The following is a 71,663-nucleotide window of genomic DNA, read 5'->3' as shown; positions in this document are numbered from 1 at the left end:
GCAAGTCATTCCAAATGCTAGTCGTGTAAATACCAGAGAGAGAGTTGTCCTGGAGTCCTGAGCATTTCTCTCCCAATCAAGCCTAGTCAGGGGACCCAAGAGATGGACCCAGAGTGCTTGATGTAGGTTTCCTGCAGTTGAGAAAACTGGGAAAGGCTAAAGAAGAGGTGTCGGCTGTCCTGCTCTTGATCTAGTGGGCCCTGATGTTACTGCTGAAGGGGATCAGAATGCGCCACCCCAAAATATGCCACTTTAGCATAAGGATTATTTTGAGCTGAAGGCAATTGAGAAGAAGCAGGTAGAAGAAAAGCCCTCTGCCTTCCCCCTATTTGCCTAAAAGCAGGATATAATTTGTGAAGGTGTCTCCTCCTCTGCTGTCTACCAGAAAGACAGAAGTTATCAACAGAGACCATTTTAGATGCTCATCAGCCCAGAGAAGGTGGTGGAGGAATCTGTGCAGCAAACTTGCTCACTAGCCCTTATCTTCCACTGGATCCTCCATATATTTGCCTTCCCACAATTTGCTGCCTTAGAAATTCAAAGTTATTTTCCTTTGTCTTGTCACTTCTCTAAAAATGTATTGTTCTTTTGTTAAAAGGCTATATAAACCCAGGTTCTCCCACCGCTTTGAGTTACTCATCTCTGAGCATTCCATTGTGCAAGCAGGATGCACATGCTAATAAACTTCTGCTTATTTTTCCCTTTTTAATATGTCTTTTGTTAGTCAACTTTACAGGGTCTCAGAAAACCTAAGCTGGGTAAAGGAAAAAGACTTTTTTCCTCCTTTATACCACACCCTCCCAAAAATGACTACTCTAATATATGAACATAGTTATATACACACATATTTTTATATGTAGATATATATTAATATATGCACGCATATATGTATTGCATGTACATATGTGTGTGTATATATGTGTATATATATATATATATATATACACACACACACACATATATACACACACACGCACACACACATACTTCAGAAAGGCAGAAAGGAGCCCTTAGAGGGGCTGGAAGTGATCCATGTCTTGATCTAGGTTAATTACCTAGATAGATACATATGCAAAAACTTATCAGGCTGTATACTTAAGATTTGTGCATTCTGCTGCATCTAAATTATACCTTAATTTAAAAGTACCAATACCCAGGCTTACCCTCAGAGACTCTGGATTTAAAAGGTCTGGGATGGGGCTCAGGTATCATGATTTCTAAAGATCCCCAGTTAGTTTTATGAATAGCACGTAGCCAGGGTCTAGAAACAGTGCGAGCCTCACAACAATATCTTGTAAGAGGTTGGCTAGTGACTGGTCTATGCCTGGCCTCTGACTGGCTTCCTTCTGTGGACTGAGTGAACTCCAGGAATTATAGGGCAATTTATGGGGTAGAAGAAAGAACCCTATGTCCTTCCAAGACCTCCCTTCCTACTCCCCCTACACAATTCAACTGAGCAAATCTACCCTGCAGGCCACACCAAAAGTTGGAGGATTCAGCCTCCAATACCTCTCCTGGCCAGGGAATCACTGTGTGGTAAGCTGGGGAGCCAAAGGTTTACCACTCCAGGAAGTTGACTGCAGGAAATCAGGCCCACAGCTTCAACGTCGTTTCTGGACGTGTGGCCTATTTACCCAGGGGTGCAAGAAAGGTGGTACACAGCAAGGCAGGTAGGTGGCGGGAGGACACAAACATTTCCAACGACACTGGAGGAGTATCAGTGAGATGATCTTGGCTGGGAAGCTCTGGGTAAATGCAGTGTAAAAGCTTTGTGACTATGATCTGGGGAGCTGTTAGAGTGAGTATTTATGGCGGTGTTTTTCATGGAGTTGGCTAGAAAGCTTCAGAAATGAAACATTTTTTGGCACCGTAAGCCTTGTGCCAACCAGCATATCTCTAAATTAAGTGGAGAAGCAGACAGGCTCTGAGTTACTGGACACTAATTCATGCCTCGGCATGAAAATTTAAGCTGCTCAGAACGAGTTCTTGCAATTAGACATTTTAAAATAGCTAATGAATACCAATGAAGAAAGAAGAAAAAAACAAAGTGATATCTACTCAAGTCACTGTTTACTGGCAAACACTAGAAATCGTCGCAGAGTCACCCATGGTAGAGCCCCCTTTTCCTTTCTGAGAGGTCGGAGCCATCCTAAACCACTTCTAGTTTCTCCGAACCACTCCCCAAAGTCTCCTAAACAGCCGATATACAGTTGACACAGCACCAGTACCAGCCTCAAATCATCCACCCTCTGCTTCAGACCCAAATGCAAAAGACAGACCCTCTTTCATCCCTCTCAGACGTCTTCCTTCTCACTTTGTGGTCAGCCCTGACTTTTAGTGTCCCCCACCCCTGCCATGGTTCTAGCAGCTTCTCTTCTCTCATTCTTATTGCTGTCTTTCTCCTTTCTTTTCTTTTCAACTTCAGTCCTCAATTCTAGTCATTGCTGTGCCACCACCACACTGTTTGCATATCCTAATATTTACTTAATTTTTTTACATCCAATAATTTTTTCCTTCTTGGTTCTTTAAAAATCTAAGTGAAATTATTTTAAGAAGAAACTTTTTATCAATAGGAAACCAATATCTCTTGCTATAACAGGAGGAAATTATAAAACAGTAAACAACACAGTGAAAACGGAGCAGTGGTATTAAATTCTAACTGGATACTGTTGCTGACTGGCTCTGAAAGCGAGGCCTACTCATTCCTTGGTTAAGAGGGAAGAAAGGAAAAGTGAAGAGAGGTGTTGAAGACAGAGCAGCACCAAACTGAGGCTTTCTCTGTTACATAATCAGAAGTGCCAAGGGCATGGCCTCATCCATCTCTACTTAAGGCTGTGTCCTTAGATCATTTTCTGTAACTCAGGAAATAATGGTGCAAAGACTACTGTAGTTTATTCTTGTTACATTTTGGATGTTTGTCCCCCAAACCTCATGTTGAAATGTGATCCCCATTGTCAGAGGGGAGGCCTAATGGGAGGTGTCTGGATCACTGGGGTAGATCACTTATGAATGGATCCCTTAGGAATGTCTTGGTGTCTTCCTCACAGTCACGAGTGAGTTCTTGCTCTATTAGTTCCCATGAGAGCTGGTTGTTAAAGAGGGCCTCACATTTCCCCCTCTCTTATTTTCTTTCTTGCCATGTGATCTGCACATGCCAGCTCCTCTTTGCCTCTGGCCATAAGTGGAAGCAGCCTGAGGCCATCAACAGAACCCAAGCAAATGCTAGCACCATGCTTCTTGTACAGCCTGCAGAACTGTGAGCCAAATAAACCTCTTTTCTTTATAAATGACCTGGCCTCAAGTATTCCTTTACAGCAACACGAATGGACTAAGACAATTCTCTTTACCTTACCCATTGTTTTTTCTCCCTCCTTGCTTCCCTGTTCCCGTTTGTCCCTCATTTCTTCCTATTTCCTTCTCTCTTTTTCCCCTTTCTTTTTAGTGCAGTAAGCAAATACTTCTGTTCCCTTCAATGGACTAATTACCATGAGGAAAAAAAAAAGGCAGAGAAGAAAATTCAAACCTGGGAAAAATGACCCAAAGAGACATCTAGCTAGGCTATACTATGCCCAGGTAAGCCTGGCTTCCAAGGGCTGGCCATCTATCTGCTTCTAAGCCAGCTTCCTGCTCTCAGAGAGGGTAGGACTTATTCTCTGACATTGTTTTTGGATACAATGTCCAAGAGGAACACCAATCCATGGCATGGGGTTGGGGGACCCAGGTCACTCTGGGCCAATACTATCTGCCAAATTTACGCACACTGTCTCCCCAGAAAAACTCAGTCAAGAGCAGCTCATGCGGATATGGAAACAAAGTCACTGCACCACACAGAAGGATGGCTGGGCTTAGTAGACAGGTGTGACATTGTTAAAAGGTAAAATTATGACTTCCGTAAATACATTTTAAAAAAGAACACGTTAAGGAATTTATGTTGCTCAAATAATATGAAGAAACCAGATAGGTGTTATAATTGGTTCAAAGGAAAAAAACAACACAAATTTATATGGAGTAAAGAAATGTTGAGATGAATTGCAAATGAGGACAAAGTGGGGTTTTTTCCTGCCAAATGAGTGGGAGTGAGAAAATGTCAAATCTCTACCAGACAGAACAGAATTTATGTATCTATGGATTACCTACAATTTATGGATGTGCAAAATGGTTTAAAGACAATGAACAAGGGGCCAGGCATGTGGCTCACACTTATAATCCCAGTACTTTGGGAGGCTGAGCTGGGAAGATCACTTGAGGCCAGGAGTTCAAGACCAGCCTGGGCACCATAGCAAGACCCTGTCTTTTAAATAAAAATGAAACAATAAAATAATAAAAGACAATGGGCTGGGTGTGGTGGCTCATGCCTGTAATCCCAGCACTTTGGGAGGCTCCTGCAGGAGGATCAGTTGAGTGCAGGAGTTCAAAACCAGCCTGGGCAACATAGGGATGCCCTATCTCTACAAAAAATACAAAAATTAGCTAGGCATGGTGTTGTGCACCTGCAGTCCTAACCACTCAGGAGGCTGAGGTGGGAGGATAACTGAGCCTGAGAGGTAGAGACTGTAGTGAACCGGGCTAGAATAGCATAACCCTGAGGGGTGTGCTATAAATGATGTGTAGTTTCCCACTGAAACGATGTATTGTTTCTACATAAAATTCTTAACCCAAGGGAGACAGTGTTCATTTGATTAATGTTTCCCTAACATCAGCTCCTTTGATCATAAACCGCACTGCCTCTCCACCAGGCCTCTACCTGGCCTAAGGTTAGGAGAGGATATCATTTGACAATCAGTGTGAAGCACTGGGGATTTGGGTTCCAGGTGTGACTCACCATTAACCAACAGTAGGAACAGTGTGCCCAGGTCAAATCACCCAGCCCTCCAGGTCTCTTCATTTGAGTGAGGGACTGGGGTGCTCTGGATGTTTCTCTAGCTCTAAAGCTCTAGAATTCAAGGGAATAAGACACATGTTTGTAAATGTTAAACTAGGCCAAGGACTTGTAGCACGCAGGTATAAACCCACAGGTCTGATTGGGTCAGGCCTCACCAGGTCAGCCACTGTCCTGGGGTAAATAGCAAATGAGAGAATATCTTTAGGATTTTCCTTTGTTTTTTTGAGATAGAGTCTCACTCTGTCACCCAGGCTGGAGTGCAGTGGCACGATCTCAGCTCACTGCAACCTCTGCCTCCAGAGTTCAAGCAACTCTCCCTGCCTCAGCCTCCTGAGTAGCTGGGATTACAGGTGCGTGCGACCACGCCCGGCTTTTTGTATTTTTAGTAGAGGTGGGTTTTCACCATGTTGGCCAGGCTGGTCTGGAACTCCTGATCTCGTGATCCGCACGCCTCAGCCTCCCAAAGTGCTGGGATTACAGGCATGAACCACCGTGCCCAGTCTTGTTTAGCATTCTTACGCGCCCCCCTCCACAGCCCCACCAGCCCCCTAACAGTTCAGGGCACCCGAGCAACCCTGCTGCTGTGCTGAACTGACTGAGAAAATCCCTTCCCATTGTTGTGCCGTTTTCCAGGAAGCACGCGGCTGCAGAAGCGATGAGCTCTTGGTGCCGTCTCTTCCTGCTCCAGGGTTTCATGTGTCTGTGGCTCTAAGCCTGGTGTGTGGACCAGCAAACATTCAAACAAGGCAGAGAGGTTGCCTGTCCAGCTGAGGCCACACACTGGGTGAGCCATGCACCACCCAGGAATTTCCAGGGCACGTGCCACTTAAGGGGCACACCCGACTGAGCCCAATGGGGTTCCCCACTGGGCCTCCCACCGAGGTGCTCAGCCTGGGCCGGAAAAGGGTGAGTCACCCTGGGGGCGGGGTTCTCCAGGGTAGAGGCCAAAGGAGTGATTACCATGACAAATCTCCGAGGGCCTGTGGCGGCGGTGGACAGACTGGGGGCCCTCCCAGCAGAACTTTGGTTCCAATCCCTCTCCACCCAGCCCAGGAGTCTCCTGGCTCCAGAAGCAGGAGCAGGAGGTGCCAAAAAAAGAGAGGGGGGGAAAAGAATTCCTTTTCCAGTCATTTCAGTCCTAACTTCTTCCTGAAGCTGCCAGAAAAGATGCTAATGAAAGACCAGTTGTGTAGTCAGAGTGTTTTCTTCCGACACAGCCCAGAGAACTGGAGGATACCCAGTCCAGAAGCGGGGTCACTAGCCCCATCAGACAGCAACACCTTTTGCTCACTACTGACCCCTACTGGAGAAGCAGCTGAAAGAAACTAGACCCGAACAAGTCTACTGTGTTCTTAAATCCAACATTTGCCGTTGGAGGATGAGTCCTGCCTTAACCTTAGGCCACAGGTGCAGAGGCTCGAACCTCGGGAATTCCCTTTCCTCCAAGGGGACCCAAAACCTTTCACACTGGAGTTCTCGTTTGCTTAACTCTCGGAAATCAGGAGCCTTTAAAGCCAGCTTGTCCAACCTACCTCCCGTGGGTCACCTGTGGTCCAGGCCGCTTTGAATGTGGCCCAACACAAATTCATAAACTTTCTTAAAACATTAGGAGATTTTTTTTGCAATTTTTTTTTTCTTATCAACTGTCATTAGTGTTGGCGTATTTTATGTGTGGCCCAAGACAAGTTTTCTTCCAATGTGGCCCAGGGAAGCCAAAAACTGGACACCCCTGCTTTGAGGAGAATGAAATGAACATATAGCTACATGTTAGCAGAAGAACAAAGGGGGATTAGGAGCAAGGCTCAGGTCAGCAGAGGTCCTTGATTATTTTTTGATGTCCTACTGGGTGCTGACTCCAACAGAAAGACCAGTTAGGAGGCTGTGGCAATAACCCAACAGAAATATCTGGAGGACTGAAAGAGGGCAAGTGGATGGAGAGAAGAGGATGTATGTGGGGAATGGAATATTTGGGAGGAAACTCAGCTGGCCTGGGTGATGGTTGGATGGGGTCAGGCAGGAGAGAAAGCAGAGTCTAGCCCACCTACCTGTCTATACCTTTCTTTCCCCTGCAGGGTTGGTTTTTGCTGACAGCCTTCCAACAAAATGAGATTTTAAGCAGAAGAACAGGTGTGGAACATGGAAAAGAGAATACATTTTGGTTTGAATACAGTTTGAGATGGGGTCATTGCTGTGACTGAGAAGGACTTTGGCATCAGTCTGTCCAAAGCCAGGCTTGGCCGACACCAAGGATGTGAGACCTTACTCAGTGCTTTGTCAGCCTCAGTTTCATCACTTGTAAAGAGAAAATAGAGCACCTACTTCCTGGCTTTTAATTTTTTTTTGATTTTTAGACTCAAATGATATAAATTGTTTAGTGTCTGGCTATTTAGGAAATACAAGCTTAAAACAAAAAGATGCGTAATAGGCAGCTGAATGCCATAAACATACCTGCATTAATTGTTACTATGAGCTAGGCACTGCCTAAGCACTGTACATAATCTCACGTCATCTCAGCAGCGCCATAAGGTAGAGACAGGAAGGATGAGCTCCAGTTTATAAGTGAGGAAACTGAAGCACAGAGAACTTAAGACACCTGACCAAGGTCACATAGCTAATAAGTGGTAAAGCCAGGACTCAAACCTAGATATGTCTGACTCTAAAACTGTGGATCTTAACAATCACACTGATGTCTTCACAGCAAATACAGGTCAAAGCGTAGAAGAAGAGTCTTGGCTAGAGCTACAAATTCAGGAGTTGTCAAGATTGGATAATATGCTACAACAAAAGTAACTTAGGGGGAAAAAAAGATTTGATCATAGTTGAAACCATAGTTATAGAGTAAAAACTTCTAAGACATGTGTACACTTGAGAAGGAAAGAGGGAAGAAATGCCAACATTTCCAGTGCAGAGGGAGAGAAGCCCTAAGAGAAAACTGAGCAGGAGCAGACCAAGATGGGAAGGGAAGTAGGGGAGTGATATCCAGGGAAGAGAGCAGGCTCCAAGGAGGTGGGTTGGTCAGCCATGAAACTAGAGCTTCCAAAGTGTTCACTACACTGAGAAGTCAGCCCATGGCCTGCATCCATTAATGAGTCCTTGGTGAACCCAGCAAGAATACTAGTAGGGGCAGAGTTGAAGGGAGAGTTAGGAACAGATGGCAAATGAGGCTTGTATTGCAGGTAGCTTGTTGGTGAAGGGATGGGGAGAGGGTGATAGCTAGAGATGGATGCAGAGGAAGAGATGGGGCTCTGGATTTCTCATGATTGCTTTGGAATGGAGAAAGGCTTCCCTCTAGGAAATAGGAGGGAAGATATGTTCTGAGTGAGAAGGCAGGAAGGTAAAGGGGTTGATGGCCAATAAATTCTATTTTTTCCATGAGATTGATAGCTGCGACAGGAGTGGGGTGGGAGCTGGGTAGGCAGCTTGAGAGCCCTGGTGAAGATGTTTTTGCAGGCTAGTCAAGTGAAGCAGTGAGAGTGGAGCAGGAACAAAGGAATTGGTAACTGATTGTGATCAATTAGTTGTAAACACCACTGCACTCCAGCCAGCCCCTGGTGAAGATTTAAAACCACCACTGAGGTGAAGGGGGCTAATGTTGCCAGGCTGACCAGGACTGGGCAATAGGACTACCAAATAGGGGTATGCTCCAGTGGAGATCCAAGACTGCACACTGGTAATGGCCACTGATCACATCGTTGGGTGCTTTTCCCAGCAGCCTCACCAACACTAGGTAGGGTCACCCACAATCCCAGTTTACCCAGCACAATCCCCATTTTAGCAGTGAAAGCCTAGAAGCCAAGGAAGTCCCTCAGTCCCAGACAAACCTGGACAACACTTTATTACCCTAAGCTCAGGGTGGGAGCAGCAAAGGCAGAGTTGGATTGGTCCATGGCTGGGGATTTCATGGGAGAATGTGCTGGGAGTTGGGGATGGGAGGACTGAGGCTTTGGAGGGAGCTGGCAAGAGAGGAGTGAAGGTAAACTACTATGCTATAGGGTTCTTCAATGCCATGAAAGACAGTAAGGACAGGAAATAGTTAATACAACTGGAGAAACAGGAAGGGCCATGGAACTAGAGCTTCTGATGAGTTCACTAGAGAATGGGCTTAATGGGGAAAAAAGATTTCAAGAGCCAGGAGGAAAGCAGTGAGGATGACTTGGGCTGCAAGTAACAGAAAATCCTGACTCCAACTAGCTTAATGATACAGAAACGTATTATATCACATAACAGAATGGGTAGGTTTCAGGGTGGTTGATTCAGTGGCTCAACAATATAATCAGAGAATCACGTTCTTCTCATCTCTCTGCTCTGCTACCTTAATTGGTGATTTTATCTTCAGACTAGAGGCAAAACAGCCACCTCCAGATGTGACAATGTCCAGAGTAAAAATAAAAATCATCTAGTAATGTCAAAGATGTGGAGAAAGAAAAGACCATCTCTTTTTTGAATTTCTCTTTGGAACAAGGACATTTTTCTCAGAAGTCCCCTAGTGGACTTCTCATTAGCTCTCAGGGGCTAGAACTGGGTCATATACTCATTCTAGCACCAGTCATTGGCAAGATAGACCACGGAGACCCAGTCTGGAGCATGAGGTGGGACCAGCTTTTCTTTTCCTTTTTTTTTTTTTTTTTTTTTTTGAGACAGAGCCTTGCTCTGTCACCCAGGCTGGAGTACAGTGGAGAGATCTCAGCTCACTGCAGCCTCTGTCTCTTAGGTTCCAGCAATTGCCCTGCCTCAGCCTCCTGGGTAGCTGAGATTATAGATGTGTGATACCACACCTGGCTAATTTTTGTATTTTTAGTAGAGATGGAGTTTCACTATGTTGGCCAGGCTGGTCTCAAACTCCTGACCTCAGGTGATCGACCCTCCTTGACCTCCCAAAGTGCTGGGATTACAGGCATGAGTCACTGCGGGGTGGGGCCGGCTTTTCTTGGGGCACATTGGCAGCGTGGGGAAGGAGTAGCTCTTGAACAACATTGGGGTCTATTAGAAAGGAGTTGGGAATTGTTGCTGAGCATAAACAGTGTTTATCACAGAGGCCGCACTGAGCAAGTGGGATATGAACATTATTATAAAAACTATTCAATTTTAGTTTTTACCTGTTCAAATTGTTCACTTGGTCTCTGCTGCCTATGGGAGACATTACATAATCATTAGTTCTAACCAATATTGCAGTAAACCTCTGTCTCTCTTCATAAAACTCCTCTGCTCTGGCCACACAGGTCAAATCTAGAACACACCTTGTATTTTCTTTCTTTCTTTGTTTTTTTTTTTCTTTTTTGAGACAGAGTCTTGTTCTTGTCACCCAGGCTGGAATGCAGTGGTGCCATCTCAGCTTACTGTAATCTCCGCCTCCTGGGTTCAAACAATTCTCCTGCCTCAGCCTCCCAAATAGCTGGCATTACAGATGCTGGCCACTGTGCCCAGCTAGTTTTTATATTTTTAGTAGAGACAGGGTTTCACCATGTTGGCCAGGCTGGTCTTGAACTCCTGACCTCATGATCCACCTACCTCAGCCTCCCAAAGTGCTGGGATTACAGGCATGAGCCACTGCCTGGCCCAAACCTTGTATTTTCAAACCTCCTTGACTTTCCCTGTTCTTGGAATGTCTCCCTGTCTCCCTGCTGTCCCACCTCCTAATAGACAGTCAGATCCTACCCATCCATCAGGCCCTGACCCACACCCAATCACTTAGTCTATAATCACATTATATTAATGCCCAGAGAACCTTCAAGACCTTCCAGCCCAGGATCATCTCTCTTAAGGGATCTCCCTGCATGGTGGCAGCTCTTGAGAGCAGATCCTGTTTTACACTCCTTGGGGATCCTCTCTGCTCCCAACACAATGACTGATACATACAACAGATGCTCACTAAGTACTTACTGATGGGCAGGTTAATCAATAAATGCTCACAGGCTGAGGAGTGAGTATAACCACCCTGCTTTTGAAGCTGCAGACTGGCTCTCAGGAGAAAAAGTCCAGAGGAAGGTGGGCAGGGGAGGCTGGCTCAAAACACAGAGGCACTGCTGGGCAACCCTGGAGGGAAACAAAAGAGATGACAAAGCTGAAAGGCACATAAATGACCACCCTCAAATGGACAGGTTAAATGACACACTATACCCATTGACTGTCTTCTAAGGCGCACATTTAGTATTATCTCTGCTGAGCGAGTGGGGCTGCTCCATCCGTATCATAGGCAATTTTTATCCCAGCCTTTAAGGTTGGGATCCTTGGTGGGAGGGAAATGAGCAAAGATCCTTGGAAGGTGCCCTCCCTGCAAAAGTTGCCCTTCTCTGTCCTGGGGAGAGTGGGAGGGGAGGGAGAGGAGAGGTCGTTTTTACCCTTTTATGGTTCCTTTTTTCTGAGACGGAGTCTCAGTCTGTCACCCAGGCTGGAGTGCAGTGGGGTGCTCTTGGCTCACGGCAACCTCCGCCTCCTGGGTTCGAGCAGTTCTCTGTCTCAGCCTGCCGAGTAGCTGGGATTACAGGCTTGCACCACAACGCCTGGCTACTTGTATTTTTTTTTTTTTTTTTTTTTTTTAGTAGAGACGGTTTCACCATCTTGACCAGACTAGTCTTGAACTCCTGACCTCATGATCTGCCCACCTTTGCCTCCCAAAGTGCTGGGATTACAGGCATGAGCCACTGTGCCCGGCCGAGGTAGTTTTTATTCTTAAAGGCAGCTCAGCCTCCAGAACTCTGCATTTCCCTGGATAATATTAGATTTCTAAAGAGCTTGAAAGATCCCCCAAGATTCAGGATCAACTCTGAGCTTCACAAATAAGTTTATTTTGAGGAATCAGTGGTCCTGGCCAGGCCCGTTTGTCTAATGGTTAATCAACCAGTCAGCAAACATTTCTTGAGGGCCTGCTTACTGGGCTCCAAAATAAGCATAGGAGAGAGTCCCCTCTTTTGAGGCATTCAGAAGTGTAATTGAGGCCTGAAGCAAACAAACACCTGCAACAACTAGCGAATGATAGATGTCGTGACCTGGGTGCTGCAGACTGCCCTGCTCTTCCAGCAGCAGTCCTCCGAATTCCACTCAGACATCGCCACCCTGGCCCCTGGGGTACAAGCGGGGTTCAGGCTGAGCCAGAGTCCCTCACTGAGATTTGACCTCTAAAGCCATCAGCCAGGAGAGGAAAAGTGGCTTCTCCTGGTTACAAGGTTGTAAGGGGAGAACTAGGAGTGCTCAGCGCCGTATTCTGGCTTTAGCAGGCAGCCAGCTTGAGAAAAAGAAAAACATACTGAAGAAAGTCAGGTAGGGACAGACGGAGCCGCTGCCCTGCCAGGGCTCCCCAGGGCCAGCTCTAGTGTGGCACTTTTCTCAGAGCAGTTACATGAGACAAGGTAGTCCCTCCTTTTTCCTTTTAGCTAGGGCAGGTCCCGTCCCCACCTGCGGAAGCAGAGGATCCTGAGCAATGAACACACAGCACTTGCTCAGTGGTGGCTGAACTGATCCGGGAGGGTGGCCTTTAAGGATGCGGAGGAGAGAGGGCGTTGGGCTGAAGAAGAAGAGCTGAAAGAAGGCTCTAGGGGCAGGCGCGGTGGCTCACGCCTGTAATCCCAGCACTTGGAGAGGCTGAGGTGGGTGAGTCACCTGAAGTCAGGAGTTTGTGACCAGCCTGGCCAACATGGTGAAACCTCATCTCTACTAAAAATACAAAAATTGGTCGGGCGTGGTGGCAGGTGCCTGTAATCCCAGCTTCTCGGGAGGCTGAGGCAGGAGAATTGCTTGAACCTGGGAGGCGGAGGTTGCAGCACTGCACTCTAACCTGGCTGTTAAGAGTGAAGCTCCGCCTCAAAAAAAAAAGAAGGCTCTAAAGGACAAGAGCAGGGACAGTGGCCAGACAGCCCTGAAGGGTGGGTCTGAGGGTTGGGGGGAGCATGTGGAGGCTGGGTGCCAGCTGGGCAGAGTACCCTAGGCGAATCTGCTCTCTGGGGGTCCCTGGGAGCTTGAGCTTCTGTCAGACCTCTGGGTTCAGCAGGAGCCCACACTGACAGACTCAAGACATGCACAGGCCCCCAGCACACCTCCTCTCCAGTTATTACATAACACAGAGCTGCCACTGCACACTCAGACTACGCCGTGGGTACCCAGGGACGCCATCCTGGAGCTGGCTTTAGTTAATGTTTACGTTTTGCCCACATTCTCCTCCAACTCATTCTACTCTCTTCTTCCCTTTAACCCTCAGCTTCTCTTATTATTCCTCTTTTTTTTTTTTTTTTTTTTTTTTTGGATCAAGGCCTCCCTCTGTCACCCAGGCTGGGAGTGCAATGGTGTGATCATAGCTCACTGCCGCTTGAACTCCTGGCCTCAAGCCATCCTCCCACCTCAGTTCCCAAGTAGCCTGGGATTACAGGTGTGAGCCACCTCACTGTGCTGCCATTGTTAATAAGCGAGACCCCCACTCTGGGAGGAGGAGTGGCAACTAGAGGACCCCAAATCTCTACCTCTCAGGATCCGTGTTTGACACTCCAGCCAGCAGCTTCTGAATTTCACACCTGACAAAAGCGGGGGTTCTGGATATTCTCCTGGCAACCCCGATTTACACCCAACAAATGACCGTCTGGGTGGCCACCTGGATCCTGGGTGGTTTTCCCTGGGCAGTATTTATACCAAAGGCCTGGTCACACACAGCCTGGATCTGCTGTGTCCCGAGCCTGCCCTCCCCCCCCTCCCTGCCACGCCCCACCTGCCTCTGCTCTTCCTGCCCTTCCCCTTCCTGCTGGGCCAAGGTGGAGCCCAGCTGCCTCTGCACCCAGCCCTCTGTGACTCAGTGGAAGCCAGTGGCCACTTCCCCCCCAACCCTCCTACGCTCACATTCCAAAGGCCAGCTCACTTGCTTCTTGGCACTCGACTTGCACACACCAGGGCTCTGCCTAGAGTAAATAGTCATCTCTTTATGGGACAATTTATGACCAGGGCCAGCCCAGTATGGGAAGAGGTCACGTGTATCTTACCCTCTGAGCACACTCCTTTCCCTCCACAGCCAATGACTGACCTCTGTGGATCTTTCCTTCTGGCCCCTGGCTGACCCGGTGCATTTTATTTAGGAGAACTAGAGTCCTAGCCTTCGGTGTTGTACCAAACACAGTGCTGACTCAATGCATGTTTGAATAAAAGAGGTTTTAAAAAAATTACTGGCTGGGCGCGGTCTCTCACATCTGTAATCCAGCACTTTGGGATGCTGAGGTGGGCGGATCACCTGAGGTCAGGAGTTCAAGACCAGCCTGGCAAACATAGTGAAAACCTATCTCTACTAAAAGTATAAAAAAATTAGCCAGGCATGGTGGCAGGCACCTTTAATCCCAGCTACTTGGGTGGCTGAGTCAGGAGCTTGAACCCGGGGAGCGGAGGTTGCAGTGAGCCGAGATCACGCCACTGTACTCCAGCCTGGGCAACAGAGCAGGACTCCATCTCAAAAAAAAAAAAAAAAAATTACTAAGAGAGGGCAATTCCCCAGGACCTGACAGATCCTAAAATAGTAGGATCAGTCAGGTCCTGGGGAATTACCCTCTATTAGACTTGTTTAGGCCACACCTGGGAAGTGACGTGGTTTAGAGTTAGTGACACCTGGGTGGATGCCCCAGCTCCGCCGCTCTAAGATCTCAAGCACATTTTATGACCCACCTAAGCCTCCATTCCTCACCTGTATACTGGGGATGATGTTCCGTATTTCATCAATTCTAGGATGTGCAGTTTTTTGCATCTTAATTTCTCTGAAACTGGGCTTGTCTTACAGTTGATATGGGGGCAGGAGGTCGTCTACTCCCACTCCTGTATTGACTGTCGTGCCACTGCAGTGCCCTACCAGAGCAGGCCACATCCCGTCTGCTGAGCTGCAGTGGCCATAGAACTTGTCCTGGGCAATGGAGTGTGAAGCAAGCGACATCTGTCACATCTGGGCTGCAGCTTTCAAAGGCAACTGTCGTTCATTTCATGCTCTTTTTCATCCACGCCAGCAGCCAGCAAGTTCCAGATAGAGGCTGTTTCGTGGGCCCAGTCCCACAGTAAAGAGGATGTGGAGCTGAGCTGCAGCCGGTGGGCATTTAAGGAAGAGAAGCATAAACCTTTCTTCTTTAGCCGTTGAGATTGGGGTCCTATGTTTTGACAGCACAGACTAGCATATCCTGACTGGTATTGCATGCTCCAGTTAATTGATAGGTTTGTTTTTCTTTCCTAGTACATGGTGCTGTAACTCACAATTGTTGGTATGGTTGATTCAATAAAACATGGTAGTACTTCTCACAGACTAAACCAGGTAAATCACTTAGCACAATGCCTTGCCCTAAGTGTTCCATTCATGTTAGCCATTGTTATATTTTTCTTTTCTTTCTTTTTTTTTTTTTTGACATGAAGTTTTGTTCTTGTTGCCCAGGCAGGTGTGCAATGGCATGATCTTGGCTTACCACAACCTCCGCTTCCTGGATTCAAGTGATTCTCCTGCCTCAGCCTCCCAAGTCGCTGGGATTACAGGTATGTGCCACCACGCCCAGCTAATTTTGTATTTTTAGTAGAGGTAGGGTTTCTCCATGTTGGTCAGGCTGGTCTCCAACTTCTGACCTCAGGTGATCTTCCTGCCTCAGCCTCCCAAAGTGCTGGGATTATAGGCGTGAGCCACCGCGCCTGGCCCCATTGCTGTATTTCTAGCCCTCTGCATATAGCCAACGTTGAATACATGCTTGGAGGAGGATACTGACGACACGTGAGGTTGGGAGCCCCCTTAGATCCCTCGTGGCATGAGAAAGGGTATTATAAAAAGACAAAATTACAACAAATGTCGTTTAAAGATCTCAACTGGCTTTGTTGCAGTTCTAGAATTGGGCAATACTTCATTCCATAAAATAGAATAAGTTTTCCAATGAACTAAGGAGAATGGGCTGGCTTTACAGACAGAAAAGGCTGAAGAAAGCAAAAACAAAGAACAAAAATCATACTGGTCATTTCGAAGTTACTTTCCTTGTAAGGTGGGAACAGGGAGATGGAACAATAGGAAAACCACTGATGCATGAACATCGCGTTACATCAGGCTACCTTTTCCCTGTAAGGATTAAGGCAGAGGAAACTTTATTATTGTGCCAATCGAAGACTGAAACTGGCCTGTTTGGGAAATCGGCTGTTGCCTTATTTCTTGGAAGTCAGATAGCTTACTTTTAGTTTGGTGAAGTGGAACTTTGGCATGCGTGACCCTATTTTGATTTTTTAGTCTTGTCTGTTGGGGCCTCGTGCAGGAGCTTAATCCAAAACAGTGGCCTCCTGCAATTTTTATTTAACAGCATAGATAAGTTCAAGTAAATAAAGTGGCTTTGGCACTTGCTTTTGGAGGCTCTTTGAGGGGATAGGTGTTTTTTGTTTGTTTGTTTGTTTTCTGAGACAGTTTCGCTCTTATCACCCAGGCTGGAGTGCAATGGTGTGATCTCTGCTCACTGCAACCTCTGCCTCCTGGCTTCAAGTGATTCTCCGGCCTCAGCCTCCTTAGTAGCTGGGCTTACAGGTGCCTGCCACCAAGCCCGGCTATTATTTATTTATTTATTTATTTTTTAGTAGAGATGGGGTTTCGTCATATTGGCCAGGCTGGTCTTGAACTCCAGGCCGAAAGTGATCCACCCACCTCAGCCTCCCAAAGTGCTGGGATTACAAGTGTGAGAGACCACCCCCAGCCATGGGCATAAGTGTTTCTGATGCCCTTTCTGAAAGCTTTTGTAGGGGCCACTCGTTTAGATAGGTAACTAACAATGCTGTTTTTATTATCAGTTAACAGTTTATTGTCTGAGATCTGAGAAATAGGAAGAAACTACTCACATGTGATGTGGCAAGTTTTTGGTGAAACAGAATAAAGAAACCAAGCAGTCTCTTAGAGCAAAATATAAGCATCTTGAATTTCTGCAGAATCAAATATGGGTCACGGATCCTGCTCTGAAGGTACCATACTTCCAGCTAATTCTTGACCTTCTATGTTAAACTCCATGCTCTGAAACAATCTCTCCAGGAATTTTATAGCCAGTCCCTGCAGACTGTAGGGAGAGTGCTCTACACGCGGGGCTGGGCTCAGGTACCGTGAGGGCAGCCAGGTCTGCCCCTGACTTGCCAGAGCCACCTCCCATCCCCTGGCATCCTCTCCACAGAACCTCATATTACCCGTCTGTCTCCTCTTTTACTTCCTGTACTTGGGAAGATGACAAAAATAATTGATCCTAAAGTATTATTTGTATGTGTGTTACTTACAGGGGGAACCTCGAAAGTGAAAAAGGGAATTACAGGACTGTATGTTAGGTTATGTCAGGGATCTTTTCATTGCAAGAGACAGAAACTTACTCAAGTTGGCTTAAGTTTTTAAAAAGGGAGGAGAGGACGTCTTATCAGGAAACTGGAGTTCACATGAAACTTGACTGCAGATAGTATAGTGTGGCCTCAAGGGAACTGGAAAGTTCTCAGGCAGCTACTCCCTCCAACTCTTCCTCACTCTCTGGAGTTCCATGTTTCTCATCTCTCCTGCCTGTGACCACCTTAATCTTTTCTCTCAGCAGACAGCTCTCTTCACTCAGCTGCTGGCCGGCACATGGTCTCAGAAAATGGCTGCCCTAACATGGCGGCCCCCACACCTTGTGACTGTGACTTTTAAGTCCAGCACCAACTAGCTAGACTTTCTGTGTCCTCCAGTTCCTGAGAGGGAGGATCTGGCTCATGTAGCGTACAGGTGATTCCACTGGGGTCAGCTGACCATATCTGGCTCAGTCAGCCATGGTGTCGCTAGTGTTGGGCCAGTTAGTTTCTCTCGAAGACCAGCATGGTTGGTGTATTATGCAGGATTTGGTTGAGCTGCATGTAGCAGAATATCCAAAATAATAGCAGCTTAAAAATATGAATTTTTATGATGGAGCACGGTGGCTCAGTCGTGTAATCCCAGCACTTTGGGAGGCTGAGGCGGGCAGATGGATCACCTGAGGTCAGGAGTTTGAGACCAGACTGGCCAATATGGTGAAAACCTGTCTCTACTAAAAATACAAAAATTAGCCGGGAGTGGTGGTGGACACCTGTAATCCCAGCTACTCAGGAGGTTGAGGCAGGAGAATTGCTTGAACCCAGGAGCTGGAGGTTGTAGTAAGCTGAGGCTCTGCCACTGCACTCTAGCCTGGGTGACAAGAATGAAACTCCATCTCAAAAAAAAAAAAAAAAGTATATACACACACACACACACACACACACACACACACACAATATATATATATATATATGTATATATATGTAAATTTTTTTCTTTCTCATGTAAGAGGTGAGCAGTCCAGGACTACTATGGTGGCCCCTTGATCACAACCTGGGTATGCAGCTTCCATCCTCAAGGTCACCTAGTGATTCAAGATGGCTGCTGAAGCTCCAGTCATTACATCACATGGAGTTGCAGGCTGGAAGGAGGAAAGAAAGATATAAGCTCCTCCACTCCCTGCTGTCATCTCCCATGAAGCAGCCTTATTAGGAGTCCTACAGAACACCCGCACTTATCTCGTTGCTAGAACCTAGTCACAGAGGTTGTGCACACTTAGCTGTAAGAAAGTCTGAGAAATAGAGGCAGCAGCAACGTGGAGGAAACGGGAGTGAACCAAGAGCTTAGTGACCAACGTGAGCCTCCTCAACAAGCCCAAGAGTGAGATGACCCCGGAGGAGCTGTGGAAGTGAGAGTAGGAGGAATTTAACACGAGTCCCCTCTCTGTGCTCACTCAGTCTGTCAAGAACAACACCCAAGTGCTCATCAACTGCCACGACAATGAGAAACTCCTGGGCCATGTGAAGGCCTTCGACAGGCACTGCAACATGGTGCTGGAGAACGTGAAGGAGATGTGGACTTGGTACCCAAGAGCGGCAAGGGCAAGAAGAAGTCCAACAAAGGTCAGCAAAGACCGGTCAACAAAGACCGCTGCATCTCCAAGATGTTCCTGCGCGGCGACTCAGTCATCGTGGTCCTGCAGCGCCCGCTCATCGCAGGCAAGTAGGAGCCACCTGTTCCTATCAGTCAACAGAACTCACTCCCCTGTCCTACGAAGACCGCTGGTGTTAAGATTTTTAAACTTTTTTGTCTAAAAGAAAAAAAAAAAAAAAAAAAAGAAGAAGAAGAAAGAAAAAGAAAGTCTGAGAAATGAAGGTTTTTTTGTTTGTTTTTGTTTTTTAGCAAGACACATTGTCACCCAGAATATAATCAGGGTCCTTCTACCGAAACAAAGAATCAAGAATGGATGTTGAGGAATGCTCAGAGTCTAAGCCAGGGTTGGGAGGAAATGAAGGACACTTCCAGTTATGTTTTAATGTTTTCTTTTTTTATAAGAAGGCCATGTTGCTTTGGAAATTTAAAATGTAAAAGAATCATTTTGGAAAAAATAAGAGATATTCTGGAGAAGAGAGATCAGCACATACCCTATAGGCATAGTTTCTGAAAGTGGAACTTCAGGCATCAGACACACGGTATTTTAGAAGAGGGAGCAGAAACCTTGCCAGAGGCCCTCAAGTCAATGCACATGAACACATGGGGCTAGGGCACTCTGCCTGTGGGGTAACCCTGCTTCACAAAGAGCAGTTAAAAAAGAAAAAAAAAAAGCCTACCCAGGTTGTGAGAGTTCTGTAGGCATGGATGCTCATCCCTCCTACACTTAAAGCCAAATACATGTTTTAATACATGCTAGTTTTGGCCAGGTGCAGTGGTTCATGCCTGTAACCCCAGCACTTTGGGAGGCTGAGGCAGGAGGATTGCTTGAGCTCAGGAATTCAAGACCAGCCTGGGCAAAATAGGGAGACCCCATCTCTACAAAAAAATTTAAAAATTAGCTGGGTGTGGTGGCACACAGCTGTAGTCCCAGCTACTCGGGAGGCTGAGGTGGGAGGATCATTTGGGCCCAGGAGGTCAAGGCTGCAGTGAGCCATGATCACACCACTGCACTCCAGCTTGGTAACACAATGGGACCCTGTCTCAAAAAACAAAACAAAACAAAAAAACCCAAAACAGAAACATACGAACAAACAAACTCATGCTAATCTCCATGTCTGTCTACCTTTTCTTCTCCACTTCACAGGGCCACTCACGGAGGGAAACAGGAATTTTGCTATCCGCTAGAATGCATTTCTCTCTCCTCACCACAGTCACTCCCTATGCAACTACCTGAGAACCCTTTCAAAAATGCAAAGCAGGGGGCTGGGGGAGGAAGAGCATTAGGAGAAATATCTAATGTAGATGACAGGTTGATGGGTGCAGCAAACCGCCATGGCACGTGTATACCTATGTAACAAACCTGGACATTCTGCACTTGTACCCCAGAACTTAAAGTATAATAATAATAATAAAGAACGCAAAGCAAACCTGTTCCTCCACTGTTTAAACCCGTCTCAGATTCCCTGACCAAGGCAGGCAAACTCCCTCCTCATAGGGCCCCCCCTAATTTCCAGTCCTGCTTTCTGCCAGCTCCTCTGTCTCTTCCTCCTCCCCAGATCTAGCCTCTAAGAAGCTTCTGCTCTGGGGGATGCCCTGCCCTCCATTGTCTACCTAGGAAACTCCTACTTTCCCTTTAATGGCCCACTCAAACCACCTCCTCTGTGAAGCCTTCCTTGATTGCCTAAAGGCATGGGCCCCTTTTTCTTTCTTTTGTGTTCCTGTGACACTTCATGACCATCTCTGCCAGCAGGTCTGTCTTTTCCATCAGAGCAAGAACTCTTCCAGGGTAGAAACTAGGCCTGATATTTTGTCTGTGCCTCAATGCCAAGCACAGAGCCTGGCATGAATTAGGTGCCTAGTATAAGGCAGTTATAAGGCAATAGAGCATAATGGTTGAGAGCATAAACTCTGGTGCTACCCCTCCTGAGTTCAAGGCCAGGCTCTGCTACTTACTTAACATTTATGTGCTTCAGTTTCCCCATTTGTAAGATGGGGATAAAGGTATTCCTACCCCATAAGTTTCTGTTGAAGACTCAATGAAGGAATATATGCGAAAGGTTCATCACTTATTACTTGAAATCTCTTATCCTGATTACTTCTGAATACAGTGCTGGTGTCGCAGAAGGGGCACCTGGAACCCCGCCCCTCACCAGCTCAAGGGCTTTGGTCAGACGAGACTACTTCCCTGACAGATGTAGGTTGACATTATTTTAAAATATGCTGTGCATTTCATCTTCCTGAAGAAACTCAGGCAGGTTACAAAAGACCATCTCTTTGCTGGAAGGACCTTGCATAATTCCTTGGCCCTAGTCCATTTGCAGGGAGCACATTTAGTAACCAAACAGAGTGTTGGAAATGGGTTGCCTGGAAAGGGTTAACCGCAGAGCTTTAGAAGGAGTTGGGCTCTGGGGAAATAGAGATTTCTAGGGATGGTGGAAGACATGGCCTCCCTGCCCTCTGGGACCCTGAGAGGCGTCACCATGGTGATGCAGAGTGCGGTCCGCTTTGCGTGTATTTGGGGATTTTTGTTTCTTGTGTTCTGGTAAGGGTCAGTTGAGCTAGGTTATGAAGAAATGAGGTACAGAGAAAGGGAAATGCTTTCTCCAGTCAGGGTAGCAGGGGAAGTTACTGGAAAAGCAAGGACTAGAACTTGTAAGTTAACTTATTAAACAATATTTATGGAGCCCACTCTATGCCAGGCCCAATTCTAGGTACGGAGGACTTGTCAAAGAGCAAAGCAGGCAGTGTCTCTGGTCTAATGCAAGGTCTAATGGGGACAACAGGCAGGAATCAAGGAAGCAAGTACATATGTGGCATATTTCACCAATCCCAAGATGCCCCTCCCTTTTTTCATATTTTAAAATGTCTGAAATCAAGGTGGATGCGTGTTACATTCAGTGATATGTCTTGAGAACATTTTCTTCTCTCATAGCGATATGTAAAATAATGCTATGCCTTACGCCTGATGGCATCTGAGATTTAATAAGATAGAGTAATATGATTCAAGTGATGGCATTCTCACCTCCTTAATGCTGATTTATTTTCTATCCAAGCAACTTACAGTAGAAACTCCTGCCTGAAATGGATAATTTCTCTGACTGATTTATTTCTGGGACTTCTTTAGAAATTCATGGTTCTTTCAGTTATATTTCTGTGAATCCACTTTTCTTTGGAACCAACAAGGACGCTGCCTGTATCAGTAAGGAATTTATTTGGCTACAAATAGGAGAAAATCAGAAGCACAATGATTGACACTGAGGCTGGCACGGCTCCTCATCAGGCACCCAGTCTGCTTTTTTCATTCTACTCTACCATCCTCGGTGCAGGACTTTAGTCCTCATGGTCACAAGATGGCTGCTGTACTTCCTAGTCTCACATCCATGTTCCAGGCAGGAACAGGGAGGATGGACAAAAGGTATGCCAGTCCCCTGACTCCTTTTTTAAAAAATTGGGAAAACAAGCTTTCCCAGAAGCGTCACTAGCCTGAACTTGCCTATTTCTCACAGTCCGTGTGGTGTCACACAATCACCTCTAGCTAGAAGATGCCTACGGAAAAGGGGGTTGTCGGAGTGAAGATGAGGAGCCAACGGTGTCTGCTCTGCTGAAGAAATAGAACAATGCAGTTGTCGTCAGTGCATTGCATGCGTGTGATGGGATTTGTAGTGCAATCAGAGGGAGGAGGGGATGCCGTTCCTGTTCCTGAAGGGAAATCACTACATGGATTTGCCTCACCTGAAAATGTGACAGAGCCAAAGAGCAACGTCGTGACAGAACCTGGGCATCTTCATGCGTGTCTCCACATACCCAGCCACGTGGAGGAAGAGGGTGATCCCACGGGCGCCGCCATGTTGCTACCCACTTTCTAACTTCCAAATAAGAGGGAAATGAATATTCCAGACCAGGGAGTCCGCCCCCAGCTCTTGGAGCTGAGCTTCAATTCTTCCCAGAGACTCTGAAACGACTCCGTCAAAAAGTGGAGCAGCTCACGAGGGACCAAAACTGCCAGGCCAGAAGATGGACAGTCTCAGCCAGACGCACGTGTCCTGAGGGCAGGATGTAAGTCTTGGGCTGAGGCCCAGCCAGGATCTCACACTGAGGGGAGCAAGGAGGAGGACTGGTCAGCAGAGGGACACTTTCAGGGGTTGGCTGTTAGGGGAGCAAGTGCATTAACTAAGGTGTTGGTCTTTGACAATTTTTTTTTTTTTTTGAGACAGAGTGTCACTCTGTCGCCCAGCCTAGAGTGCAGTGGCACGATCTTGGCTCACTGCAAGGGTTCAAGCACTTCTCCTGCCTCAGCCTCCCAAGTAGCTGGGATTGCAGGCATGTGCCACCACACCCAGCTAATTTTGTATTTTTAGTCGAGACAGGGTTTTACCTTGTTAGTCAAGCTGGTCTCAAACTCTTGACCTCATGATCCGCCCACCTTGGCCTCCCAAAGTGGTGAAATTACAGGTGTGAGCCACTGTGCCTGGCTAACAACCTTTGTTACCGGTCTGATGGTCTTCTTTTCCCATCTATCTTTTCATTCTAGGCTTGTCAACTAATATACCAATATAATTCCTTTTGGAAATGGCTGAAAAACTATACACATTTACAGAATTTATTGGGAGCTACAGTGGTAGATTGCAAAAATAGCCACAATCCTTCACTGCGTCTGTATGTTTACCCCTAAGCTAAATGACTCTGTGCCCCTCCTCTCCGTTGTGCCCCTTCTTTCATTGGGGATGCTCTAGGGACTCACTCTGGCCAGTAGAATGCAGTGGACCTTGTTTGTACAGTTCTGAAGCTCTTGCCTACTTCTCTCTCTGGAAACTCGTGTAAACAAGCCTGGGCTAGTCTGCTGGAGAATGAGAAGCACAGAGAAGCTGCCCCTGCTGAGGCTGTCCTAGTCTAGCCAGGCCCCAGCCCACCAGGCAGCTGGCCTTGAGCATGAGCAAGCTGGCAGAACTATGCTGGACTGCAGCATTGTGAGCTAAAGAATGGTTGTTTTGAGCCCCTAAGTTTAGGGAAGATTTGTTAAATAGGAAGAGCTGACTGATGGACTTACTATGCTCTGGACACTGACTAGGAACTTGATGTAATAGTCATTTCTTTTAGCTATATTTCTACTGGTCAGTGTGCATAGTATGTGCTCAGGGAAGAAATAGCTCAGGCTGCTTCTGCGTGTGCTCTCCTTCTGGCTGAATTTCTGTATAGTCAATTGCTCTAAAGAGCTTTCAGGCACTGACAAAAAGACCAGAATGTTCTGTGATAATCTCTGAACATTCCTCATGCTCTAGTCCCTTAAAAGTGTGTGGGATTGCCGGGCACGGTGGCTCATGCCTGTAATCCCAGTACTTTGGGAGGCTGAGGCGGGCGGACCACCTGATGTTGGGAGTTCAAGACCAGCCTGACCGACATGGAGAAACCCGTCTCTACTGAAATTACAAAATTAGCTGGGCATGGAGGTGCATGCCTGTAATCCCAGCTACTTGGGAGGCTGAGGCAGGAGAATCACTTGAACCTGGGAGGTAGAGGTTGTGGTGAGCTGAGATGGTGCCATTGTGCTCCAGCCTGGGCAACAAGAACAAAACTCCATCTCAAAAAAAAAAATTAAAAAGTGTGTGGGATTAGGGAGGCGGTGCTCTCGTTGGAATCCATCCTACTTTTCAACCTGCAGAGATTCAATCTGGTGAAGTATCTTGCTGTTTTTAAGTATATGTAGATTTCTAGATGCCAGGAACCAAGGGATGATCCTTTCGTGCCACTCACCAGACAGTCCTAGGGCACTGAGGGGGGGAAGGCATGGCACTAGATGCTTTCTCCATAGTATGAAATGGGAGTCTACAGTCACCAAAGCAGGGACCATGATAGGTGCCAAGCTAGGGCAACCTCACGCCAAGGAGGAAGGAATGACCTCAGGCTGGTGGCACTATCTACCTGGATAGCTGCACTCCAGTGTGGACAGCCCCACTCCGGATCTTACTGTGGGCTGCAGACACAGTTTGCCATAGCCCCTTGGGGTAACAGACACTTATTCAAAGTCATGGTGCCTGCCAAAACTTTAAATGTAAAATTACAAATCATTAAGGGTAATATGATACAAATGGCAATAGAAGCCTTGGTAGCATTTTACTTTGATTTCATTTTTGCTTGCCTTTCACTGAAACTTTAGCCTTGTCTAAAGTTGCTGCTGGGGCACTTCATTCGCACACCGTTGACCCTTTTGCCGCGGCACTCAAGGAGCACGAGAGTGGAGGCCAAGGAGACCCCCCCACACAAATATGGTTATCTCCCAGAAATCCAGATTTAACTTTTTCAACATGGGTTTCTCCATTTACCCTTTGGGAAGTGTAGGGAAATGTTAAATTTTCTTTGAGAAGTGGAAGTCAATATTAGCCATTAATCCAAAAAGCATCCTTCATGAAATGCTTAAGGAAGGCATGTAAGAATCCAATTGACTGAGTTTATTTACTACCTATGGGCTTTGGCTAGAGGAAGGAAGACTAGTAAATAACTTGGGCCTTAAACAATCTGAACCCAAATGTTTTGTCCTTTCTTCCCAAGGGACCTGGGAAGGTTGGAAACTGGTCATTTCTCAACTACTTCCCTTTACAGCCTCTGAGAGGTAGATGGTACTGAATATCTGTTTCAATGGAGCAAAACCAATATATATATACACACACACATATATGTGTATATATATGTATATATGTATGTAGTAAGCAGAGATCATGCCACTGCACTCCAGCCTGGGTGACCAGAGTGAGACTCATAGACACACACACACACACACACACACACACACACACATACATGTGTGTGTTTATATATACACACATATACATTTGAGATGGAGTCTTACTCTGGTCACCCAGACTGGAGTGCAGTGGCATGATCTCTGCTCACTACACCCTCTGCTTCCCGGGTTCAGGTGATTCTTCTGCCTCAGCCTTCCGAGTAGCTGGAACTACAGGCATCCACCACCATGCTTGGCTAATTTTTGTATTTTTAGTAGAGATGGGGCTTCACCATATTGGCCAGGCTTGTCTCGAACTCCTGACCTCAAGTGATTCGCCTGCCTCAGCCTCCCTGTGTGCTGGGATTACAGGCTTGAGCCACTGAGCCTGGCTGAAAAAATACAGAAGTGTTAACACACTCTTGAAGTGTTTTATATCAAACTTCTTACAAGGAAGGAGCTCAGATCCGTTAACCACTCCATCGCCGAGAGAAGCCCCTACCCAAAGACAGTTAATGTCTCTAAGGGTGACTGATGAGGGGATTTCTGATGAAGGATTCCAGAGTTTTCAAGTTGAAGTCTTGGGCTATGTGGATCTCACTTCATCTTGCTTTCTTTCAGCTCCCCTGTGGCTACCTATTTCCAAGGAGTTCTGTGTTCATAATGACAAGGAAAACCCAGAGGCTTAAAATAGAGCTCATTTCCCAGAATCTCAGGTACTCAGAGGAGAGAGGGGTGGGGACTTCTTGGACACGAGCTTACATTAGCTGATGAAACACAGCTGCCTGTGCCCCACACCTCTGTCCACCTAATGATGACAGGGAAGGAAGCTTGTTTTGCTGGAAAATACCGCAGAGGTTTTTGCCTCATTTTCATGGGGAGGGCTGAAGCTTCCACCCTCTGGCAACATGGGCCTGACCCAAATGAATCTGTGGCTGGGACTAGCTTTTTCTAATGAAAGTTCTCAGTCAATTCCCAGCCATGAGAGCTGTGGTAGATCTATAGCCTCATCACTCTCATTTTGATGGGTGTGTTACCTGAGCACTTGGGGTCATCTGTGAGCAAAGTTTGCTAGCCCAGGCATCTCCTCCCGAGACAGCGGGCTTCTGAAGCACACTTCACTTGGTATGAAACTTCTCATTTTAAAGGAAGCTTTATAACATGGCCTGATGATCCTGAGTTCATCATATACAACCCAAGAGCAAGGCGATCCTAGCTATTAACACTAGGCTTGTGTTCACAGGCAGCCATGGTGGTACACACCTGTAATCCCAGCTACTTGGGAGGCTAAAGTGGGAGGATCACTGGAGCCCATGAGTTTGAGTCCTGGGCAACATAGTGAGACTCTCTCCCTAAACACCCCCACCCCCCAACTGCCAACACACACAATCCCCACTGTTCACAGCATAGCACAGGACATCTCCTTCCTTAGCTTCTTTGCTTGGGGATGGTGACCCAAGGAAATAATAACAGCAAGCATTATGGATTAGTTCTTTATTACTGTGCAATAAATCACCCCAAAATGAAGCCACTTTACAATAAAACACTTGGCCAGGTGCGGTGGCTCACACCTGTAATACCAACACTTTGGAAGGCCAAAGCGGGTGGATCACTTGAGATCAGGAGGTCGAAACCAGCCTGGCTAACATGGTAAAACCCCGTCTCTACTAATAACACAAAAATTAGCCGGGTATGGTAGTGCACACCTGTAATCCTAGTTACTCGGGAGGCTGAGGCAGGAAAATTGCTTGAACCCAGGAGGTGGAGGTTGCAGTGAGCTCATATCATGCCACCACTCCAGCCTGGGCAACAAGTGAGAAACTCTGTCTCAAAAAAAAATTTTTTTTAATAAAAACACTTACTATCTCACACCATTTCTGTGGGTCAGAACTTCAGGGGTGACTTAGTTTGACAGTTCTCGGGGTCTCTTATGAGGCTGCAGACATCTGAGAGCTTGACTGGGGCTGGAAGGTTTGCTTTCCAGAGGCTCCCCACATGACTGACAAGTTGGTGCTGGCTACTGGGAGGAGGCCTCAGCTTCTAGGCCATGTGAAGGTATTACTTTAAAAATTGAAAACATATATTATACTCACAGATATGTGCTAGAGAGATCTAAAATTCCCCCTACCTTTGTAATTTTGTCTGTTCTTCTGAATGTCCCCACCTGCTTCCCCTGGGTACCCATTCATCTTCACTGAGACACGTGTCCATGCTCCTCAGGGTCAGGTGCCTCAGTTTCTAGTGCCTGCAACCCTAAGTCCTTGCCCCTCTCCTCTTCCCCAGTTGCTCAGGACCTGGCCCAGCATGACACACACAAAAGGCACTCAACATGAAGAGAACTGAATAGAACCACTCTCCACCATAGTGCATTCCACGGTGAGGATGTAAGCCTGACCTTGAAGAGAACTGTACTCAGAGTGAGCAAAAACATGGATTTCAATTGTCCTAGTTTGATCTCTCCAAAATGAACTAATAACATCAGGGGGGCAGAGAGTGATGGGCAGTGAGGATGAAGAAATAGGAGCAGAAACTCCAACCATTTCTTTTCTAAGCTGGGTCGGGGCCTTCACTACACCTGGAAGTCCCTGACCTAGCTTAGAAAAGGGGGAGCCTCCCCCAGGCAGAGCAGACATAGCTGAAGATGGCTGGCCACCCTCAAACACAGCCCTGAAGGCTGACCTGCAGCTCCCCAGAATGGAGAAACTCCTGGCAGAGCGGGAGGGGCACAGAGTGGAACAAAACCTTTCACTTAAAAATGGCAGTGTGCTCTTGCCACCCAGCTTACTCCCCAGCGGTTCATCTCTGCACATGCAAGAAGGGGGGAGGAAGAAAAAGAGGAAGGAGAGGGCATTTCCACACACAGATTAGGTTGCCAAATAACTGCTCTAAGATGCCTCTTCTCCTTGGGTCTTCTGGACGATACGGCCCTGTGCTTGTTCGGAAAACACCACCTTCTCATGTGCCACTCACTCCCACTGGGGAAAGCACTTCCTCCCTGCTCTGCTTCCCATATCTACTCTCTCGGGGCAGAGCACTGTCCTCACTGTTCCCCACTTTAGCCATGCTGCTTCCTCTTTGTTTTGTTTTGTTTTGAGGCAGAGTCTTGCTCTGTCACCTGGGCTGGAGTGCAATGGCATGATCATGGCTCACTACAGCCTCAACCCCCCAGGCTCAAGTAATCCTCCTGCCTCAGCCACCTGAGTACTTGGGACTACGAGTGCATACCACCATGCCTTGCTATTTTTTATTTTTGGTAGAGACAGGGTCTCACTATGTTGCCCTGCCTGGTCTTGAATTCTGAGGCCCAAGCAATCCTCCTGTCTTGGCCTTCCAAAGTGCTAGGATTACAGATGAGAGCCACTGTGCCTGGCTGGTTCCTCTTTCAAGGCCTGAGTAAGTTGGGACTCCTTTGTTTGCCCAGGACAGAACCACACTGCACTCTAGCTTATGCTAGAAAAGGAAGCTATGGATACACAGTTACCAAATGATCCAGGAAATTCCACTTCTAGGTCTATACCCCCCAAAATTGAAAACAGGTATTCAAATTCTTGTACATGAATGTTCACAGTGGCATAATTCATAATAGCTAAAGGCAGAAACAACCCAAATGCTCATCAACTAATGAATGGGTAAACAAAAGGTGGTGTATCTACGCAGTGGAATAGTATCCAGCCCCAAGAAAGAATGATATACTTAAACATTCGACAATGTTAACGAAGCCTGAAAACATTATGCTAAGTGAAAGAATCCAGATGCAAAAGGTTACATATTTTATGATTCCATTTATATGAAACTTCCAGAGTTGGTAAAGCCACATTGCAGAAGAAGTGCAGCCATAAAGACAGAATGCTGACTAGTGGTTGCCAGGAGTTGATGGGAGGGGGAAAGAGGAAGCGATTGCTTAATGAGTATGGGGTTTCCTTTAAGAATGATGAAAACATCTTCAACCGGGTAGAGGTGGTGGTTGCACCGCCTTGTGAATGTAAGTGCCACTGAACTGCACACTTTAAAATGGTTAATGATTAATTTTGTGTTATGTGAATAAAAAGAAATCGGCCAGGTGCAGTAGTTCATGCCTGTAATCCCAGCACTTTGGGAGGCCCAGGCAGGTGGATCACTTGAGGTCAGGAGTTCGAGACCAACCTAATCAACATAGTGAAACCTCATCTCTACTAAAATGCAAAAAATTAGCTGAGTGTGGTGGCGGGTGCCTGTAATCCCAGCTATTCAGAAAGCTGAGGCAGGAGAATCACTTGAACCCAGGAGGTGGAGGTTGCAGTGAGCCAAGACTGCGCCACTGCACTCCAGCCTTGGTGACAGAGAGAGACTCCATCTCAAAAAAAAAAAAAAAAAAGAAAAAGAAAAAAAATCCAATGCTTTTTTTTGTTAGTCTGTGTTTCAGACGGGGACAGGGTCTCACTATGTTGCTCGGGCTGGGCTCAAGCAATCCTCCCACCTCAGCCATCCTCTCCCCAAAACTCTACTTCCCACCCCCAGACAGAGAAACTGCTGGCATGCATGCCAATGCCTGGCTCTTTTTGCTTTTTCCTTTTCAATGCTTAAAAAATAAAATCGAATGAAAATTTGGCAGGGGGGAAGAAGTATGGGCTCGCATGTAACTGCAAAGTCCAGGACGAATCCTGCCGACTTGAGACATGGCTGTATCCTGCGGCTCAGCAGTGTTGTCAGGGTTTTGTCTCCATCCCCACAGTCCTTGTGTGTGGGAGGAGAGGGACACTGCCAGTTCTGGTGTCACATGAGGCTGAGTAAAGAAGAGAGGAAGCTGCTTCCTGGAGTGGGTCATGTGGACATGCAGATATAGACACATCCTTGGTCCAATCTCCAGAGACTCCAGGGTATGGAGTCCTCTGAGTGATCTGGCTCAAGCTACGTAGTCACCTCTGTGGCTAGCCCACGCTGGAGTGAGAGGCAAAGTGTGAGGTCAACACCACCCAAATCTCATGGACCGAATGGTCTCTAAGGAATGAGGAAAGGTGATTCCCAGGAGGAAAGAATGCTGGGTAGCAAAATGAATCCTCCATAGAGGCTTTGCTGGCCTTTCTTGCCCTCTGCCCAGGAAGAGCCTCCCTTCTTTCCCTACCACATGCAAAGCCTCCACTCCCTCCTTAAGCATCCCTGCCCAATTGGACCTTCCTGGGCAGCACAACTACACTCAGGAGCAGAGACCCAATCCTGGAGGTCGTTGTGTTAATTTTGTTTTCCAGAGAGCAACTTGGTACTGCACTGAATTCTGATTGTTCTTATTCTTTAACTCTGCATGGATGCTCTTAGGAATATGTTCTAAAGAAAAATTCAGCAAGATGCAAAGGTTTATGCACATGAGGATGACCTTGGGTAACCATTTATCAACTGGGAAACAACATAAATGGGCATCAACAGGGGAGGGGTTGGCCAGGTGCAGTGGCTCACACCTTTGAGCTAGGAGTTTGAGGCCAGACTGGACAACATAATGAGATATCATCTCTACAAAAATTTAAAAAATAGCCAGATGTGGCCAGGTGTGGTGGCTGACGCCTATAATCCCAGCACTTTGGGAGGCCGAGGCAGGTGGATCACCTGAGGTCAGGAGTTCGAGACCAGCCTGGCCAACATGGTGAAACCCCCTCTCTACTAAAAATACAAAAATTAGCTGGACATGATGGCATGAACCTGTAATCCCAGCTGCTCTGGAGGTTGAGGCAGGAGAATTTATTGAGCCTGGGAGATGGAGGTTGCAGTGAGCCAAGATCGCACTGTTGCACTCCAGCCTGGACGGCAGAGCAAAACTCTGTCTCAAAAAAAAAAAAAAAAAAAAAATGCCAGATGTGGTGGTGTGTACCTATAGTCACAGCTACTTAGGAGGCTAAGTTGGGAGGACTGTTTGAGTCCAGGAGTTTGAGGCTGGACCACTGCACTCCAGCTTGGGAAAGAGAGTGAGACTTTGTCTCTAAAAACAAACAACAACAAAAACCAGTAAGTGGGGGTTAAATAAATTATGATGAAGACAAATGAAAAATTACCATGCAGCTATTTCAAAGGATAATTCATATCTGTATTTATTGACAGTGAGATTTAATTAAAAAATAATATAAGAACCAAATATATCCTCATTAGTATAGTGGTAAATTAATTTTTTTTAAAAAAAGGCCAGGCGGTGGTTCATGCCTGTAATCCCAGCACTTTGGGAGGCCGAGGGGGGTGGATCACCTGAGGTCAGGAGTTAGAGACCAGCTTGACCAACATGGTGAAACCCTGTCCCTGCTAAAAATACAAAAATTAGCCAGGTGTGGTGGCATGTACCTGTAATCCCAGCTACTCAGGAGGCTGAGGTAGGAGAATTGCTTGAACCCAGGAGGCAGGGGTTGCAGTAAACTGAGATTGAGCCACCACGCTCCAGCCTGGGTGACAGAGCAAGACTCTGTCTCAAAAATAAATAAATTAATTAAAATTTAAAAAGTGTTTTAAGTAAAAGCAAATATAGTATGACCCCATCTTTTAAAAACATAATTCTTGTAGCTCAGAGGGAAGACCACAGGGTTTGGTCTCTCTATAGACTTAATGTAGAGTTTAGTGCTCAAAATTAATACAAAATAAATTCCATTATTTAATCACATACTTGGAAGAACATTAAAAGGACTCTGGTCATAGCCACGTTAGCTCATCTCAGAAGCCCCTTCTTCCACACCTGATTATCTAGAGAGCCTCAAATGTGCTAACATCTGAAAACTCTGCTGAACTCCCGTCCATAAGGCTTTTCCCTGCCTGGATATCTTTCCTTCCCCATTTCGTTCCATTCCTTCCCTGTGCAGATCAGCTGAGCTCCTCTCAGCAAGTCATAATTGTTCTTCTCTGTAGAAGAGAGAAGTGAAGGGAAACCAAATAGGCAAATTCAGGATTTTCTTCAGTAGGCAGGGGCAGGAAGAATGCTGAGAGCATGACCACATTAACAATTTCATCTCACTTAAAAACATGTATCTGTATGCACAGAAAATAGTATGGGAAAAATATACAAAAATGCTACCAGGGATATCACTGGTGGTGTGGTGACAGGTGATTTTTGTTCCCTTCTTTATATTTTTGTCTGAATTTCTTTTTATAGAGCATGTTCTACTTTTATATTCAGAGATTTTTTTTAAGTCATCATACTTCAGCATATTTCTTTTTATTCTTTTTTTCTCAAGATCTAGAAAAAGATAAAGAGAATTGAGATGCACAATCCAATCCTCAACACAGGATAATTTAAAAGACTATTCTTCTGTAGGTTTATCACTTTTACTCTTAACATGCTACTGTGAAAATTCATTTAAAATAAAGTAGCCTGAACACATGATTAAAGACTGAGTTTGCTCCAGGGGCCAAGGTCAGTCCCTCCACAGTAGGAACAGCGTTTCTGCAAACAGTTTCCCTACAAACTCCCCTTCCTCACAGGGAAGCTGACCCATGCACCACGCAGCCTGGCCACTGAAGTGTTGGTGACCCCACGCTGCATGCTGGCATTTCCATAGCCCCCTCAAGTGAGCCTCCAGTGGTTGGAGTGGCCTTGGCTGTGCGTGTGAAGCCAGTGGGAGACCCTGCTCTGCAAACTTGCTGTACGAGAACTCTGAGGTCTGAGCAAGGTAAAAAATCACCCTGCTGCCTGCTTTCCTCTTCCTGCTGGTCCCTCCCAAGCTGCTCTCCCACCTCCCCTGGGACCTCTCTGGCCAGCTCAGCTTTTGTGTTTGGGCCAGGCGGGAAGAAGCACTTGGCCCGACTCCTCACTTGTCAGAAGTCCAGCATTACCAGGGGTCTCTCCTGGTTTCAAGTATTTCCCGGTGCCTTTTCTCGCTCTGTAGTCAAGTTTCTAGCCAGGATTTCTTGGCTCCAGGAAGGATCGAATGCCTGTCTGAGTCTTCTGGGCCTGTGTTTCATTTGCAGCTGCCTGGCCCTATACTGGGTGACAGTCTCAGCTCTCCCCTGGCAGCCCGTCCCCTCCTGCTTGGCCAGCGGGGGAGGCCCTTTGTGTCGCTGTCTTTGTGCTGGGGTGGAAGTGGGGCTTCTAGTTTTCGACCCAAGCCCCGTGTCCTGGGTTTTCTTCAGCTCCAGCCCAGCATCAGAGGTGGCACTCCCTTCCAAGAGCAGGCAATTCCTACCTGTCTGTGAGGCCAACCAAAGACAAGAATGCCAACTGCCAACAGCCCCAGCCCCGAACTGCTTCTAAGTCAGACTGGGACCTGCTCAGTACTTGGCACTTTTTCCTGCTAGAAATTTCCAGCTGCTCTGATCTTTCATATAGGGCTTGGCAAGGCCAAAATGGTCTGGAACCAAACGAATTCAGAAGAACATCAGGCCTAGGCCGGTGGGCGTCTCTCCCTCGGTCTGCTCAGGGACTCCCCAGTCACTTCCTGCCATTGGATTCTTCCATGGTGAGGGCCTGAGGGGGCTGCCAGGCCCTGAAGTCCAAGCTCAGGGAAGTGAGAGCAGTTTACCTCTGACATTGTTGATGTGAGCCAAAGCTGCAGGTTCTGGGAGCCAACTTGGGAGACTGTTCAGGACATGGGTAGAGAAGTGAAGAACTCAGGGACCTTCATATGTCCTCATCACCATAGTGAATTTTCTTTTTTTTTTTTTTTTTTTTTTTGAGACAGAGTCTCGCTCTGTCACCCAGGTTGGAGTGTAGTGGTGCCATCTCAGCTCACTACAACCTCCGCCTCCCAGGTTCAAGTGATTCTCCTGCCTCAGCCACCCAAGTAGCTGGGACTACAGGCACGTGTCACCATGCCCAGCTAATGTTTTGTATTTTTAGTAGAGACAGGGTCTAATTTTTTGTATTTTTAGTGGAGACAGGGTTTCATCATGTTAGCCAGGATAGTCTCCATCTCCTGACATTGTGATCTGCCCTCCTCGGCCTCCCAAAGTGCTGGGATTCCAGGCATGAGCCACAGCAACCATGTGAATGTTAACATGATGTAGACTGACAAAGACATCCTCTTTGAGACTAGAATGTATTTTCTGAGCTCTCCTTTGCTTTTCTTCTGGGTACCGTGACCCACGGTACAGATAAATACATCAGTATTTGTAGCCTATAGAAGGTAACTCAGTGAGTGCTTCCTCTAACACACTTCTTACACTCTAGCGAGTATCCTGTAGGGGAGATAAAACAGGCAGCTGAAAGGTGTCCCGCCTGTGCACCATCCTGCTGGCCTAGCATCTATTTCCAGCCTCCTCTCCCAGGGCTGCTGCAACGCGGAGCTGATTTCTACATTGGAAGTGAGGAGCTGCAGGAAATGCCTCGTGCCGGGGACTGTGGAGGAAAGCCAAGTGCCCTTGTTAGGCTCCTCCTCTGGAGCTAGGGAGTTCCCTGGATGGTGGCGGGAGGAGCTGAGCTTCTGCATCTGCCGCGGGCGGGGCAGCTGCCGATGGCCACTGAGTCTTGGGCTTGACCTTGACCCGTGGGCAACACAGGGAGACTTTCACACGCTTCACCCTCGCATCACTCCACTCAGATGCGCATGGCCCAGCCCCAGCTACAGATGAGGAGACTGAGGCTTGGAGGCTCTCGTACCACCCAAGGTCTCCCAGCAGGTCAAACAGAGAAAGGGGCCAGAGCCACGTGTCCTGACTCCCGGGCTGGGAGAGGCCCTGGCGTGTCCCTCTGGGGGCCGCCATCTGTGACTGCCCAGGAGCCCTGGGGCAGTAGCCTGGCCTCCTGGGCTCAAGGCAGGGAGCAGAGGTGTCAGGGCGGGGTCGGAGCCGAGACCCGCAGAGGGTGGCAGGCGGGCGCTTGGAACGGGAGCCGGGCAGTGCTCCGGCAGGCCCTCCGCCTCGGACGGCCCCGCTCCAGCCTGGCGGGGGCGGCGCCAAGAGGGGCCCAAGGCCCAGGCGGAGGCTCTGGCCGCGGCCATTGGCAGCCGCAGCACCCAGGCGGGAGGGGAAGCGGCCGGCGTCGGGTTACCCGGGACCAGCTGGCCCCGGAGGAGAGGCAGCCGCGGGGTGGGGGTGCATTCCTGGATTCCTGGCCGCGAATGGAAACCAGACCGCAGTTGTATCCAACGCCATCAACAAACATGATGTGTCAAGTGCTGTGCTGGACTTGAGCGGGGGCAAATTGGTAGAGCGGGGGTTCCTGCCCAAACTTTCCTCTAATTGAGGACATAAGAAATCCACCCAGGAGAAGAATGCTGGAGGCACTGGGAAGGAGACAATCAGGCCTGAGAACCATGAAAAACCAAATGTAGAGGGATTCCTGGAAAGGGAAGCCTGTTTTTCCCTAAAGTTATCTGGGAAGCTTCCACAACAGGGCCAGGTGAGGGTGCCTGACCTGCCACCTCCCTCCTGGGCCAGCCACCTGCCCCGGCTGTCCCACTCACCACAGCACCCATGCCCGACCCCACACTGCTGAGCACCCTGCAGCCAACCCTGCCTCCACCCTGCCTGCCCTCCCAAATCCTACCCCAGGCCTCTACTCTCAAGCTCCTCCAAGACCAGGATCCTCACTTTCTTCTTCCAGAAGCCCACCTGCCCCCAGGACACGGCTGCCCTATAGCCCTCACCAGCGGAAGCTCTTTTCTCCCTCCAGCCATGCAGCTCAGGGCCTGAAGCTGTCCTCCTCATCCACCACTGAAGTTTCCAAACAGTTTCTCCTTTCTCTTTCAAAAGACCAGCTTCTTAGGGCAGTGGAACTACTGGATGTGATACTACAATGGTGGATAAATGTCATCATATATTTGTCCAAACTTACAAAGTGTACAACAGCAAAAGAAATGTAAAGTAAGAATAAAGCAGGCCAGGTGTGGTGCCTCATGTCCGTAATCCCAGCACTTTGGGAGGCCGAGGTGGGTGGATCACGAGGTCAGGAGTTCGAGACGAGTTTGACCAACATGGTGAAACCCTGTCTCTACTAAAAATACAAAAATTAGCCGGGCGTGGTGGCACATGTCTGTAGTTCCAGCTACTTGGGAGACTGCAGCAGGAAAATTGCTTGAATCTGGGAGGTGGAAGTTGTAGTGAGCTGAGATCATGCCACTGCACTCCAGCCTGGGTGACAGAGCGAGACTCTATCAAAATAATAAAGGAAGGAAAGAAAGAAAGAAAGAAAGAAAAAGAGAATAAAGCATTCACATCAATGTAAACTATGGACTCTGGGTGATAACAACGTGTCACTTAAGTTCATCAATTGTAACAAATGCTGATGAGTAATGGGGAATGTCGGGGGTGGGGGGGTAGGACACAACACTGCTCCCAGGAGGGGGGATGTATAGAAACTCTGTATTTTCCACTCAATTTTGTGTGGATCTGAAACTACTATAAAAAGTATTATAAATTAAAAATATTTAATTAAAAAAAGCCCAAACACCCCTCCTAATGTCATCTATCACCCTCCGAGTCACTTCCCCATCCCTTGATTATTTTAATATCAAGCTCTTTCTCCTTCCATATCATCATTTTTAGTGACTTCAGCATCTGCTGATGACCCACCCAACACTCTGATCTCTAAGACTATTAATATCCTTAGCCCTCACAGAATATTCCTCCTGCCCCGCCTCAGCCTCCTGGTCAGATCCTAGACCTTGGAACCAAGAATGTCTACACCATCTCTAAAATCTCAGATCCAAAGATCCCTTCACTTGTCAGTCCTCCAGGTCACTTACTTTAGTTCTGGGACTCAGTAGTTTTCCCATCTGGGACCTCTAGTCCATGACTCTCCTGTTTTTTCATGACAACTCTCTGCTTGGGCCTTCGTTCTCAGCCAGCTGAAACTCCATGGCTCCAGCACATGAAATCTCCCTGGCAAACATTCTTACTTTCCTTGCTCTGGTCTCTCTCCATTGTATTCACTGGGCAAAAACCCAGCTGTGGTTAAATCAAACTGTTTACTTCACACCTGCACCCGAGTAGTTGAACACCACTAAAGAAAATCGGCCAGCTCCTCTGGATGGACTCACTTCAAATTTCTGGCCATAAAATTTGAACAGGCATGTGAACTGTTGCACAATCCTACTATGGTTACTTAAAAAATTCCTTTCCCTCTCTGCTCTGCATATTCTCAACACCCCTTCCTCTTTCATTCTCACGGTAACCTCAGACTATCCTTCACAGAGAAAGTAGGTACGATCTATTGCCGGATCTTCCTCCCTCCCTCCAAAGCCTCCAGAATGCCTACAGCTCTGCATTCTCTCTGCCCACCATCCATGGCTGAGCCCTCCATCTGTGCCCGGGGCCCGTCCCCTTTTGCCAGGACAATTATCCCCTTTCTGTTATGTTCATTGGTTTCTTCCTTCCTGCTGGAGCCTTTCCATGGAAGTTAAACAGGACTTTAAAAGCTCTAAAGCCTTAGCCTCATACCCCCTTCTTGCTATTATACAATTTTTCTGCCCCTCTTGAGCGCGACTGTTCCTGAAAGAGTTGTCTGCACACTGACATCTCCACCTCCACACTTCTCACTCTCACTTCCACCCACTCCAGCTGGGCTTTTATCCCTAGCTGTCCGTTTTAATAGCTCTTATCAAGGATGCCAATGACCTACATCTTAAGGTCACATTGGTGGCCAGTTTGCTGTCCCCTATTCATCCAGCCTGTTAGTGGCATTGGATGTGTTTGACCACTCTCTCTGGGGAAGACCGATTTATTGGCCCTATTTCTTGTTATTCCTTGCTCTATGCCTATCCCTTTCGGTTCGACTTTGCAGTCCCTCCCGCTAGAAATAGACTATACTGTACTTTCTTGCCCTTTGACTTTGTGCTTGGCCACATGACCTTTGTTGGCCAATGGAATGTAGGAGGAAGTGACATGGTGCCAGTTCCAAACCTAGGCCTTTAGAGGCATTTTATGTTTCCACCTATTTTTTTTTTGTGCCTATTGTCACCATGGGAGAAAAATGTACCCTAGCTGGCCTGCAGGTACAAGGAGAATGAGGGACATGTGTGCAAAGTAGGCTCAGCTCAACTGCGGCTTGGAGCTGCCCAGCCAACGTCAGCCTCATCTAGCCAACCTCCAGCTGACCCACAGCTATGTGAGTCAAATAAATATTTACTGTTATGCCATTGAGATTTTTGTGGTTGTTTGTTACCTAGCAACAGCAGACTGATACATCCTCTTTCTCAAAATACTTCCTTTACCGAGTAATCACTATTACTTCCTTGTAATCACCATCTTCTGGTTTCCTCCAACTTCATGGGCTGTCTTCCTCAGTCTGCGCTGCTGGCTTTCTCCTACCAGATCTCTAAAGGTTGGAGTGGCATCAGTCTCAGCCATCTTCTACCTTCTTTCTTGACTCTCTCCCTAAGTGGAGTTATTCTGGCGTACTGCTTTGAAGACTACCTACACATGGGTTCTCAAATTTACATCTGAACTCCAGACTCAAAGCTGTCTACATATGTTTACCTGAGGTCTGATAGGTCTTGACATGGCCCAAACACAATTACGGATCCACCTCTGCCCCCAGCATAGGCACCAACCTACCCAGTTAGTCCTGGGCTGGATCATCAGAAGTCTTGTCTACTCCCACCTCCAAAACTGGCCCAGACACCAGTATCACATCTCACCATCTCCATAGCCCCAACTCTGGTTTTTAAAATCTCCTCCTGCCAGGCCTATTGCAATAGTATCTTAACTGTTTTCTTCACTCCCCACCGTCTAACCCTCCAAAGGCTTCCCACTGTCATGAAATAAAACCCACACTTCTTACCTTGATCCATGAGGACTCAACTACCTATGTCCCCAAGACCCCTCTATTTTCCTTGCTCATACTGCTCCAGCTACATTGGCCTTCATGGTGTCTTTTGAGCACAAGGAGCACACTTCAGCCTCAGGGATTTTGTTTTTACTTTCCCTTCTGCTTGCAGCATTCTTCACCAGATCATCACATGGCTGCCTCCTTCCCACTCAAAAGGTCCTAATGCCACCTACTCAAAGAGACCTTCCCTGGCTGAATAAAACAGCACCCATCCACCCACTACACACACATGCACCCACGTGCACACACACAAACACACACCCCTCTACCACAATACTCTAGTTTAGCCTTCTTTTTTGTCTTTTTAAAATTTTATTTGGTAGAGACAAAAGAAGACCCTTGTTGCCCAGGCTGGTTTTGAACTCCTGGCCTCAAGTGATCCTCCTGCCTCGGCCTCCCAAAGTGCTGGGATTACAGGTTTGAGTCATGAGTCTACTCTGCTCTTCCCATTAAAATAAATGCTTGTTGATTGACTGATACTAGAACTGAATAGGGAAGGGATGCAATTGGCTAGATTGTGAACATGAGAACTGATGTCCCAGGAAGGCAACTGCAGATAGGCTGGAGAAGTTAAGATACAGTATACCCAAGGGGCTATAAGGGGCCAGGCTGGCTACAGGAGAGAATTCATGGGGAGTGAGGGAAGAAAATTCTGCATGGTGGAAAGACTTAAATGCCATCACTCCCAATCATCGGAGATCATGGGTGCCCTGAAGGGTAACAGATCAAGGACATGATATGTTGAAATCACAGGTTTTAGTATGATTAGTCAAGTGGAAAGGTATGCATTTCTGAGTGTCCTTAACTATATGCTCTCCCATGGGATCTTAGAATTTTAGAAGACAAAGACATCTAGAAGAATCTGGGATCCCAGAGGAGCCAGAGATTGGTCCCCTTGGGTTCCAGATGAAAGAAAACTCCATTATCAAACCTTTTAGGGACCAATTCTGAGTTCCCGGTTTTGGAAGGTCTCCCTGGGTAATTAAGGATTTGCCAAGCACACAGCCGGCATTCATACACATGTGTTAACGAGCTGGTGCCCCGTGTCCCTGGGCTCCCTTATACCCTCCCCCTACACACACACATACACACACACACACACACACACACACACACACACACACACTGCTTTCACGCACCCAGTGACTGAACACAAGCTTCCCCATACCCCCACCCCACGGTGCATCCCTAACCCAGCTACTTGCCTTCCCAGCCCCCTCCACCCAATTCTATTGTCAGGGCTGAACAAAAGGCCCAAGGCATCCTGGGTTAAAGGATTTTTAACTCTGCCAATCCCAGGAGGCTCCAACACGAAGCCGCTTCCTGCTGGAGAAAAGTGACTGAGACATCTCCCCAGGCGACTGGGGATTTTTTTTTTTCTGGTCTGAAAAACAGAACCTAGCCGCCAGTCAGACACTGCTCCCCCAGGACCCCACCCCGGAGACCTCTCAGCTGTAGAATGGGCCTTGAGGTCTCTTTCCCGATGACTTCTATTTGCAGGCATCAGGCTTGTTGGTTCCCAAGTCCCCCCGACCCACATCAGAACGGACTCTGGCTCTCCTCTCCTCCGGCGCCTCCCCCACCCCGCCCTGTGCCGGAGGCTGCCCCCGGTGCGCGGGCCGTGCCCCCTCTGCCCCTCTGCTCCCTGGAGACGCCGGCAGCGCCCGGGCAAAGCCAGAGCCCAGGCTCGGCCCCTCCGCGGGGCACGCCCGGTTCTGTGCGGCGGCGTCCTTCCCTTTCCTCGGGCACCGGGTCTGAACCTGCCCGGCCAGAAACGGAACCCGTTTTCGGGAGAGGAGCGCCTGCGGGCGTGCTGGCTCCGCGCGCGACTCTCGGGGCGGCGGGGTTCGGGCGTGCGAGTTTCCAGGCGCCTCTGCCCCAGCAGGAGGAGCAGCTGCGGGGGGCCCTGCTGGCGGGGTGCCCTGCTGGCGGGGTGCCCCAGGCCCGGAGGGTTCGGGAACAAAACTGCTTCTGGTGTGAGAGCCCCATTTTGCCCACCTTGGCACTGACGTTAAGCATGCATTTTTTTCCCTGAAGTTTTTTCCGTAGAAGAGATACTGGGTAAATTAGAAACACGTTTGAGAAAGGAGTGAGCGGCGAACGCTGGCATCTAAACAACACAAAAGTGCCCACGCCGGGCCACAAGCCCAGGCGGCCGCCGTCTCGGCGGCGGCGGCGCAGCGCCCCCTGGCGGCCGCACGGGGCCCCACCGAGCCGCCCCCGGCCTGGTCCCCTCACCTCCCCTCACCTCCCACGCCCATGAGCTGGGAGCAGACCTGCTCCACCAAGTCAAAGCAACAATGGGACACCTTGGGAGGAAGGAAGTGAAAAGAGTCCAACGCCAAGGTCCTGGGGGATGCTTTCTGTGGTTTCGTGGCTGGCGCCAAAGTCAAGAACCTAGGGAAGGAGCCAACATAAGAGAAAACCCTTGTTCCATTTTCAATGGATGCCTGAAATTCCACCAATCCAGTATCATCTCTTTACCTGCAGGCTTTGATTCCCTTTAAAATGCAAATGCCTCAAGGAAGGGGAACCCTTAAAACAAGGGCAGATGGCAGGCTTTATCAAGAAATCACCAGTGTCACCAAGGAGACATGAGTATATCATAATGTGTACATATCACATGGTAATGACATTTAATAGCAGCGCCTAATCTTTTTTTCCTATTGTTGGTTGTCCAGGCATCCTTCTGTACTCTGACAAGCAGTGTTTCTTAGGCTGCCCCACCCACAGTGGCCAGATCCTCTAGTTCCGCTGGCTCTAAGTTTTCTTGCCCCTTTGCATCCTAAACCTTTCTCTAATCCTTCTACTTCCCATTCTCACAATCCTGCTCCAGTTGAGGCTCACAGCATTTTATTGCTAGTCCCAATCACTGCAGTAGCCCAGCGGGAGTATCTGGATCCCTTCCATAACACACAGGATCATGGGCAAGTTCAAGGGAGTCTCACAAGATCTTTCTGCACAACACACACCACCACTGAATCTGTCGAGAGGCAGCTGCCTTGTGCTGGGGGTGGGGGTGGGAAGTGGGGGGGGAGGGGCGGGTGGAGAGACTCTCTTCCCAAAGTCAGCAGAGAATCCCTGCTTTCGGCTTCCTGCCATCTATCTGGAATTTCTCTCCTTTTGCCACTCCTCCATCTGGCAGAAGCCAGAAGTAGGGGTGCTGGGTTTCCGAAGGACCCAGATACCCTACCCCAGGCAGGGTATCTCCTGGTTCTCCCCTTTGACCTCTGAATCCTTTTTTCCTGCCTGAAGGGTTTCTACTTATCCACACTGTCCAGTGGGAATGCCTCCAACTTCAGAGCCTCCTTCTCTTTCAAGTGTCTCCTGCTGTATCAGTTATCTTTTGCTACATAACGAGCCACCCAGTGGCTTACACTCAGTAGCTTAAAACAATAAACATTTATTTGCTCATGACTCTGTGGGTCGGCTGGGCGGTTCTCCTGGCTTGGCTCTGCTGGGCTCATTGTGTTTGTGGTGAGCTGGCAGGTCACCGGATGGTTTAAGATGGCCTCCCTCACACATCTGGTGGTTGGCAGGCTGTCAGCTGGGGTGAAAGAGTGACTGGGCCACGTGTCTCTCATCTAGCAGACTAGTCTACCGGGGGCTTCTTCCAATGGCAGTAGGCTTCCAAGGATGGGAAGAGCAAACACTACAAGACTTCTTGAGCCCCAGGCTTGGAATGGACGCACCTTCCCTTCCACCACATTCTCTTTGTCAAAGTAAGTGACAAGGCGGGCCAAACATGAGGGGTGGGTGAATGGACTTCACTCATTATGGAAAGAGCTGCAAAGTACTATGGCCATGTGTGTGGTCTATCACACTTGCTGTCTTCTTTCTTGGGGCCCATTCTCAATGAAGCAAAATGGATTCAAAAACATGACATCCTTCAGACACACCAAACACAGGCAGACTAGCACAGTGCTTAAGTGCACAAGCTCAGTAGTCAGAGTGCCTGGTTCAAATCCTGGCTCCACATTTACCGTGTGACCCCATGAAAATTATCTTACCTCTCTGTGCCTTAGTTGCATACTCTGTAAAACTGGGAGTAGCTGTAAATATTAAATAAATTATATCAAGTGCTTAGGCAATGCCTGGCACATAGAAAGCAGCCAATAAATGTCAGTTATTGTGCCCAGGAGGTGCTGGCTGGCTGCCCACCGGGAGTGCTGCGGCCCCAGTACCATCTCCCACAGCAGCCCCAAAGCCCCTCTCAGCACTGCTGACACCAGCAGCCTTACACTGTCAGCTCTCTGGGCAGGGGCAGAGCCCATTTGAGGTGCCAGTGCAATGGTCCTGTTAGTTTTTAATGATTCCTTCATCAAAGCCTGCCTATCACTTGAGCCTAGGAGTTTGACATCAGCCTGGGCAACATGGTAAAACCCGGTCTCCACAAAAAATGCACACACAAAAAAATTAGCTGGGCATTGCGGCATGCCCCTATAGTCCCAGATACTGGGGAGGCTGAGGTGGGAGGATGGCTTGTGTCTGGGAGGTTGGGGCTGGAGTGAGCTGTGATTCTACCACTGCACTCCAGCCTGGGTGACAGAGCAAGACCCTGTCTCACAAAAAGAAAGCATGCTTGTCTAGAGCTGGGACAGGTCAGCTGTCACAAAAAGAGCTCTGAAGTTACACAGACCCCAAGAAGGCTTCTGGCTCTTCTTCCTGAGGGATTTAGACAAGTAAATTAATTCTCAGAGTTTCAGTTTCCTTGTCTGTGAAATGGACGTGACAGCAGGGCCTGGCACAGAGCCGATGAAGTGTAAAGTGAAGAACTGAAGAGCCTGGGCCTAAACACTGCAGGCGCTCCCAGGACTCATGTGGAATCTGAAGCTGCCCCTACTACAGGGGAAATTGCTGTGGATGAATCCATACTCCCCAGAATGGCCTCCATCACCCACACAGCCTCCACCCCTGGTCCACCAAAATGGGCCAGCATCCTAGGGAACGAGCTAAGCAATCTCTGCAGTTTTATTTTGATAACTGTTACCCACCCCCCAACACACACGCACACTTCTGAGACCTGGACCTTTGTTTTATTTTCAGCCTAGTACCTCTAATAGTTAGCCCAGGGCTTGACATGGTAGATACCCAATAAATGTTGATTAAAGAGTGGCTGAATGAATGAATCAATGGGGACTGCATTCTGATAGTTTCCCTTTTCCTTGGGTTAGACTAGCTTCTTCTGGATGGTCTCCAAACCAAGACAGAAAGCGGGGAAAGAAGAAGGGGAGCTGCACCTAAGGACTGGGAATGGGGCCACATTCTTCAGCCTTGCTGCCACTGCAGCCCACTGCACCCCCAGAGATTCAGCTGTAATTAGCATGGGAGCACCCTTGGTGCACAGAACGGGGAGATAGCCCCGATGGGTGCGCCTTCATCATTTTCACTGGTCTCTCTCAGAATCGAGTCTTCCAAAGCTGACAGCAGAGAACCCCAGGTTCTGCTAATGGTTCCCATGCAGTTGAGACCACAGAAGATGATACAGCTGAGCAGGGATTTAAAGAAACAGACAAGCCGGGTGCGGTCGCTCACGCCTGCAATCCCAGCACTTTGGGAAGCCAAGGCGGGCGGATCACGAGGTCAAGAGATTGAGACCAGCCTGGCCAACATGGTGAAACCCCATCTCTACTAAAAATACAAAAATTAGCCTGGCATGGTGGCACGTACCTGTAGTCCCAGCTACTTGGGAGGCTGAGGCAGGAGAATTGCCTGAACCCAGGAGGCAGAGGTTGCAGTGAGCTGAGATCATGACACTGTACTCCAGCCTGGGCAACAGAGAAAGACTCTGTCTCCCCACCCCCAAAAAAGAAAAAGACAAACCCAGCTTCAACCTGAGTGTGTGTGTGTGTGTGTGTGTGTGCATAGACACGTGAAAAAAAGAAGTGCATCATGATTTGATGCTTTACACAATTCATGAAATGAGTTACTAGTCACGCCCTTCGTCTGTGGGTCCTGCAGGGCACACATGATGGTGAAAGCAGAGACAGCAGCAGAGTGAGGGCTGCAGGCTGCACACAGATTCCAGGGGCTGTTTCCCAGGGAGCCAGGGCTCCAAGAGTCCTGCTAGGAAACTCTGAGCCGCTCAGGCTGGTGGCCATCCAAACCAGTGGCTGGAGGGGGACCATGAGGGTGGAGAGCAAAGAGTGGCTCCTTTCGGGGAGATGAGATTAAAATATCCTCTATGAAATCAGGAGTAGAAGGTGGGGCAGGGCTCTGTGTAAGGAAAGCTGAGTGAGCTCCTAAGTCCACTTTTTTTCCCTGCTGCACATTTAGCTATGCTCTTTGAAAGATGGATGTGTATCCGTCCACAAGCCCCTACGCCCAAGCCCAAATCAGAAGGATGGTAGAAAAGTGGGGAGAAGGCAGGTGGGTGAATGCAGGCCACAGTGGCATGACCAGCGCTCAGGCTGGGCCCAGGCAGGACCTGAGAATAAAGGGATCTTTTTGGAATACATAGTCCTGGGATTGGAGAGGAGGACTGTCACCTTCATCAGAGGGGACTCGGAGCTCCTGGATTTAAATTTCAGCTCCCAGGAGGGAGTCTGGTTGTTCAGGGGATAAAGGAGGGATGGCTGAGATTGTGCTGATTCTGAGTGGGGCCTAAAGTCACTTTGTAACACACAGAATACAACACATAGAGTAATTAATACACCCAACTGTGACACACACAGCAACACACACTGTGACACAGAGACCGTGACACACCACACACTGTGATACTCACACCATGACACAGGAACTGTGACACACACACCACCACCCAGGGACTGTGACACTCGCACCACCACATAGGGACTGTAACACTCACACCACCACACAGGGACCATGACACACACCATGACACAGGGACCATGACACACACCACGACACAGGGACCGTGACACTCACACCATGACACAGGGACCATGACACAGGGATCGTGACACACACTGTGACACAGGAACTGTGAAACACACACTGTGACGCCGGGACTGCAACACAGGGACTGTGACACTCACACCATGACACAGGGACTGTGACACACACACCATGATACGTGAAGTGTAACTTTTTGTAAAATGTTTTTGATCCAGGATCTCCCTCTATCGCCCAGGCTGGAGTGCAGTGCTGCGGTCATGGCTCACTGCAGCCTCTGCCTCCCTGTGTGAAGTGATTCTCCTGCCTGTCTCCCAAGTAGCTGGGACTACCGGTGTGTGCTATCACACCCTGCTAATTTTTAATTTTTTATAAAGGTGGACATCTTGCCGTGTTGCTCACGCTGCTCTTGAACTCCTGAGCTCAAGCAATCCTCCCAAAGTGCTGGGATTACAGGTGTGAGCCTCCATGCCCAGCCGAGTGTAGCTCATGGGCTGCAGCGTGAGAACTGCAGCACACAGACTGCGACAACCCTTGAGGCAAACTGTGGTCCTAGCCCCTTTACAGTAGGATTAACTGGGCAAGTGGTGAAAACCTTGTTCCTGAGCCTATCCCAGATCTACCTAACCCCAATATTGGGCCCTCTAAGGATTGAGCCTGAGAAATTTACATTTTCTTTTTTCTTTTTTTGAGACGGAGTTTCACTCATGTTACCCAGGCTGGAGTGCAATGGCACAATCTCGGCTCACCGCAACCTCCGCCTCCTGGGTTCAGGCAATTCTCCTGCCTCAGCCTCCTGAGTAGCTGGGATTACAGGCACGCACCACCATGCCCAGCTAATTTTTTGTATTTTTACTAGAGACGGGGTTTCACCATGTTGACCAGGATGGTCTCGATCTCCTGACCTCGTGATCCACCCGCCTTGGCCTCCCAAAGTGCTGGGATTACAGGCTTGAGCCACCGCGCCCAGCACATTTTATTTTTCCTTGCTATGTTGACCAGGCTATACTTGAACTCTTGTGCTTAAGTGATGCTCCTATCTCAGCCTCCCGAGTAGCTGGGACTACAGGTGTGCACCACCAAAAAGCCTGGAATTCAAAATTTTAAATATGTGCTCCAGGTGATTTCAAGAGCCTAAGGGTGGAGGACCTTCGCTGAGTTAGTAGACAGGGTTAGAGAAAGCCAGTGGCTCCCAAGCCCGGTGGTACCAGAATTGCTGGGAGCTTTATTTATTTATTTTGAGATGGAGTTTCATTCTTTCGCCCAGGCTGCAGTGCAGTGGCATGATCTTGGCTCACCGCAACCTACGCCTCCTGGGTTCAAGTGATTCTCCTGCCTCAGCCTTCCAAGTAGCTGAGACTACTGGCATGTGCCTCCAAGCCCAGCTAATTATTTTTTTTTATAAAAATAATTTTTTTTAAAAAATTATTAGAGATAGGTTTTCACCGTGTTAGCCAGGATGGTATCGACCTCCTGACCTCGTGATCTGCCCGCCTTGGCTTCCCAAAGTGTTGGGATTACAGGTGTGAGCCACCTTGCCCAGCCTTGTGGGAGCTTTAAAAGCCAGGCTGCCCCACTGGTTGATCTGAGGTGGGACCAGGAATCAGTATGCTTAGAAAGCGCCTCAGATGCTTACAATAATCACTTTGGTTTGGTACACTGGGAGGAAATTAATTGGGAAGAACCTTGCATGATCTGTTCCCCAATGCTCCCACACAGCCTTCAGGTGGCACATTCTGCACAGCCCTCCAGCCCCACCGGAGCAGGCCTCGGGGCACAGAGATGTTGGGGCCATTGTTCTGAAAAAAATGTAATTTTTTTTGAGATGGGATCTTGCTCTGTCACCCAGGCTGGAGTGAAGTGGCATGATCATGGCTTGTGGCAGCCTTGGACTCCTGGGCTCAAGTGGTCCTCCTACCTCAGCCTCCCGAGTAGCAGGGACTATACATGCATGTCACCATACTTACTAAATTATTTTTCTTTCTTTTTTTGGGTAAGAGATGAGTTTTTACTATGTTGCCCAGGCTGGGCTCAAGCAATCCTCCCTCCTTGGCCTCCCAAAGTGCTTGGATTACAGGCATGAGCCACCGTGCCCAGCCTGTCTTGAAAAACTTGTGGATTGATAAGAACCCACAGAATGGCTTCAAAGTCGGCAGAGATCTGAATCAGAAAAACAAGATTCTCCTCCCCGAAAGTCAACTTTTTCCTATGCCTCTGGCCATTCTTCTACCAGCTGCAGTTGGGGACAGCAGACAGTGACAAGTCAGCTGCAATAGAGTCCTACCGCTCACAGGCTGGAGTGGACATGCAGCACGCGTGTCTACGCCAGCAGAGGCCCTGCATTCTAGCATCCGTGGCTGTGGATGACACATCTTTGCCTGTGGGTGAGCTTCACGTAAACTGGTGCTCAGCCCTCAGCCCTCACCAAAGGCAGCCTTCCTTTTACAAAAAGCAATTCTATCCTTATCCCAAAATGTCACCGTATGCCATGTATACTCTGCTTAACATCAAAATGGGCAGGGGGTCTGCAGGGTCCAAACTACTTTCACATGAGATGTTATTTACCCATTTTTCCCTGTTCTCTCGTGAGTGTACAAAGCTGTGTGCTTTGGGAAAACAGCCTGATATCACAGCAGACTGCATGCAAAAGCAGACAGGAGACTCCATCTGTCTTCTATTAAGCTAGACGCTTTTAAAATTGCAGAAATAGAAAAGAGGTTCATACTTCTGCTTTGGAAAACAGGTATTTTTCTAAATGAGAAATGTTAACATGTAGCAGGTTTATTATCGCAATAAATTTTTTAAATTCTCCATTTTTTTTTCCTTGAGATGGAGTCTCGCTCTGTTGCCCAGGCTGGGGTGCAATGACACACCTTGGCTTACTGCAACCTCTACCTCCTGGGTTCAAGCGATTCTCCTGCCTCAGCCTCCCTAGTAGCTGGGACTATAGCCACGCAGCACCACACCCGGCTAATTACTGTATTTTTAGTAGAGACAGGGTTTTGCCATTTTGGCCAGGCGGGTTTCAAACTCCTGACCTCAGGTGATCCACCCACCTTGGCCTCCCAAAGTGCTGGGATTACAAGTGTGAACCACCGCGCCCAGCTGTTCATTTCTATTTTATTTTACCTTTTATCAAGACCAGCTCAGCCATAGAGACCCCCTATGCAACACTGAAGGCATTAAGGAGCAGACACCCAGATAGAACAGCAAAGTGGGACTATCTGGGGCCAACAGCCTTTTGAGCTGAGAGCCTCAGCAGGCTGACAGCATTCCAGGCTGAGGGCCTGCAGCAGACTCTGAACCACGTATTTATTCTCTCTGAACAGGTGACTATTATTAACAAGCAGGTGTTCTGTGTTTTCTCGTAGAACCAGTATAAACTAGGCAGACAGCTGGTGCCTGCTTACCACTGATCACAGACAAGCTAGAAACTATTCTCCACCAGGGAGCCACGGGGGCAGGGTCACATATCCCGTGCCTAAAGAATTGTTTTAACCCGTGTGTGGTAAACACACTGCTGTGCTACTTCAGAATGCCCCAAGCAGTTTCCACTTGTGGAGACCGGCTCGGTTTTCCTTGCCATCCTTCTCAGCAAACAATATAATTTATCATACATGTTAGGACTTTTCCCAATAACCTTTTTAAACTTTTTTTTGAGACAGGGGTCTCTGCTGTGTTACCCAGGCTGGTCTCGAACTCCTGGGCTCAGGCATCCTCCTGCCTCAGCCTCCCAAGTAGCTGAGATTATAGGCATAGGCCACCGTGTCCAGTTCCATTTTTATTTTGTTTGTTTTGAGAGAGAGAGAGAGAGTATGGCTCTGTTGCCCAGGCTGGAGTGCGGTGGCGTGATTGGGTCTCACTGCAACCTCCGCCTCCCAGGTTCAAGTGATTCTCCTGCCTCAGCTTCCCAAGTAGCTGAGACCACAGGTGCCTGTCACCAAGGCAGCTAATTTTTAAAATTTATAGTAAAGATGAGGTTTCTCCATGTTGGCCATGCCAGTTCAGTTTTAATCTCAAAACTGATAAACTATTGAGACGTACAACCCACATAAACAAACTAAAAGCTCTTCAAGGTCCTCAGTAACGTTTAAGAGTATATGGGGGGGCCAGGCACTGTGGCTCACGCCTGTAATCCCAGCATTTTGGGAGGCTGAGGCGGGCTGATCACGAGGTCAGGAATTCGAGACCAGCCTGACCAACATGGGGAAACCACGTCTCTGCTAAAAACACAAAAATTAGCCGGGCATGGTGACATGTGCCGGTAATACCAACTACTCAGGAGGCTGAGGCAGGAGAATTGCTTGAACCTGGGAGGTGGAGGTTGCAGTGGGCCGAGGTCGCGCCATTGCACTCCAGCCTGGGTGACAGAGTGAGACTCCGTCTCAACTAAATAAAGGGGTCCCAAGACTAAGAAGTCTGAGCAGGGCTGCCTCACTTCCCCTCCTCCCAGAGCGAGAACGGATCCCTTTAACTCTCTTCGAAGAGCAAACCTCAGAAAAGGGCTCATGGGCAGTAGAGAAAGCAAGACGACTAAAACACAGTAACTGCCCTCAAGGAACTTCTGGTTATGTAGGAGCTAGGGACAGGTCAGCAGCCGCTCTTCACATACCTGTAATTGCCAGGCCAACCCCTGCCTCTCTTCCGCAGCAGCCCGAAGTTCCAGAAATTCCGGCTTCCGCGCACCCCCTGGTGGCCGCCCCTCGCCTGCGCCGTCTTCTTCAAAGCGGGAACCTGCATTAAAGACCTCAGGCCTGGACCCCATCATCGTGAGGGCCAATCTAGGTCCTGGGTGGCCTTCTGCCTGTCCCTTTGCTCATGTTTATCCCTTGATACTAATTCCAGCCTGCTTCCGCCTGTGTACCTGCCCTTTGTGGGTGCTAGACAGTCTTCCCTTGGCCACAGATATTTTTAGGTGATAGAGTACATCAGTCTGGGCACATTGGTTCAGGCCTGTAATCCCAGAACTTTGGGAAGCTGAGGTGGGAGAACTGCTAGAATCCAGGAGTTTGAGACCAGCCTGGGCAACATAGCAAGACCCCATCTCTTTAAAAAAAAAAATTAAAAAGGCCAGGCGGGATGGCTCACGCCTGTAATCCCAGCCCTTTGGGAGGCTGAGGCAGGCAGATCACCTGAGGTCGGAGTTCAAGACCAGCCTGACCAGCATGGTGAAACCCCATCTCTACTAAAAATATAAAATTAGCTGGGTGTGGTGTCACATGCTTGTAATTCCAGCTACTTAGGATGCTAACGCAGGAGAATCTCTTGAACCCAGGAGGCAGAGGTTGCAGTGAGCCCAGATCGTGCTACTGTGCTCCAGCCTGGGCAACAAGAGTGAAACTTCACCTTAAAAAATAAATAAAAATTTTTTCAAGAGAGTATGTCACAGTAGAAATAGTATATATTGTGGATTGAACCTGAGAGCCTGGTAGTGCCATGCCAAAGTTCTTTTTACTGATCTGTCCTATAGCAAATGATCTGTTGTATAAAGTAACCCTGGACATTGGCCATTAATGGATATTCTACACTGGGGTCAAGTTCCTTCAGGAGGGGTGAGGCAAGTCCTAACCCTCCAAATCTTGTTGGCTTAGCTGGATTCCCTGCTCTTCTGGACTGTGTGCCACTGGCTACATTTTCAGCATCCTCACAGAAGGATCAAGACCTGCATGAGTCCTCCCAGGACTTTCTTCTGGGGATCTAGGGGCCCTACTGTTGTCAACAGGACTCAAGGAGTCCACTATAAACTCCCATAATTCCTCAAAGTGAGTATGCAGATTAACACTTTGTTTGTTTTGCTTGTTTGTTGTCTCTGTTTTAATCAAACCCTAGAAATTCAGAATGAGGATATCCTCAAATTGATAATACTATTGAAAGGGTGTGAGGGAATTTCAGAGACAGTGAGGTTTCTCCTACAGTTCTGACCCAGAGTCCATTAGCAGGAACGTGACTGTCCCATAAGTGACCTCAACCATCTTAGCCTAGTGGTCTCCATGGCAACCATCAAAGAGTGGTCCCCTTTTCTTACCTACAGATGTTCCTTCCACCTTCACCCGCACCCGTCACTTTAGGCATGCCCTAGAACTGCGTTCTATACAAACGCCATTTGCAAAGGTATTGTTTCCACACCTTTCTTTCTTCTTCTTTTTTTAAATAGAGAAGGAGTCCTACTATATTGCCCAGGATGGCCTCAAACTTCTGGGCTCAAGTAATCTCCCTGCTTCAGCCTTCCAAGGAGCTGGGATTACAGGTGTGCCCAGCCTTTCTTCCCTTTCAATCCATGTTTTAAGAAAGCAGAGGCCAGGCATGGCAGCTCATGCCTGTAATCCCAGCACTTTGGGAGGCCAAGGTGGGTGGATCACCTGAGGTCAGGAGTTCAAGACCAGCCTGGCCATCAGGGTGAAACTCCATCTTAAAAAAAAAATAAAAAAAAAAAGAAAGTAGAAATGATTTTCCTAATTTACACAGAAAAGCCCTTTCAAGATAAATTAGAAGTATCAGATACATGAGTCTTCATTAGTCTTTCTACTTTTGCATATGCTTAAAATATGCTTAAAATGTTCTATTTAAACTTATTATCTTGATTGTGACAAAAAATAAATAAAAATAAAAAATTCAAAGAACAAACAAAAAAAAGAGAAACATTCAAAACACATCCTTCTTTCAACATGCCTGAAAGAAATCTGGCCTTTGCAAAAAACGAGAAGAGGTTATGCAGTGAATATCATTTTCTACAAGTGGAAATCATAGATTGTAAGCCTCAATCCTTATTTGGGGTACAGGGATGGTGGCATAGCCTAAGGCTTTCATTTTGGAGCACTTGAAGAATTGAAATAAATCTTTAAAGTATAATAAAAATGTGCAGATTAGGAGGGAAATTTTAAAAATCAATCACATTGTCCTTCTTCCACAATCCCTTTCCCATCGTTTCCCTTAGCAGCCTCCCGTTCCTCCCAACCTTTCAGATGTCCACATGAGAAATACAATGTTGATACCTGCTGCTTTTGTCTCGCAGCAGGGGGTGGGTAAACTATGGCTCTTGGGAACTGTTTGATCATAACTTCTTCCACAGATTTAAAAGATGGCCCTTGAATAACATTAAAGATATTGATTTTGCTGATGTGCATTTAGTTTGCAAGATAAACACATTAACCAAAAATGGAGAAATTAAAATTCAGATTTTGTATTGCTGTTTGCTAAATCATTCACATGAAAGCATATTGTCATTCTTTTTAAATTCTGAAAAGACAAACCCAAAACCCAAACCCCGAACCTCAAACTATGGTCCTGACCTGTTTTGTATGACCAGCAAGCTAAAAATGGTTCTTTTTTTTTTTTTTTTTTTTCAAATTTTTAATGTAATTTTATTTTCTTTTTCATGGGGGAGTTGGCTACTTCCTGCTGTCCATATCAACCAGCACCTTTTCTGGGATCTGAAGAGTGTCATTAGGATTGTTTTACCCAGAGGTTTTTACATTTTGAAAGGGCTGTAAAACAAGCAAACACACAAAAAAGAACAGGTGAGAGACACCCTGTGGCTGGATCTAACCTCGGCTCTAGGCTGGCTGGAGCCCAGGGGAAAGGTGGCTTTTCTGCCATCCAGGCAGCCACTGACAAGAGGTACAGCCTTGAAGTTGCCATGCCGACAGGGAATTCAGTTCTTAAAATAGTAGACTGTGCTAAGGCATTTTCAGGGCGGGTGGGCTTGGAGGGAGGGGGTGGGGAATAGGGATGGGACGAGATGATAAACTAATGAGTCAGACCCAACTGATGACAGCTGCTCCATCTGCCCTCTGGCAACACGAAGTGGGGAGAAAAGGACATTTTCTGTGAATGGGAACAGTTCGGTTTCCTCACACTATTTTCCTGCCTGGCTAAAGGAAATTCCCATCTCCACCTCCTCTCCCTCCTGCCACTCCCCAGCCTCCTCCTTGCAGAGAACAGAAGTAGGAAACGCCCATGTCACAAAGAGCCTGCCATGATTCAGAGCTACTGGGTGTTACTGGGGATTAGTCTGCGCAGGGACTGAGCGGAGCTCACTCTCACACATGCTGCCTCAGGGATCTGTGCACTGGGAGGCCTGGGAATGAGCATGATTATCATTGTGAGATCTAAGGAAAGCATTTCACTAAAAATCCAGATCGATGAATCAATCAGTAATAGTTATTCCTGCTGCCCCTGTATTGTTTATAAGGTCTTTTTTTTTTTTTTTTTTTTTCAGAAATGGGGTATCGATCTGTTCCCAGGCCAGAGTGCAGTGGCTCGATCATAGCTCACCATAACCTCAAACTTCTGGGTTCAAGCAATCCTCCTGCCACAGCCTCGCAAGTAGCTGGGACTGCAAGTGCCTGACCCCACATCTGGCTGATCTGTTTTTTTGTGCAGTAAATATACAAAACATAAAATCTACCATTTAACCATTTCCCAATGATGCAATTCATTGGCGGTAAGTTCGTTCCCATTGTGCAGCCATCAGTATCTTCCAGCACTAGAACATTATTTATTTATTTATTTATTTATTTGAGGCAGTCACACTCTGCCACCCAGGCTGGAGTGCAGTGGCACGATCTTGGCTCATTGAAGCTTCCACCTCCTGGGTTCAAGTGATTCTCCTGCCTTACCCTCCTGAGTAGCTGAGATTACAGACACATGCCACCACGCCTGGCTAATTTTTGTATTTTTAGTAGAGACAGGGTTTCACCGTGTTAGCCAGGCTGGTCTCAATCTCCTGACCTTAAGCAATCCTCCCGCCTCAGCATCCCGAAGTGCTGGGATTACAGGTGTGAGCCACCACACCCGGCCAGAGCTTTTTAATCATCCCACGCTCTGACACTGGGCGTGTAACTCCTCACTCTGCCTCCCATCGCCATCCCAACCCCTGGCAACCACCATTCTGCTTTCTGTCTCTATGAATCTGACTGCTTTAGGTAGCTCACGTAAGTGGAATCATACAATATTTGTCCTTTTGTGTCTGGCCTATTTCACTTACTATATTATTTTCAAGGTTTATCCATATTGTAATATATGTCACAAGACAAAATTACAACAAATCCAGTTTAAGGATCTCAACTGACTTTATTTGTGATCCTAGAATTGGGCAACACTTCATTCCATAAAACAGAATATATGTTCTGGGCCAGGCACAGTGGCTCATACCTGTAATCCCAGCACTTTGGGAGGCTGAGGCGGGTGATCACTTTAGGTCAGGAGTTTGAGACCAGCCTGGCCAACATGGTAAAACCCTGTCTCTACAAAAAATACAAAAATAAACAGGGCATGGTGGCGTGGGTCTGGAATCCCAGCTACTCGGAAGGCTGAGACACAAGAATCGCTTGAACCTGGGAGGTGGAGGTTGCAGTGAGCAGAGATCATGCCATTGCACTCCAGCCTGGGCAGCAGAGTGAGCCTCTGTCTCAGAAAAAAAAAAAAAAAAAAAAGAGTACATGTTCCAATAAGCTGAGCAGAGAGGTTGGCCTTACAGACAGAAAAGAACTGGAGAAAGCAGAAGCAAAGAGCAAAGTGTATTAGTTGCTTCAAAGTTACTTTCCTTGTAAGGCAGAGACAGGGAGATCGAAAAATAGAAAAATCACTGAGTAGTGAACTTCATTATCCTGTGGATTGAAGATTGAAGCTGGCCTGTTTGGGACATTGACTGTTATCTCTCAATCCTGATTTCTCAGAACTACAGATAATAAGTTAATTTGGGTTTAGTGATGTGGAACTTTAGCATGGGTGACTCCATTTTCATTTTTAATCTGGTCTTACTGGGGCCTAGTACAGGAGCTTAGCCCAAAACAATGGCCTCTTATACATTTCATTTGACACGTGTTAGAATTTCATTCCTTTATTCCTTTTTAAGGCTGGATAATATTCCACTGTATGTGCACACCACAGTTTGTTTATCCACTCCTCCGCAGATGAACATTTGGGTTGTTTTCACCAAAAGGCTATCATGAATAGTGCTGTGGTGAGCATCATGTACAATAGCTGATCAAGTCACTGCTTTCAAGTCTGTGGTGGCTAAGTCCATTTTCAGAAAGAAAACTACCAGCAGGCTGAGAACCCAGCCCGGGTGCAGAAGATGCTACGACAGCACGTTCTTCTTTTTTCCATCACATCCGTTGAGTCTCCTCTGAGGCCAGCAAGCCCCTTGCCTTCTGTCCTCCCTCGGTGCTCAAGCCCTGAGCTTTTGCTGCCCTTCTTCATGGGGTCAAGGCCCTGGGGACCTGTGGTCCTAGATCCGTCACTGAGAACAGTGGGGAGCTTTAAGGTTCATGCTTATCTCTTCCATATTCTTCAGAGTTGAGCATCAGACAAGCAAAGCTTTCTGGTTTTAATACTAGTTGTATCTTTCAGCATGATTTCAATGTGTTTTCGTCCTGAAGAACCCGTTTCCCACCAGGGGCAGAGCATGGAAGGACTCGGTGCACAGCATGTCACTAGGAATTTTTTGGTTGGGAATGGGCATGTGGCCTCAGCTGGCTCACTCAGGCTGACAGGAAGGAGTTTTATTTCATGGCTGGGCAAGATGTTCTCTTTTTTCTCTGGAAGTGTTCCACTTGATGTTGATCAAAAGAATGCTAGCTGAACTGTGAACAAAGCTGGCACCCGGGAGGAAGGCAGGGCCGAGAGTATAGCAGGACTTGGTGCTAGAGCCTTAATCATTCAACGCCTGAAGCCCACCCCATCCAGTCTCCCTTTTAGGAAGCTAATAAACCCTCCGTATTTTAAGCCTGGTTTGCTAGGGTTTCTGATCCTCAGGACCAACAACATTCCAACAGAGTCAGTCTGCATGGTGCTAGGGTTTTGATTTTCACCCTAAGAGGAGTGGAAAGTCATTAAGAGATTTCAGCAGCACAAGGCCAGGGAGGGGTGAGAAGATGAGGTCTGCATTTCCAGCATGACTCCGGCTGCAGGGTGGAAATGGGTAGTGGCTGGGTGTTTGAAGTTGGGGGCTACTAGGCTAGCTCTGGGGAGAAGTTATAGAGAAGGACAGAGGGGAACAAATCTGGAAGATTTTAAGGAGGTTAATAAGGTTGATGAGCCTTGATGATGGTTTGTGGGGATGGGGAGTGGGGTGACCTCTGGGTTTGTGGCTAGCTCAACTGGATGAACAGGGGTGCCACCCACCCTGACAGGAATATGGTTGAGAGGAAGAGACGGAACACCGACAGGGTCAGGTTCCAGCAGGGACTGGCTTAGGTGGGAGTGGCAACAGCTAACATTAGCTTAGTGCTGGCCATGAACCAACTGTGGCCCAAAGCGCTTACATGCATAAATTCATTAACACAATGACCTCACGCCCATTTTACTAATGAGAAAACTGAGGCACCGAGAGGTTAAGTAATTTGCCCAAGGCCACACAACTGATTAGGAAATGGGAGATTAATCTAAGCAGTTTGTCCCCATGAAGTTCCCAAGGAATATGTGTGCTAAGAAGGCTCTAACGAGGGCACAGAATGTCTGTAACACTATTATCTGGGGCTTGGGCCCCCAGCTCTGGTGCAGAGTACTCTGGGAAGCTACATTTAGATTCACAGAACAGCCTCCCTTTTCTAAGTCAGTTAGGCCTAAATGGTTTCTGACGACGCAGCCTGGGAGGCAGGCTCGATTTCACAGCCACCACCCCAGCTGAGTCTCCAATCTTGCCACTGTGATCCGGGCAGCCTGGCCTACGGGATCCCCAGCAGGGCCAGGGTGAAAGGCTGTGCGCTTCCTCCCGTGCCAGGAGCCCGTGCTGCTGCTTCAGCCTGCCGCCAGGAGGGAGGAAGAGAGGAGCTCCACACAGAAAGGAAGAGAGGGATGGGCTGGCTGAGAGGTAAGTGTCTGCCTAGACTAGGGTCACCTGGCAAAAGGAGAGAGGAGAGAGAGACACTTGCATGGGCTTCGCCTCCTTGGAAAATACCACCGCTAGAAAGTGTGGCCTGGTCGCTTGCTGAAAGCATCCTCACAGGATTAACAAAAATTACACGCCAGGTTCCAGCAGAAATATAATTAAGCACTAATCAGGCTGCACTTGGCACACGTCCTGGTAGCCGCCTGCTAACTGAAATTCACATATGACCATTTGCATTCCCATCATTCTTATAGATAGGATCTCTGACGTTAGCATCGTAAGGCTTTCGTTTAAGGATTGCTTAAGATGTTTTTCAGAACCTGAATTCCAGCAGAATGGCTGATACCAACCAATCTGAAGACCTCCACAGAGGCAACAAGCTGGCATGAGAATGTAGTTTCTGCATCCCCCCAGCCTGTGGCTTCACCCTGCACTCTTTGACCAAGCAATGATGCCTACATCTCAGCCCCACACTCATCCAGACCCCTTAAAATCTCTAGCCCCAACTCCCCAGGAAGGCAGGTGTGAAGTTTGCTCTCATCTCCTCACTTGGCTGCTTTGTGAGAACCCTCTTTCTGTGCTGCAGCTTGGTGTCTTGGTGTCATCACTTTCCACACATCGGGCAACAAAGCTGGTCTGGTTACGTTGCCTGGACTCAGATCAGCTTTCATCTGTACACAGAGAGATGCAAGGCTTCAGCATGGCTGGTCTTGTCAACACACAGTGTTAACCAACGTCCTCAATAACATCCTTCCATTAGTCGCACTAAGGCTACAGAAGCGAGGGGAAGGGCTGTGTCCACCACCCATCTTCCTCATTACTCTCATCAAAAGGCATTTCACTCTTACACTGTAACAAAACTTACGTGAATGGGATGACTTTCTCTCTCTCAAAATATCTTATTGTATGTAACCTTTTTTGAACCTCGGTTGACCATAGGTAACTGCAATCGTGGAAAGTGAAACTGCAGAAAAAGGAGTATGGATTCTTGCCTCATCTCCCACTACTGGATTATCAAATCCCTGAAGGCAGGGACCATGCTGTTTAGTTCTGTTATGGCCACTGCTTCCAGCACAGTGCTTGGCATATGTGGTCACCTTGTGAAACCGACCAAAGTCCCTATTTGTTCTGAAGCTGCCTGGTCACAAGCCAGATAAATTAAAAGTGTTTTCAGGCAGAAGGAGAGGTTTAAGAGACACAGATGCACTGATAGCTCTATTACATAGGAAAGAGTTGAAATGATTTTAAAGATTTGTTGAGAATTTCTTATACACAGCATGCAGGCTGTGGCACTGGGGCACAAAAAGATGAGCTCATATCTCTCGCCCTCCAGGGTCCCACTCTTGAGGGGGAGATACACGTACTGTTGGCTGCCACAAAGTGGACCAGGAGGGTATTGATAAGTATGGACAAAGGGATCCTAGATGAATGGGATCTGTTTTGGGGTAGGAAGATGGGTTGGGTGATAGAAGAGGCTAAAGAAGAACTTTAATGGAGGATATGACACTTGAGTGGGCATTTGAGACAAAACTAGAGATGTGTAGAAGTGCCTGGCCCCTCTGAGGGTGGGGGTGAGTGATCCACACAAGGAAGCATGCCTGGAACAGGACGGGAGAAGCCAGGCCAAGTTGGGCAGGACTTTTCCTGTCTTGGAAAAACAGGAATTCGGCTGTTCCCCTGTAGGTAATGGTTGGGCATCTGGGAGAATTTTAGCCTGGAGTGTGACATGAACTCTTGTGTCCATTTCTCCCTCCCTCCAAGCCTGGGCAGAACTGGGGCAAGATGGGAGAAGTCTTTAAGGTGTTTGCTTCCCTTCTTCAGCTCCCAGGCTGCTGACATTCTGGCTCCCTGGAGTCTAACAGGGAAGAAAAGAGTGGATTGAAAATAAGAAAACACTCATGTGAAGGAGTAAAAAGGCAGCTGGAAGTACAACATTCATTTAGAGATGGAATAAATAAATGAGATAAAATCCTAAATAAATATCTTACGTGGTTCTAATTGCATTTTAAAAGCTGCCACTGGAGAACAGATAAAACGATGCTGTGTCTCATGAGCGGCTCCTGTAATTCTGTGGTGTTTGTCAGCAAGCCCTATTTAAGCACTCTGTCATTAAAGGCCAGTTCTAGGTCCTGTGGCTTAGAGCATTATGAAAATACGGCAAGTGACAGGAGGTAAGGAAAGGGAAACAAACGCTGCTGTCATGAGGTCCTCGTAGACCACATAGAATGAGAATTTTTAAAGCTCAGCCTTTGTACTTCCCTCGCCACCAGGGCCAGTCCACATCAATGCTTTCCATTTGACAGGTGACCAGGAGTGTGGATGGAGAAGTAAATCAGTTGTTCTTTTATGATTTTTTAAAAATTGAGATATAATTATTATAACATAAAATTAGCACTTTTTTTTTCTTTTTTATATTTTCTGGTTTTTTTTTTCCAGATAATCTATGGAAAAAATTAGCACTTTAAAGTGTATAACGGGGCCAGGCACAGTAGTTCATGCCTGTAATCGCAGCACTTTGGGAGGCTGAGGCAGAAGGATTTGCTTGCGCCCAGGAGTTCCAGACAAGCTTAGGCAACATGATGAGACCCATGTCTCTTCAAAAATAAGAATAAAAATAATTAGCCAGGCATGGTGGTGCATATCTGTGGTCGTGGGAGGTTGAGGCTGCAGTGAGCTGTGATAATGCCACTGCACTCCAGTCTTGGCAACAGAGTGAGACAGTGTCTTTAATTAATTAATTAAAGTGTATAACTGAGTGGTTTTTAGTATATTCACAAATTATACAACCATTATCACTCTCTAATTCCAGAATATTTTTGTGACCCCGAAAAGAAACTTTGTACCTATTGGCAGTGTCTTAGTCCATTTCTGCTGCTATAACAAAATGCCCAACATTGGGTAATTCAGAAATAATAGAGATTTCTTTTTCTTTTTTTTTTTTCTTTCTTTCTTTTTTTTTTTTTTTTTAGACAGAGTTTCACTTTTGTTGCCCAGGCTGGAGTGCATGGTGCAATCTTGGCTAACTGCAACCTCCACTCCTGGGTTCAAGTGATTCTCCTGCCTCGGCCTCCCAAGTAGCCGGGATTATAGGCATGTGCCACCAGGCACGCCCAGCTAATCTTGTATTTTTCGTAGAGACGGGGTGTCTCCATGTTGGTCAGACTGGTCTCAAACTCCTGAGCTCAGGTGGTCCGCCCACCTTGGCCTCCCAAAGTGCTGGGATTACAGGCGTGAGCCACCGTGCCCGACCCAGATATTTATTTTTCATAGTTCTGGAGGCTGAGAGCTCTAAGATCAAGGCCAGCAGATTTGGTGTCTGGTGAGGGATCGGTCTTTGCTTCCAAGATGGTGCCTCTTGTGTGTCTTCACATGGCATAAAAGCTAACAGGAAAAAAGGGCTAAGACACTCCCTTTGATCTCTTTTTTATTGTTGTTGTTTTGAGACAGGGTCTCACTCTGTTGCCCAGGTTGGAGTGCAGCAACACAACCACAACTCACTGCAGCCTCTGCCTCTTGAGCTCAAGTGACCCTGCAACCTCAGTCTCCTGAGTAGCTGGGACTACAGGCATGCCACCACTCTCAGCTAACTTTTATTTTTTTATTTTTTATCTTGAGACAGGGTCTCCCTCTGTTGCCCAGGCTGGAGTACAATGGCATGGTCTCGGCTCCCTGCAGCCTCTGCCTCACAGGTTCAAGCCATTCTCCTGCCTCAGCCACCCAAATAGCTGGCATTACAGGCCTGTGCTACCATGCCTGGCTAAAATTTTTATATTTTTAGTGGAGACAGGGTTTCACCATGTTGGCCAGGCTGATCTTGAACTCCTGACCTCAATTGAGCCACCTGCCTTGGCCTCACAAAGGGCTGGGATTATGGGTGTGAGCCATTGCGCCTGGCCATCAGCTAACCTTTTGTAATTTTTGTAGAGACAGGGTTTCACCATATATTCCAGACTGGCCTCCAACTCCTGGTCTCAAGCAATCTGCCTGCCTCAGCCTCCCAAAATGCTGGGATTACAGGTGTGAGTCACCACACCTGGCCTTGGCCTCTTTTATAAGGGTACTAGTCTCCCTCATTGGGGTAGAGTGTTCATAATCACTTTCCCAAAGGTCCTACTTCTTAATCACTTGTCGGTATTCAGTTTCAACAAATGAATTTTGGAGGGACACATACATTCAGATCATAACAAGTATTCAGTCCTCATTCCCACCCACCCAGTGCCTGGCAACCACTAGTCTACTTTCTAACTCTATAGAATTGCCAATTCGGGATATCTCCTATACATGGAACCATATGATACATGGTCTTTTTCGTCTGGCGTCTTTCACTTAGAATGTTTTCAAGATTCATCCATGGTGTAGCACGCATCAGTACTTCATTCCTTTTTATGGCTGTTCTGCAATGATTCAGTCTGTGCAAACCTGCCTCCAAAGGCCAAGGGAGTTGAGAGGCCAGAAAGAGACTGACAATCCAGTTTCTCGGAAATAAACATTTAATAGGGATTTAGGAATGGAAGCCATGTCCCTGGCGGTAGGAGACAGTGAATGCTCACACCATGACCCCCCAGGCCCAGGGCTTATATACCATAGGGAAAAGATATCCATGCCTTAGAAGGAATTTGCCTAAGGGGAGGATTTACAGTACATAGTAGATAAAGCAGAAATCTTAGAGGCATTCCCCAAACAGGTTTATCAGAAGTTGAAATGGCAGATTAGCATCCAAGATGGAATTCGTTGCTTTAGCCTCTACAATAACTAAATGATAGACTGCTGCCTGGAAACACCACATTTGGCTTATTCATTCTGTTGATGAACATTTGGGCTGTTTCCACATTTTAGCTATATTCTATTATATTGCATTATATTATATTACCAGAAACATTCACATACAAGAAATTGTGTGAACATAGGTTTTTGATTCTCTCAGGTACCTAGGGGTAGAATTGCTGGGCATACGATAACTCCCTGTTTAACCATTTGAGGGGCAGCCAAGCTGCCTTCCACACAGTTGCACCATTTCCTGGTTCCAAAAGCAATGCATGAGGGCTCCGATCTCTCTATAACCCTACCCGCCATTGCTAATGTCCTTTTTCTTTCTTTTTCTTTTTTGAGACAGAGTCTCGTTCTGTTGCCCAGGCTGGAGTGCAGTGGCGTGCAACCTCCGCCTCCCAGGTTCAAGTGATTTTCCTGCCTCAGCCTCCTAAGTAGCTGGGATTACAGGTGCACGCCATCACTCTCAGCTAATTTTTGTATTTTTAGTACAGACAGGGTTTCACTATGTTGGCCAAGATAGTCTTGATCTCTCGACCTCGTGATCCACCCGCCTTGGCCTCCCAAAGTCCTGGTATTACAGGCGTGAGGCACAGTGCCCGGCCTTAAAGTTTCCTATGCCTTATATATAAAATGGGAATAATTTAAGTGAGTGCTAATGTATTTCAAGGACTCTAAAATATACCCTTTTCACATCTTAACATCTCTGACATGGAGATGTGTCTTAAGGTGCTGTGGGGCTGGCAGGAGTTGTGAATGTAGTCATTCTCACCTGGGCATACACATCAGAACTTGCAGACCGGATGTCAGCTGCGGGAGAGAGAACCTAGAGACAAGAGTGAAACCTCTTTGAGGCAATGCTGACGTACCAACACTCTTGCCACAGATGACAGCACTGTGGGTAAAACTCGGATCTCATGGACTAGGCCAGGCTGATCACAAGAGTGGGCCCTAGATCAGAGGAAGTTTGGGGAACAGCTTTACCTATCCATTTCACTTGTATTTTCCGTATTATCTATGCACAAGAGTGATATGCAGTAACCATCTCTGTTGAAGGAAATCTAAATGAGCTCTTTCAGCAATGGTAAAATAAAAATTCTAAGGGCTAAGAAATACTTTGTGTCAATGAATTGGCTTTATTTCCCTTTTTTAGCAGCATATAAAATAATGATGTGTGTGGCCATCAGTGATGAAGTAAAGGTACCTACTTCTTACATTGGAGGGCTATTGAGAGGCCTGGGGGGCAGGAGTGGGTAGTATTCATGGAGCACTTAACACAGGGCCTGGCAGAGAGTAGTCCTGTTATAAACGTTGCTGGTTAAGAAGATTATTCATAATAACGTGCCCATTTGTAATATTATGACGTGTAAATATTGCCCGACTTTCTACAAGGGACCTTTCTTCTGACCCTTCACGGACTCATTAATTCTAAAGGAGGAAAACTCATAATAATGGCTTATTTCTTTCACAGCACTCAAAAAAATTAAGGCCAGGCACAGGGGCTCATGCTTGTAATCCCAGCACTTTGGGAGACCAAGGCAGGTGGATCACTTGAGCCAGGAATTCAAGATCAGCCTGGGCAACATAGTGAGACCCTGTCTTTACAAAAAAATACAAAAATTAGCTGGGCGTGGTGGTGTGTGCCTGTGTTCTCAGCTACTAAGGATGCTGAGGTGGAAGGATCGCTTGAGCCCAGGAGGCAGAGTTTGCAGTGAGCCAAGATCACACCACTGTACTCCAGCCTAGGTGACAGAGTGAGAAAAACAAAATTTGAATGAAGAAAAATAAAATTTGTCTCAAGAAAAATAAAATTTGAATGAAAAGAAAAATCAATAAATTACCTGGCTCAATCAATACAAAATTTGTGGTTTTTTTGAGATGGAGTCTCACTCTGTCACCCAGGCTGGAGTATAGCAGCACAGTCTCAGCTCACTGCAACCTCTGCCTCCCAGGTTCAAGTGATTCTCCTGCCTCAGCCTCCCAAGTAGCTGGGACTACAGGTGTGCACCACCATGCAGGGCTAATTTTTGTATTTTTAGTGGAGAAAAGGTTTTGTCATGTTGGTCAGGCTAGTCTCGAACTCCTGACCTCAAGTGATCTGCCTGCCTCCGCCTCCCAAAGTGCTGGGATTACAGACATAAGCGACCACACCCAGACTCTCAATGAATACAAAATGTAGCAAATGTTAGTCAAAGGCCCTTAGGGAAGAGGCTTGCTGCAAGACCAGAGGAGGACACACAAATGTTAGTGTCCCCCTAGAAGATGCACACTTGGCACCATATAGGTCAGTTCCAACCAGAAGTGGATTTCTGGACCCCAGGGGCACATATGGTTTAGTAGCTTTCTCTATGAAGTCCATTAACTATGTCCCCTGTTAGGTAAATCTCTTCCCAACTTTGGGTTCAGTGACTTCATGTTGGTAGCCAGAAACTGGCCATGCTATGAGTATTTACACCACAGGAACTGGCAAACTCTATAAATCAGCTCATCACTGCATTGAGTTTCTCGAGTTGAGGTGGGATCTATAAGCTCAGTCTCACACCACAAGCTGAGGGGCACTCACTGGGTCAGCAGAGATACTTGGGCCTTTAAGGAGTTATGGCACCTGGGGCGTTTGCTGCCTGCTCTGCTGGACACTTGTCCTTGCACCACTGTCCATTTCCACGTGGCTGTCTTTGGGTACGGCTGACCTGCTAGGAGGTTCTTTTTGCTCCTATTTCAGCAGTCAATCCATCTTCCAGACACTGGACAAACCTCTCCATGGTTTCTCTATGGCTGGAGTTAGCTCACGGGGGCCGAGTCAAGGTGAGAGTGAAACAGACACAAAAGGCCAACACAAGAGGAAAACAATGCATATTTGATAACTGAAAAGGGGGTAGAGATGGGCTTACTCTTAATTACCAACTGAAATTATTAGCATGGTTGAATTGATAGACTTCCTGCCCACCTCCAGCTCTCCTGGCAGAATTCTACAGCCATTAGCGCAGTCTCTCTTCTGTTCTTTTCAACTGTCCTTATGAGGCTTGGCGCACCTTGTAATAAAGACCAGGCAAGAGAAGAGTGGGGAAGGGAGAACAGAAAACCAGCTTACCCAGGAACCGAACACCTTCTGAGGAGGGAGGTGGAGGAGCAGCTATAGGGTAGGAGAGAAGTAGATGGGGAAAGACAGGGGATTAAACACATTAGTTTTTCATTTTCTTAATAGGTAATATACACACATGGTACACAATTACAAGGCCTCCTACCTCCCTCACCTGTGCACCCAGCAGCCCCATTTCCTCCCTAGAAACAGCCTATGTCATCAGTTCTTCACAAAGCAGGGGTTCCTGAGAATATTCCATCCCAGGGGTTCCCAAGCTTCCCTGGATGAGAATCACCTGGAGGGCCTGCAAGAGGGCTGCTACCACCAGTTCCTGGGGTTCCTTTCTGATTCAAAGGCTCTGGGGTGGAATCTGAGAATCTGCATTTCTAACAAGTTCCCAGGTGATGCTGCTGGCCCAGGGATTGCACTTTGAGAACCACAGTTCTGGAGGTGTTCATAGAAACCTTTTCAATTCTCTATTCGAAGTAATTTGAGTATCTGTTTCCGGCAATGGATATATCTCTAAGACAGCATTAATATGGCACAGTTCCTGCCTATGAGCCTTCCCTACGCTGGACTCTTCGCCCGGAATACTCTCACCCCTGATCTCCACATGATCCAAGGCCCACTCAAAGGCCACTTCCTTCAGGAAGTCTTCCTTGGTTCTCTCCCTATACTGGAAGAAGGCTTATGCTCCTTTAAATTTCCATAGAAGAGTTTGTCTGCATTCTTTTAAGGGTACCTGTTATTTATTAGAACAAGATGTAAAAATAGGGCTCTCTTTGCCTCCATTTTTATAATTTTTGTTAAAGAGATATCAGATTCCAAAATAAGTTTGAGGGAGATCATCAAATGTAGCGTTTAGGTTTCAAGATTCTTGGTCCTCCCTCCCCCGATCAGCTTGGAGACGATAGAATGGTTGAGGTAATTTGGGATGATGTCTTGGGACAGGGCTATGCTGTGAGCCTACAAGAGAAAAGGAGAAATCAAGGTTCTCTGTAGCTGGGGGACTCCAGGGACCAGGGCCTGAGAGAGCCGAAGCAGCCTGGGGCCAGGCAGAGAGAGAAGGAACTGCCCTCCACCGAAGGCAGAGCGAGGGGAGCGCTGTTGCTTCTTGAGGACCAGTGGAAAGTCTCCAAGGCAGCCATTGCGGGGACATCTGAAATGCCACCCAATATGGCCAGGCTGGTAGGGGCTATGCGGCAACCTCAGCCGGGAGGAAGTGCGAGGTGAACTTCACATTCTCCTGGCTCCACATGGCAGAGTCCTGGGAACTGTGGACAAGCCCCCAGTCTATGGGATCTCTGAGGAACACCCAAAGCACCCGTGATCACAAGAGTCACCTTTACGCACCTGCCATCCAGAAGACCTTGACATCTGGAGACAATGGCGCCACCTTGTGATTTTATCCTTTCTCCTACGGGCAGGAATCTCATTAGCCTGTTGGTGGGAAAAGGAGGGGCTGGGAGAGAGAGTGAGAGAGAAAACCTACCGCATCTCCCTTCTCGGGTGGCTGGGGAGATGGGATAACATGCAATGCCACATCAAGTTCAAAGTGTTGATGATGATGTAGCACTGGACATTCTCCTGATAGGAGACAGTGGTTGTAACTCAGAGGGGCAAAGGACTGTAAGACTGCTGTTTCCTGAAGGTGGCAAGAGAGGGCACAGCCCTGCTGAAGTTTCATCAGGGGCAGGCAAAGTCATTCTTTTTACTGTTATGCAGCATGTTTGCTTAAAGCTCCACACACACACTGCATAAGCTTTTTCTCTCTCTCACTATGTCATGAGCTCCCTGATACTGTGTGCCTTATAACAACTTTGTGGCCCTTTTGGTGCCTAGCACCATACCTGGCACATACCTGGCTACAGCTGATAGTTGCCCATTTATTCATTGATCCTTGCCTTCAACATGTATTGAGAGCCCACATTGGGTGGTAGCAATAGAGCAGGAAGTGAAACGCATGTGACATGTGTTCCAGGAGCTTGCTGTCTGCAGGGGAGGTGGACGAAAAGTGTCTGTAGAGCCTCGCACCACTCCAAGGGGAGAAAATTCAAGTCCCATGGGCACCAGGCAGGAGCATGAATAAGGGAGGCTGTGTCTGACTGTGACACCTTGGGCAAGTCTAAGACAATAGGCATGTTGGCAATTCTGGCAGAACAGGGCACCCACCATGGCCCTCAGAAGGTGGCAGCCATTCTTTATGACCTTATGAGAATCCAAAACGACTATTGTCAGACTGCCTGCTTCTCCAAAAAGAGTTTAAAATCCGGAGTTTCATGTAAAACATCACAAAAAGCCACATCTGTAGGTTGGTTCAGTCACGGTCCGGGCTGCTGTGCTGCTGCCGGCTCTCTCCCCTGGTGTTTCTGTTTATGAAGAGAGGCCGCCAGTAATTGTGAGCCACGTGCTGTTTCTTTAGGAATTAATTAGTCAGGGATTTGGAGTAGCTTTATACAAAGAACTTAGCTTTATTAAAACACTCCTTGGCCCAAAGAAGAAATATTTTTAAAATCACAACCCTAAGTGCTTAATCTGCTAAAATGTACATACAGCAAATAAAATTAACACTCGGAAAAGAGCTTGCTTCCTGTTTCAGAAGAGCCCCTGTGTCCTCTGCAATCTGATGACAGGGAAGTGGACTTTTCAGCCAGTGGTATGACAAGACACAGACTTACCAAACCAAGTCAGAGTTTGAGAGCAACTAGCTGACAAGTTGCATTCACTGCAGCTTTATTACCTGGAAACCAGTTGCGCCCGCTAGAGAGGGAGTGACAGCTTCTAGGGCTGATCCCCCATGGTGGGGCTGTCCTTTGAGCCCCTGCTCAGACACTGTAAATGGAGCTGGAGAGCTTCTGGGGGACAACACTGCAGGTAGCCCAGGACAGTTGGCTACCTGACACACCTCTCCATGTTCTGGGCCCTGTTCTGGGGACAGTCCCAGGGGTGGCAATCTATACAAATATGATGTACCAATAAGGCCATGTTTCTCATTTTTATCCCTAACTCCCATCTACTTTTGTTAGCAGGAAATCAGATCATCTAAATGTCCCTTTAAACTTTCTAAGAATCCTAAGCACTGGGTTCCAGGAAGTCAGTACTTCATCTGCAGGCCTGATGGAGAGAATGGGGAAGTCCAGCAGCTCCCCTGATGATTGTTTCAGAGGCTGCCACAAGGTGTTACTATTGCAGACTGTTTCTGTGCAGGCTGCCACACAGCTGCCCTACACTTTAGGTGCTGGCCCGCACTGGTGCGGGCAGGTGTTTGCCCATAGTAGTGCCCATGCCAGGCGGCGTGAAGAAAGTGCAGGGCTGTAGGCCAGCACTTATTGTAGCACAAATTGGGATGAGGAGGGGATGAGGGCGTGTCTAACCTGATTTCCCAACTGGCCTCCCTGAGATATCAGGTAGGCCACCAGAAATTCTGTTTCCATAGAGATCCCATAATTTTCTAGAAGAGCAGCAAAACTTTGAGATTGGCCTGTCAGGTGCTGGAATAGCCCCTGCATTAAGAGAAGGCAGTGGGCAGTGGTTAGGAGCACAGATTTTCACTGAGCAAGGTGGTGCATGCCTGTAATCCTAGCACTTTGGGAGGCCGAGGGGGGCGGATCATGAGGTCCGGAGTTCAAGACCAGCCTGGCCAACATGTCTCTACTAAAAATAAAAAAATTAGCTGGGCATGTGGTGTGCGCCTGTAGTCCCAGCTACTCAGGGGCTGAGGAAGGAGAATTGCTTGAACTCAGAGGCGGAGGGTACAGTGAGCCAAGATCACGCCATTGTACTCCAGCCTGGGCGATAAGGCAAGACTCTGTCTGGGGGAAAAAAAAAAAAAAAAGAGCACAGATTTTGAAATCAGATCTTCCTTGGCTCAAATTTTGATCCTTTAATAGCTGTGTGATTTGGGGCAAGTTATTTAATGTTTCTGGGCTTCAGCTTCCTAGTCTATAAATAAGGATAAAAACACCCATTTTATAGGATGGAGAGCTAAGTCATGTAAAAAGCTCAGCGTGGTGTCTGACCATGTTAGATTCACAATGAAAATGGCCACTGTTGAGGCAAAGGAAAAAACTCCACTGTTGCCCTCTGAAGGTTTGCTGAAAATTCGACTCACAGAAGGCAGATTAAGTGGAGAAAGAACATACAAATTTATTTTATTAGCGTTTACATGAACATGGGAGCCTTTAGGGTGAAGACCCAACCCTCCAGTGGGGTGCAGAGGCTTACGTATTCTACTCCTTTTTTTCTCCAACTTGCTTCAAAGGAATATACCCTTTTTCTCAGGGGCCAGGGAGATGGGGAAGTGTGGATGATTTTAGAGGGTAGCAAATAATGTTTATGGGAATTCAACGGACTTGAAGAACATACAATGGCCTGGGGCAGAGCTTGCTGGGCCTACACAATGGACAATGATTTGTGACAAAAGTCCATCTAGCTTTGTGGGCAGACACTAGTCTTTTTTCCTATAATATTGATTCAGTTAATGAAAACTCAGGGAAGGAGCTAAAGGCAATTGCTTTCTTCTTTGGTTGGTGCAGACTTTAGGCAGATAACGGAGCTTCAGAGAATAGCTTTCTCCTATGCTTTGGGAGAGATGGGTCGGGACGGGGAGGTCAGAGAGATCTTGAGGCTCCTTTCTCAGTTCAGCTTGTACAAATGGACATATTTTGGGGTACCGGTTTTTGAGCCCCAATACTACTCTTAAGTGTTTTCTTTGGGTACTAATTGTCCTAGCTTTTTTAAAAAAAAACAAAAAAGATCTGTTATAATTTGAAAACTGCAGATGATGATACATTTTAGCTAGAAACTTTGAAAAATTGGATGTATTGAATAAGGCCTTCAATCTGTTTTATATTTTTTTTTGTTTATTTTTTAACCTTTATTTTTAGAGACAGGGTCTTGCAATGTTGCCCAGGCTGGAGTACAGTAGCTGTTCACAGGTGCAATCCCATTAGTCATCAGCACAGGAGCTTTGACCTGCTCAGTTTCCAACCTGGACTGTTTTACTCCTCCTTAGGCAGCCTGGTGGCCCCTGCTTCACTTAGTGTAGACACCTAATGGTCACAGTGCACTACAGCCCAGAGCTTCTGGGCTCCGGCACTGTTCCCATCTCAGCCTCTCCAGTAGCTGCGACTGCAGGCATGCGCCGCCGCACCCAGTTGTATTCTTATTTTTAATGATCAAAATCATAGAACAAATGTTTACTCTCAAATCCAATTCAGTGATAGCCTTGTATAGTACTTGACATAGAGTTAAGTCGTCACAGTGTCTGGTTTTTAGCTCTCGTGCTCTTAGATGACATAAACGCAGACAGTCATGGAAGGGCTGCCCAGCCCATGCTCCCACCTGTGAGCCTCTACATAAGCTCTGCCAAGGTTTACCTTCCTGCTCCAGACTGATTTCTCCATAGAGGTCCTTGCCTCCTGCTTTGCTGGAAAATCAGAAGCACGAGGCAGGAACTGCTCAACTTCCCACTGCCGAATCTCAAGTCTCCTGAATCCAGCTTCCCACTTTGCCCTTCCCCTTGTCCAGGTGGAGCAGTCCCTCAAGGCCAGCCCCACCCCCCACACCCTTTCACCTCTCCCCGCTTGCTTTCTCAGGACATGCACTAACCATCACTCCAGACCACTCCGTATTTTCAACCTACTTTTTCCTGGATTCCTCCAATTGACTTCGGACCATGTTCAAAATTCACTAAAGAAAATGAAGATCTTTTTTTTTCCACCACGATTAATTAGGAAGCAGTTCTGACTGCTATAAAGACCCCAAATAATCAAATCCACTTAAAAAACTTAAACAAGATGAAAGTTACTTATCTCTCACATAAGCTGGCAGAGCAGCACCTTAGTGGCAGGAACCTCAGCTTCTTAAGGGTCCTCACCCCACCATTCCTAGTTGTG

The 71,663-nt window shown here is 47.4% G+C and overlaps 1 long non-coding RNA gene and 1 pseudogene across 1 annotated transcript in view; one reads left to right on the top strand and one right to left on the bottom strand.

The window, feature by feature from the left end:
- Window positions 1-18,450: 18,450 nt before the first annotated feature.
- On the top strand, window positions 18,451-19,440 carry LOC116560401 (annotated as a pseudogene).
- A 45,268-nt stretch (window positions 19,441-64,708) lies between these two features.
- The window catches only part of LOC116560534, an 8,253-nt gene continuing 1,298 nt past the window's right edge, over window positions 64,709-71,663 (bottom strand). Inside the window, exons 2-3 of the long non-coding RNA XR_004273007.1 lie at window positions 67,120-67,206; window positions 64,709-66,508 (exon numbers count right to left, since the gene is read on the bottom strand). This is a non-coding gene — a long non-coding RNA (uncharacterized LOC116560534). The remainder of the gene's footprint in view (window positions 66,509-67,119; window positions 67,207-71,663) is intronic.

This window comes from Sapajus apella, unplaced genomic scaffold (genome assembly GCF_009761245.1).
Source record: "Sapajus apella isolate SASKATOON/1434 unplaced genomic scaffold, GSC_monkey_1.0 scaffold26, whole genome shotgun sequence".
Taxonomy (NCBI): domain Eukaryota; kingdom Metazoa; phylum Chordata; class Mammalia; order Primates; family Cebidae; genus Sapajus; species Sapajus apella.
The sequence above is the reverse complement of the archived record's forward strand: the minus strand, read 5'-3'. Positions and strand labels throughout refer to the sequence as shown.